Raw genomic sequence first — 72,089 nt, 5'->3', positions numbered from 1 at the left:
CTAGTGGAGCATGTAGTATATGAATAGCGATTATAAAGAGTTTAGGCCAATAACAGAGTTAGAGGGCAGAGTCCTCAGTATTGTGCTCAATTCTGATACCACAGGTAAATTCAAGCGGTTTCCAAAACCATACTCAGGTTTGTTAATTCACTAGATAGACTCACAGAAGTCAATGAAAACTGTTACATCCACTGCTAAAGTTGATTGCAAGGAAAGGATACAGATTAAGATAAGACAGAGTAAGAGATTCACAGATCAAATCTCGGAGGATTCTAACATAGACCTCTCTCCCTGGAGTGAGAACAGATTGCTCTTCCTACACTGATGTGTGACAATTTGCTCAGAATATTGACAACCAGAGTAGTTCACCCAAGCTTCAGTGCCCAAAGTTTTTATTAATGTTCCATTATGTAGACATGGTTGATAGATTGATTGTGCACATGGCTGATTTCGGTCTCCAGGTTGATTCACATCACATGAACCAAAGCTCCATCTGAAATCACATTTTTAAGACCATCCAGTATGACTCCAAGTTCTTGAGTAAGCCAAAACATGCCTATCACACACAACATTCGGGGGCAACAGATTAACTCAGAGAAGATGAGGACAAAAGCTAGAACTCTCCTTGGACAATTCAAACTCTTCATTATACAAATTATGTATAATTTTAAATACTTGAAGTATATTAACTCACTAGATGCTAATATCTTGAACACTAGAGAACGTGTGTCTGTGCTCAGTCACCATCACCCCAGACTCTTTGCGACTCCATGGACTGTATGGCACCATGCACCAGGCTTCTCTGTCCCTGGAATTCTCCAGGCAAGAATACTGGAGTGGGTCTCCATTTCCTTCTCCAGGGGATCTTTCAGACCAGGGATTGAATCTGCGGCTCCTACATTGGCAGACAGATTCTTTATCACTGAGACACCTAGGAAGACCTTTCTTGACACTACTTATGATTATATCCATGTAAAAGAAAAGACTGCGGTTTTCAATCTTACCCTTGGCAGTATATTCTAATATTTCATGTGATGTATATCATTTATAATTAAAAACAAAATGAATATATAAAATAATTTTATCAAAATATTTACTCTTTCTACTAGGATAAAATACTCCAGGAGTGATTTGAATCTTTTACCTATTTATTATAATTACTCATTTGATAAATATTTTTGTATTCATCATCACAGGCATGATCTATATTGATAAAAGTATCAGTTCCATTCAGTTGCTCAGTCATGTCCAACTCTTTGCAACACCATGGACTGCAATACACCAGGCTTCCCTGTCTATCACCAACTCCCAGAGCTTGCTCAAAGTCATGTCCTTTGAGTTGATGATGCCATCCGAACGTCTCATCCTCTATCGTCCCCTTCTCCTCCTGCCTTCAATCTTTCCCAGCATCAGGGTCTTTTCCAATGAGTCAGCTGTTTGCATCAGGTGGCCAAAGCATTGGAGTTTCAACTTCAGCATCAGCCCTTCCAATGAACATTCAGGACTTATTTCCTTGAGAATTGACTGGTTTGATCTCCTTGAAGTCCAAGGATCTCTCAAGACTTTTCTCCAACACTAAATTTCAAACACATCAATTCTTTGGTCCTCAGCTTTCTTTATACTCCAACTCTCACATCCATACATGACTACTGGGAAAACCATAGCTTTGACTAGATGGACCTTTGCTGGCAAAGTAATGTCCCTGCTTTTTACCATGCTGTCTAGATTGGTCATAGCTTTTCTTCCAAGGAGCAAGCGTCTTTTAATGTCATGGCTGCAGTCACCATCTGCAGGGATATTGGAGCCCCCCAAAATAAAGTCTGTCACTCTTTCCATTGTTTCTCCATCTATTTGCCATGAAGTGATGGGACTGGATGCCATGATCTTAGTTTTCTGAATGTTGAGTTCCAAGCCAACTTTTTCACTTTCCTCTTAACTTTCATCAAGAGGCTGTTTAGTTCTTCTTCACTTTCTGCTATAAGGGTGGTGTCATCTGCATATCTGAGGTTATTGATATTTCTCCTGGCAATCTTGATTCCAGCTTGTGCTTCATCCAGCCTGGCATTTCACATGATGTACTCTGCATAGAAGTTAAATAAGCAGAGTGACAACATACAGCCTTGATGTACCCCTTTCCCAATTTGGAACCAGCCCATTGTTCCATGTCTGGTTCTAATTGTTGCTTCTTTATCTGCATACAGATTTCTCAGGAGGCAGGTAAGGTGGTCTTTTATTCTCATCGCTTGAAGAATTTCCCACAGTTTGTTGTGATCTACACAAAGTCTTTGGCATAATCAATAAAGCCGAAGTATATGTTTTTCTGGTATTCTCTTGCTTTTTTGATGATTCAACAGATGTTGGCAATTATATAAAAATACAGCTATATTTTATTAAAAAGGTCTTTATTATTAATCCTATTGTATTTGAAACTGAATTTTATTTTATTATTTATTGCCAATAATTGATTCTAACATAATGATAGCTTTTAGTTGCTTTTTTGGTTTTGCTTTGTTTTCATTATTGATTAAAAATTGTTTTCATGGTGAAGAAAAGACATCTTCTGTTTGCATGATTCAGAATTCTGGAATACTCTTTTGTTAATCTACTAGATCATATTTCTAAAGTTTCTTATATTTTATTCTTTATGAAATAAATTCTTCTTGGATTTGCTAGTCTTCTTGCTTGTTGAAGCACCCCTGACATGATACAGATTTTAGAGGTGGAGGTTGAAATATTTAGCCATTAAACCTTGTTTTTCCACTTTGCAGTTCTGATAAGAAAATAGTGAATAGCTTTCTGTGACATTTGCCATCAATTAAAAAGGTTAAGTTAAAAATACACTGTTTGGCCATCTGTTCATTTTCTCCAAATTAATCTTGCCTAAGTTCAGTTTATTTTGTCATCAACTAAGAGATTCTTCCTTATAAAATTTTTCTTATAACACAAATAGCAAAATTGCTCCTAAGAAGTATCTGAAAGAGTGGTATCATTGTATCTCCCATTAAAGGTTTCTAACTTTATTAACGTGTAAACTACATAAGTAAGTCAGATACAAATTCCCACCCTTATCTTGGAATCAGAAAAGTTCTATGGCCCCATAACGTGACATTATATAAGGTTGGGAGATGGGATGTTTTTCTCTTTGTGCTTCATTAGGTAAAATTTTGGTCATTATTGAAATATCTTTGCATAGTTCTTAATTTTCTCAGTATGTAAGTGCTATATTCTTCTAGTTTTTATTAATAGAACCTTATTACACAACTATGACCTCATGGATTGTAATGAGAGCAGGGGTGTTATCACTGTCTTTATTAATGTTTAGTAGTGGATTTGGACTCAACTGCAATATATACTTCCTAAATTAATGATTCTAATCCGGTAAGAATTGACCAAGTTCTGAGGCCAGTCAATAAAGGAGTCAGCAATTCATTAAAATGATACTTATTATGAGGACAAGGGAGTGTGTAGGAGACAAAGGAGAAGAGAATAAATGTAAGTTGTTGCTGCCAAATGTCAGAACTCAGTTCAGTTGTTTGTATTTTTAATGTTAAAAAACAATTTAAAGATGAAAATAGGATATTTATTGGATTTATTTTGAAACTCCTGACAAAACTTAAGGAGTTAATCCATACTGAGTTGATGATTTTTTTTCTTAAGGAAAAAAGTAATTTATTCATGTCAAGCTGATGATCATTTTAGTATAACTTGCAGATATTGTTCTCTACCAAGTCCCTATTTTACTCCTCAGCAAAAAAATGTCATTTGATCAGTTTGATTGCAATTTCATACTGCCTACACTGAAGTACATTCACCTGGTGGCAAAACCCATTTAATAATTGACTGTCTGTTTGCTAGAGCTTCTGACATGCACAAGTAACCACTAATTGTTTGGTTTCTGACTATTTCCCTTCAGGCATTGATGATACAAGGTCTCCCCCTATTAGCCTCCTACTTATCCTGACAATTCCACCTCTGGCAAGCAGAGTGCCTAAAAATGTAAACATGACTGTCAACATTTTAAAAATATCTATAAAACTCCATTAAGTCCTCCTGTAAAAGCAGAGGCAGACATCCACATCCTAAAGAATAAAATCAATTATGGAAAATCAAGCGTTCTTCCCCTGCTGCTGTGTGACATCAACAACTTCCAGAGCAGATGCTCTGGCACCTGGCTACCAGCAGAACACAAAGCCACCAGGAAGAGTGTAAACTTTCCTACTTGACTCATTTTAAAGGCTGTCTTAGAGTTCTTTCTTATTTACAGAGATCTCTTTAAGTGAAGATATAGCCTGCACTGTATGACATAAAACAGTTAACTCACTTTAAACTTTTATGATGACCACTAAATCAAGAAGCACAGGAAAAGTCCAGGGATAAGAACAGAATTGAAACTATTTTATCTTTTACATCAGCTCATATTGAATTACTTTGCTGTTCCAACCTGAAACTGAAAGCTTTTTCAAATAATGTGCCTTTTGGTTGGGGGGTGGGGATATTGCTTTCAAACACTGGCTGGGTAGGTAGGGGAAATAGCTACTGTAATTGTAGCAAATACATCCTGGAGGTTAAATATTTAATGAAATCAGTATCTAATAATTATCAGATATCTATGGGAACAAAAGGATTTGGGCATAAATAAATTCTGACAGTGCATAACTACAAGTCTTTAGTGCATTTTTTTGCTGTGAAATGCCAGATTCCATGACATTTCTGGCAGTAGATTTACATAACAGTTATTACTGATTTAGGTAGAGTTTAAAATAGAGTCTTGTTCTGAGCCTGTAATCACTAACAGCCAGAGAGCGATTTGTCCAAGTATATGCTGAGAAGCATATAGCACAATCAATTGTAATGAAGCAATTTTCTGTCATTCAACAAAAGGAATAATTTCCTTGCCAATACATGAGATGGTAACATTAAATTATTTAAATGTAGAACAAAAATGTATATTTTACTTAAATCATTTAAAAATTCCCTTTTGTTCATATAAGATTTTAAAACAATAATACTAAAACTATTTGGAAATGACTTTAAAACATCTTCAATTAATGTATATTGTATTTAAATTTCCTGTTTGCACATGACTGATGAGAGTAAGAATTGGATGGCAATTTGATGGTATGTATCAAGCTACTTTAAATTTTGTATAAATTTCACTCAAAAATTCTATATGGATGATGCTACTAATAATCACACTTAATAGTACTGAATATTCACTATATACCAGAAAGTATTCTAAGAAATATACAAGCTGATTTTCTAAATTCTCATAGCTTTACATTAATTTCCTCATTTCATCTTCAGGATTATTATTACCTTTATTTTACAGATGAGGAAACTTAAAATTACAGATGATAAATAACTTTCCTAATGTCACATTCATAAAGGAAAGTAAAAGTAGATGATGAATACAGTCTACATTCATAACCATTAAAAATACAGAGGCATTTCTATATTAGCATCAGACAATAGTCACAATGTTTTCCATTCTGAAACATAAAGCAGTTTTCAGAAAAAAATTATGTAGGTAATTTTATATAGATTATATATAATTATATATTTATTTTAAAATTTATCACAGAAATTTATTTCAAATAGCATGTATTTGTTCTGAAACCAATAATTGCTATATTATAATCTATTATATATAAATTTCTATATACACACACCATCTACATATATACATTTATAGACAGAAATAGATGATATAATATAATAGATGTTTTGAGTGATGGTAAAAATTTAGACTACATGTATCTGTAGTCTTGATTTGCAGAAGGTAAAACAATGCACATTGCCAAGCTGAAACATAACCCCATCTTTCTTTCATATTCTTTGCAACTATTTAGATAATAAACACAGTAGAAAGAGATGCACTGAGATATGGAAAAGTCATAATAAGAATTTAAAGGTGACTACATAGAATCTGCTTGAGTTGAAACTTACCTTAATTAAGTTGAAACTTGTCCTCACAGTCCAAAGTATTTTATGACCAGAATCTTGGTTTAATAAGTGCACAGAGAATGGATCAATATTTTAAAGACAGACCCCAATAGAAAAGCTTACAAGTTGATAGAAACCTAAATTTAGAATAAGGAAAATAGGTTCAAGGATAAGTTATATATACGTGTATTTGCTAGTATATGTATGTACATTAACCTATTATGTATATAACACGTATAATCAATTTCCCATATATGAGTATATGTGAGTGTCTGTGTAAATATATACACATGAACAGCCATATTTATTTTCTTTTGTTATAGTATGGCTACAAGTGACATCAAGTTATAATTAGCTTGCTTCTAAGTGAATTTTAGAGATAGACGTTCAGTTATTTGTGTAGCAGCGAGTGCTCAATAGACTGTAAAGAAATTACAGTTGGGATGTACTTTTGAATACATGCTTTTAAAAAACATGCTCTTCTCATACTGATAAAACAAGAGAAAAAAAGCAAGTAGGAAGTAATGCTATAATGTTTTCTATAAATAATTTGATAACTAAAAAATAAATTTATCCGTGAAAAAATTAAACAAAAGTGTTCAGTTCAGTTCAGTTCAGTTGCTCGGCTGTGTCAGACTCTTTGTGACTCCATGGACTGCAGCACGCTAGGCCTCCCTGTAAAACTCCCGGAGTTTACTCAAACTCATGTTCATCGAGTTGATAATGCCATCCAACCATCTCATCCTCTGTCATTCCCTTTTCCTCCTGCCTTCAATCTTTCCCAGCATTACGGTCTTTTCAAATGAGTCAGTTATTCACAACAGGTGGTCAAAGTATTGAAGTTTCAGCTTCAGCATCAGCCCTTCCAATGAATATTCAGGACTGATTTCCTTGAGGATTGACGAATTTGATCTCCTTGCAGTCCAAGGGACTCTCAAGAGTCTTCTTCAACACCACAGTCCAAAACCATCAATTCTTCGGTGCTCAGCTTTCTTCTAGTCCAATACTCACATCCATATATACTACTAGAAAAGCCATAGCTTTGAGTAGATGGACCATTGTTTATAAAGTAATGTCACTGCTTTTAAATATGCTGTCTAGGTTGGTCATAACTTTCCTTCCAAAGAGTAAGCAATTTTTTATTTCATGGCTGCAGTCACCATCTGCAATGATGTTGGAGTCTCTCAGTGTTTCCACATCTCTTTCCCATGAAGTGATGGGACCAGATGCCATGATCTTAGTTTTCTGAATGTTGAGTTTTAAGCCAAGGTTTTCACTCTCCTCTTTCACTTTCATCAAGAGGCTCTTTAGTTATTGTTCATTTTCTTCCATAAGGGTGGTGTCATTTGCATATCTGAGGTTATTGTTCTTTCTCAGACTGGCAATCTTGATTCAAGCTTGTGGTTCCTCCAGCCCAGCGTTTCTCATGATGTACTCTGCATATAAGTTAAATAAGCAGAGTGACAATATACAGCCTTGACATACTCCTTTCCTGATCTGGAACCAGTCTGCTGTTCCATATACAGTTCTAATTGTTGCTTCTTGACCTGCATACATATTTCTGAGGAGGCAGGTCAGGTGGTCTGATATTCCCATCTCTTGAAGAATTTTCCACAGTTTGTTGTGATCCACACAGTCAAAGGCTTTGGCATAGTCAATAAAGCAGAAGTAGATGTTTTTCTGGAACTCTATTGCTTTGTCGATGATCCAATGAATGTTGGCAATTTTAGCTCTGGGTCCTCTGCCTTTTCTAAACCCAGCTTGAACATCTGAAAGATCATGGTTCACATAGTGTTGAAGCCTCGCTTGGAGAATTTTGAGCATTACTTTACTAGCATGTGAGATGACAGCAATTGTGTGATAGTTTGAGCATTCCTTGGCATTGCCTTTCTTTGGGATTGGAATGAAAACTGACATTTTCAAGTCCTGTGACCACTGCTGAGTTTTCCAAATTTGCTGGCATATTGAGTGCAGCACTTTCACAGGATCATCTTTTAGGATTTGAAATAGCTCAGATGGAATTCCATCACCTCCACTATCTTTGTTTGTAGTGATGCTTCCTTAGGCCCATTTGACTTTGCATTCTAGGATGTCTGACTCGAGATCAGTGATCACATCATCGTGATTATCTGGGTTGTGAAGATCTTTTTTTATATAGTTCTTCCAAATATTCTTGCCACCTCTTCTTAATATCTTCTGCTTCTGTTAGGTCCATACCATTTCTGTCCTTTATTGTTACCATCTTTGCATGAAATTTTCCCTTTTATTTCTAATTTTCTTGAAGAGATCTCTAGACTTTCCCATTCTATTGTTTTTCTCTATTTCTTTGCAATTATCACTGAGAAAGACTCTCTTATGTCTCCTTGCTCTTCTTTGGAACTCTGCATTCAAATGGGTATATCTTTCCTTTTTCTCCTTTGCCTTTTGCTTTTTTTCTACTCACAGCTATTTGTAAGCCCTCATCAGACAACTGTTTTGCCTTTTTGCATTTCTTTTCCTTGGTGATGATTTTGATCCCTGTCTCCTGTGCAATGTCATGAACCTCTGTCCATAGTTCTTCTGCCACTCTCACTATCAGATCTAATCCCTTGAATCTATTTGTCACTTCCACTGTATAATCGTAAGGGATTTGATTTAGTTCATACCCAAATGGCCTAGTGGTTTTCCCTACTTTCTTCAATTTAAGTCTGAATTTGGCAATAAGGAGTTCATGGTCTGTGCCACAGTCAGCTCCCAGTCTTGTTTTTGCTGACTATATAGACCTTCTCCATCTTCGGCTGTAGAGAATATAATCAATCTGATTTCAGTATTGACCATCTGGTGATGTCCATGTGTAATGTCTTCTCTCATGTTGTTGGAACTGCGTGTTGCTCAAGCGACTGTGAGGCGATAAATCCCATGTCCAAGAACAAAGGAGAAGCCCCAGCAGGAAGGTAGGAGGAACGAATTCACATTTAGAATCAAACTCCATACCCACCAGAAATGCTCAGAGAGCTCAAACAAACTTTTTATGTACCAGGACATAGAGACCCCACAGAGACCGAGACAGAACTGTGTTTGAGTGTCTCCTGTGGAGGTACCAGTCAACAGTGAACTGCATGCAGCATAGGCAGGGGCTCTGGGTGCAGCAGAGCTGTGTATGGCATAAGTCCTTTTGGAGGAGATCTCTATTAACCCGACCATAGAGCCACCATAACTTACACAGGACTGGGAAAGAAACTCTTGGCGGGCACAAACAGAACCTTGTATGAACCAGGATCCAGAAGAAAGTAACAGTGATCCCACAAGAGATTGACCCAGACTTGCCCGTAAGTGCCCAGGCATCTCTCGTAGAGGCATGGGTCGGCAGTGGCACTGAGTGTAGCAGTGCATCCATGAGACCTTTTGAAGGAGGTCCCCATTATCTTCATTACCTCCATCATAGTTTGGCTACAGGTAAATAATAGGGAGGAAACACAGCCCCACCCATCAACAGAAAATTGGATTAAAGATTTACTGAACATGGCCCTGCCCACCAGAACAAGATCTAATTTCCTCCCATCAGGAAGCTTCCATAAGCCTCTTACCCTTCTTCATCAAAGGGCAGACAGACTAAAAACCACAGTCACAGGAAACTAGCCAATCTGATCACATGGACCACAGCTTTGTCTAAGTCAGTGAAACTATGAGCCATGCTGTGTAGGGCCACCCAAGATGGACGGGTCATGGTGGAGCATTCTGACAAAAAATGGTCCACTGGAGAAGGGAATGGCAAACCACTTCAATATTCTTGCCTTGAGAACCCCATGAACAGTATGAAAAGGCAAAAAAAATAGGACAATGAAAGAAGAACTCCTCAGGTCGGTGGGTGCCCAGTATGCTACTGGAGATAAGTGGAGAAATAACCCCAGAAAGAATGAAGAGACTAACCAAAGCAAAAACAACACCCAGCAATGGATGTGACTAGTGATGGAAGTAAAGTCTGATGCTGTAAAGAGCAATATTGCATAGGAACCTGGAATATTAGGTCCGTGAATCAAGGCAAATTGGAGGTGGTCAAACAGGAGATGACAAGAGTGAACATCGACATTTTAGGAATCAGTGAACTAAAATGGACTGGAATGGGTGAATTTAACTCAGATGACCATTATATCTACTACTGTGGGCAAGAATCCCTTAGAAGAAATGAAGTAGCCTCATAGTCAACAAAAGAGTCTGAAATGCAGTACTTGGATGCAATCTCAATAATGACAGAATCTGTTTGTTTCCTTCCAAGGCAAAGAATTCAATATCACAGTAATCCAAATCTATGCCCCGACCAGTAATGCTGAAGAAGCTGAAGTTGAACGGTTCTATAAAGACCTACAAGACCTTCTAGAACTAGCACCCCCTAAAAATGTCCTTTCCATTATAGGGGACTAGAATGCAAAAATAAAGAGTCAAGAAATACCTGGAGTGACAGGCAAATTTGGCCTTGGAATACAGAATGAAGCAGGGCAAAGGTTAATAGAGTTTTGCCAAGAGAACACACTGGTCATAGCAAACACCCTCCTCCAACAACAGAAGAGAAAACAAAAGTGTAATCAAGGGCAAAGGTCAGAATCATAGTGCCCAGAGGTCTTCCTTGTTACATCTTTCTTCAGAAGATACTGAGGTAAGTATCAGTTATAAAGAATGACAAAACAAAAAGGTCAATGCATATATATTAAAACTTGGAATAAATGAAGCTCTAATTTATTTGGAACCATCTGTGGGTCCCGTTGATGTGGCCTCTGTGGCATTCAAATAAAGTTTGCGTTTCATTTGCCAAAATTAGAACATCATGGATCTCGTTTTATGGACACCAAGCTGTGAGCACTTCAGTTTGTCTATATTGGTCAGCTGTTTTGTGTTGCCTGAAGCAGTAGTAAAATCTACAGCAATCACTGTCTCATAAGCTACTGTTCTGGTCATCTATTGCTAAATGGCAAACTATCCAAAACATATTGCTGAAAAACAGTAACTTTTATTATGTTCATGGATTCTGTGGGTCAGGAATTTGGGCAGATCCCAGCAGGTATGACTTGTGTCCCAGATTGCATTTCCAAAAATAATTAGATTATACCTCCCATTCCACCTTCTATTCTGCAAGGTAACTTTGCTACATCCGCATCAGGATTTGGAGCCTCATTCTCATCACATGCATCTGGGTTGGTCTTATCAACTTAAAGTGGAAGTGATGCTGCATACTTTTCCCAGCTAGGTCAACAAAGTCCATATCATTCCCATCTGCTTTTCATGAAGCATTTGTTTTGTGACCATTCTTTCTTGTAAGGTTTCCTCTCAAGATTTATTTGTTGTGCTGTGGGAAGCCCAAAACATGTGAAGTAGCTTCATGCTAGAGCTCTGGTTGATAGTCACAGTTCAATTCCTACCTTTTCTTCTGTCTTATACTCTGGTTAAATAGAATTTAGTTATCTTTTTTGCATAACACCATTTGTTCCCATGGAGGAGGTTTTGTAGTGTAATTCAGACAAGGAAAGGGAAATATGCTCTTTTTATGAAATGAAGTCAGGTTTACTCTATTGTCATCAGTGGAATCAGCATTATGTTAATCGGAGAAGTTTCTCACCTAGATCAGTAAGAAAGGTGCTGGAAGAGAGAAATCAATCCTTGGAGACTGAGGTTTGTTTTAAAATTGTAGTTACTATGAAATAAATTCAACCACATCCCCTGAGGAAGGGACCTTGGCCTTCCCATCATGACAGGCCTTGTCCCTCACTTCTCTGGTGGACAAAGCTGATCTTCCTCCATCCAAGAAAGCCAGTATGCTGAATGGAGATACCACCTTTATGGCATCAAACTGAAGGTAGTAGCAGATTCAAGAGGTTGAAACATTTGTAAGAGGTAGGAAGGGCCTGAAGGAAACTGAGATGTGATTATTTAAATAGGAGGATTAAAAAGGAATTCATGGGACAAAGAGGGAAAGCTATAGTAGGAAAAGTTATGGACATGAGTAGAGAAAAAGAGAAGTGGGAAAGAAGATAATGCACATGATGAAACACTTTTCAGGCCTAAGTAGCAAGGTGTTGTTCCTAGGAAAGTAGGTAAATCAGGGCAACAGGTCAGTTTCTCCACCAATCCTCAATTCCAAATTTTTACAGCATTTGGAATATAAGCTTCAGGAATAATTAAACAATAAATTCAACAGCATTATTTACCTTCTTCAAGTTATGTGAGCCAGTATTTGAAGTAATTTCAAACACCTTCCTAATAGACATGGAGACTCCACTAGAACCCTATTATTGACTAGTGTAGAAATTTCACCACCAATGACAGTCTATCTGCAGAAGCAGATGATGGGATACAGTTGTGATTGCCCTAGTCCAGAGAATATGGTGTGTGTGTGTGTGTACGTGCACACACACACACACACACACACACGTGCCAAATCACTTCAAACATGTCTGACTTTTTGCGACCCCATGGACTGTGGCTTGCCAGAGTCCTTGGTCCTTGGGATTCTCTAGGCAAGAATATTGGGGTGGGTAGCCATTTCCTTCTTCAGGGTATCTTCCCAAACCAGGGACTGAACCAGCATCTCCTGCGTCTACTGAATTGCAGCAGATTCTTTACTGCTGAACCACCGAGGAAGCCCCAGTCCCAGAACATACCTATCATTAAATGTTTCCTATGTTAGAATTTTTCAAGGTATCATGACAAAATTGAAGGCTAAGACAGTCATTATAACTACTTACTTTTGTAGACAGAAAGATACAATCATTGAAAACTAGGTGGACGAGCACTGACAAAATGTTTCTAACCAAACTTTTTTTTTCTTATATCCTATTACCAACTAAACGAATGGGAGCTATCCTGTCTCTTTTAGTCAACTCTGTATCTCTGATTTCATCTATAAATTGATTATATAGGCTACTCTGATATGCCTTTTATGTTCAAATTTTATATTGTTTTGTCAAGGCAGGGGTAGCAGAATTTCAAAACCAGCATTGGTCATATGCCTCTAGGTGCTGAGCTGACCTCCATGTTACCTGAAAATACCCCCTAAAGCAGAAAATGAACACAGCTATCAAGTGTGAGAAGTATCTAATTTTTAAGCTCTTTCATTGTTTTTTTTTCCCCCTATCTACTCTGTTAAAAGACAAGGTTCACAATGGATATTTAAAATAAATTGTGATGAATAAGATTTGGTCTCTAATGTACACTCAAACTGTAAAGAGATACACAGCAGTCATCTGTGTGACTAGGTCAATGGCAAATGCATTGTGAATCTCAGCCCTAAATTTCTCCAAGGTCTAGGGACAGTGAGACAGCACTAATTTGCAAATGTTCTGTAAAGTATGAAAAAGTATACCATAATGTTTTAGGAAAAAATACTTGGGGCTTTATTTAGTCACAAATACTAGTATGAGGTTTCACTTAGAAATTTTGAAAATGATTTTTTAATTTGTTTTATATGTCCCCTTGATTTCTAAAGGCTATTTATCTTAACAATGCCTTTTAATATTTTATTTTTATAAGGTCTATGAGTGAAAGTTGAGCTGAGATTTAAAGTTACAAGTAGTTGTATGTCTTTTATGATCCCAGTAACTTATTTGCCATTCTTAATCTTATTAAGCATTCTTTTCTTTATAATATAGAGTTCTCTTCAGTGGAACCATACATTATAAATTAAACTCATTTCATAAATCCTATGTTGAGTTGTATATTTTTGTTATCCATACTATTTTTTATAAATAATTCATACATTTATTCTTTTTTATTTTGAACATACTTCAATTTGTCTGAATTTTTAATTAAAATGTTAAAAGTCCAATACTGGATTCTTATAATCTATCTTAATGATGAGTAAATTTTATTTTCTGCAGTGATTGAAGCATGAATTCTTATGCCTAGGTGAAACTGTGTGTGTGTGTGCATACTAAGTAGTTCAGTCATGTCCAACTCTTTGCTACCCCATGGACCGCAACCTGCTGGGCTCCTCTGTCCATGGGATTCTTCAGGCAAGAATACTGGAGTGGGTTGCTGTGCCCTCCTCCAGGGGATCTTCCCAACCCAGGATTGAACCTGCATCTCTTATGTCTATCTGCATTGGCAGGTGGGTTCTTTACCATTAGTACCACCTAGCAAGCCTGGATTAAACAGTATGTTGTATAAACTACTGGCTATGAGACATCAGGCAAGTTATTCACTTTGAGTCATAATTTCTTGATACGTAAACTGAAAAAAGTAATAATATAAATTCATAGGCTTATTTGCAAATAAAATTTAATAATTCATCTTTGCATAGTGCATGGCAAATTGTAGGTACTCATTAAATGTCTATTTGATTATTAATAATTGTTTGTTTTTAAAAAGAGAAGAAGGTTATGGTGGGAGAGAAGTGAATTTTCAAAGTTTGGATTTGTTAAAGAGAAGGGGGAGTAGGAAGTGGAATGCTTGGGTAAAAGAATAGTAACATTAACACAGATAAGAGAGGACTAAGGGAAATATATGCCATCCTAAATACCTAATCAACAGGGCAACATGAAGACTTTGAGGACTTACACAAGAATATGACAATATCAGACTGAAATTTGAGATGGTTAAATGTAACAACATAACAGAAGCCGTATGAACCTCAGACTATAGAAAATGATATAGATAGGGTAACAGAATTAAGGTCTAAGTAGAAAATGATTAAAACTGTAATAAGGCAATGGTGAAGGGAATAGGCAAGTCAATGGTTAAGACGAAATGGAAAAATAACTTGAGATTTGAAAGATAAGGGGACTGAGAAAAAAAGAGCAGTTAGTCATTTTAAGTGAAGGCAGTTTGGGTAGTTGGTTAGTTAATGATGATGCTGGGAAGAATTGTAACATAAATTATAATTAATATCTTCAGAGTCAGAAAAAATGAGTGTAACATTTTATTGTACAATGTATATTGTGTGTTTCCTTGGGCAAGTCCCCTAACTTCTTAGTAATTCTATAGATCTATCATAGAGTGGATGACATTAAAGAGAAAATCTATAGTAGAAACAACACATTGACACAAGCATGATAGTCAATGAACATCTTAATATAACTTTCCATTAAATGAGGAAAGAGAAAGAGATGTATGCTAATATTTAAGAAATAAGAAAAAAGAAACACTATTCTTTAGGAAAAAAGCAGTTTGATTTTCATTATTTTACATTTGAATAATTTGTCAAAAAGCCATAGAGAAATGATAGTTGAATTGGAAAATATATGACGAGAAACTCAGAAAAAAAATTTTTCTGAAGTTATATTCATTTGGGATTCTTAAAAGCCTGGGAGTGAGATAGAATCATGAGTTTGTATTTACTAAAAAATAGCTTGAAAACAAATGAGATCCCAAGAATCTTAAAATGAAAGAAGTCAAATCATTACCTTAGAACTAAATAATTAAATCAATATATAAATAATCTTAATCTGGAAAATGCAAAAAATTACCTTGAGAATTTTTATGTCTCCCAGGCCTTCCTAAAGAGAAAAAGAGGTGATAGACTGGTGAACAAATGAAACTGCAGAGAAAGGGGATTGGGACACTAAGAAGCTCCTAATTATTAACCATGGAAGATACATGTTGGTTCAAATATTTCACTTGTATCAGGAGGCCAGTCTCTATTGTGGGAATAAATGTAAGAGATTATCTTAGCTGGTGGCGTTAGATATTAAAATGAAAATTAATCCTTCTATTTTTGAGGTAGGCTTGTAAGCAACCTGTCAATTAACTTTTCATCTGCTATCTATGTTATATATGGGGAGGGAATTCACTAGCTAGAGAACTTTAGAATCCACCCTTTCTTTGGAAGTTATAATTTTCAATGTAAATTAATATGTTGATAGTCTAATATTTGCATTTTAGTCTCTCTGCAGACAAGTTAGTAAATCTGCCCTTCAGCAAAGAAAGATTTCTCTCTGGAGTGATGACAAATCAGGTTTTTTAGCCTTCAAACTGCATGCCCTGAGGTTGAACTATGGTAAATCCACATAGGAACTGCTACCCTGTGGGTTTTTCTTTAGAAGCTAGCCAGCAGTCTTATCAAAGAATCAGCAGAACTTGATCCATATCTTTTACAATTAATCTTTTACATGGTTCTTATGAGATTTTCAGGATTTTAAAAACTTGACGAAATATGTTAATTTCCTATGCATATTACTGTATAGGTTAGCTCAAACATCTGGTGGTTGCATCAGTAATTCTATTAGTGGTAAATACTGTTTAGTTCATACTGGGAGAAAACTGTTATTTATTATTATTGATGTCACAGAATGATTGACAAATATTTGACACCTTAGGAATAAACACAAACCAGCAGATCAAATATTCCTAAGTAAAGATGTGTGATATATGAACAATTGTAGATGTAAATTCAGAACGACACACTGAAAATATCATGTAGCATTTAAGCATATTACAAGTATGGTCATTCCACTAATTTATGTATTGTCATTATAGTTTTATTATTGCTTACACTTTTATAGGGCTTCCCTGGCAGCTCAGCTGGTAAAGAATTTTCCTGCAATGCGGGAGACCTGGGTTTGATCCTTGGGTTGGGAAGATCCCCTGGAGGAGGGCATGGCAATCCACCCCAGTATTCTTGCCTGGAGAATCCCCATGGACAGAGGAGCCTGGCGGGCTGCAGTCCATGCGGTCACAAAGAGTTGGACATGACTGAATGGCTGAGCACAGCACAGCACACTTTCATATCCTTGGATGGAATTTGGAAATTCAATAATAAAAATGGAGGGGCAAAATATATTGATAATTTAATGAATAAATTTGCAAATTTAATATATTCACAAATAATGTTTCCTCTCAGAAACAGATGGAGAACCTCAAAAAGATATTCGAGTAGGGAGAACTCTAAGTCTCTTGTAGAAGGAGCAGAACTTGAAAATGGTGCTACTTAATAAAAGAGGGAAAATTAAGAGGGAATAGAAGTGAATAGAGTTTTAAGAACAAGGATGTTTTCAAAAGAGGCCAAATAAAATGAGAATTTAAGTACAAAAGTGCAGCAACTGGGAACCTTTATGTCACTGTTGATGTTAGTTATGGTAATGTTGCTGTAAATATATTTCAGAAAGTGAGCATAACTAACAAACATTGGGGGGAAAAAGCATGGCTCTTGCTCTCAAGGAGTTCTATTCATTGGGACAAATTCTCTTCTCTTTATAGCAATTATCAGAGCTGGCATGTTATTAGTCATATCTAACAAAATAATCAGTGTCTTTTGAAAGAAGAGAAACATGTCCAGTTCATTTATAGACTGTAAAAAAAAAAAAAAAAGGATGAAAACGGTTTGGAGAAAAATAGTACAATATATTTGGAAACCCTTACCTTATGTAGACAAAATTACATTCATTGCTGTGAAGGAGGATTAAAATAAAACATTTGGCCAAAGTTTCTTATCTTTTGCTAAGAATAAATATGGACTGGCAAAAGTCCACTATTCTCCCCATAGATTCAGAACTAACAAAATATTTTAGTGTTCATTAAAAAATGCTTTTTGATTATATGAATATAATATGAGCCAGATGAAGATTGTTTTAAGATTAAAAAAAAACCTGTTAGCAGTTGTATCAAGAGTGAAAATATTTTTTAAGCAAAAAGTGAACTTAAATCAGTTCATAACTCTTTCCACAAGAAATGTTTATATACGGGAAATACAGTTTGATGGTGTTTGTACCCTAAACTTAATAATTATTTTAAGCTTGTTACATTTTGTCTCTCCTATTATATTTAGATAATTTTATTATTATTTGTTTATTTGTTCTGAATGCATTAATTAGAACAATATGATAATGAATGAAGTGAGTCAGAGAGTTTTATATCTCTGTGTGACTCTATGTATATGGATTTTCTTAGACATTTCTATATACAGCATTTCGGTCCTAGCAAACACCCTTTTCCAACAACCCAAGGGACAAATCTACACATGGACAACACCAGACGGTCAATTACCAGAATCAGATTGATTATGTTCTTTGCAGCCAGAGATGAAAAAGCTCTATACAGTCAGTGAAAACAAGACCTAGAGTTGACTGAGACTCATATCATCAGCTTCTTATTGCAAAATTCAGGCTTAAACTGAAGAAATTAGGGAATGCCATTAGATTATTCAGGTATGACCTAAATCAAATCCCTTATGAGTATACATGACAAATAGATGGACATGACAAATAGACGCAAGTGATTAAATCTGGTAGAGAGAGTGCTTGAAAAATTATGGACAAGGTTGTTACACTGTACAGAAGAGAGTGGCCAAAATCCTCCCAAAGAAAAAGAAATGCAAGAAGGCAAAAGAGTCGTCTGAGGAGGCTTTACAAATAGCTGAGGAAAGAAGATAAACAAAAGGCAAGGGAGAAAGGGAAATGTATAGTCAACTGAATGCAGAGTTCCAGAGAATAGCAAGGAAAGACGAGAAGGCCTTCTTAAATGAACAATGCAAAGAATAGAGGAAAACAATAGAATGGGAAAGACTAGAGATCTCTTCAAGAAAAGTAGAAATGTCAAGGGAATATTTCATGAAAGAATGGGCATGATAAAGAACAGAAATGGTAAGGACTTAACAGAAGCAGAAGAGATTAAGAGGTGGCAAGAATACACAGAATAACTATACAAGAAAGGTCTTAATAGCCCAGATAACCACAATGTTGTGGTCACTCACGTAAAGCCAGACATCCTGGAATGAGAAATGGGCCTTAGGAAGCATTTTTACAAACAAAACTAGTGAAGACAGAATTCCAGTAGAGCTATTTAAAATCTTAAATGATGATGCTGTTAAAATGCTGTATTCAAAATGTCAGCAAATATGGAAAACTCAACAGCGGCCACAGGACTGGAAAATATCAGTTTTCATTCTAATCCCAAAGAAGAGCAATAAAAAAGAATGTTCAAACTACAATACAATTGCACTCATTCCGCCTGCTAGCAAGATTATGCTCAAAATCCTTCGAGCTAGGCTTCAGTAGTACATGAATTGAGAACTTCCAGATGTACAACTTGGGTTTCAAAGAGGCAAAGGAAACAGAGATCAAATTTCCAACATTTGTTGGATCATGGACAATGCCAGGGAGTTTCAGAAAAACATTTACTGCCGATTCATTGGCTATGCTAAAGTCTTTGATTGTGTGGATCTCAACAAACTGTAGAAAATTCTATGAAAGAGACGGGAGTTCCAGACCACCTTACCCATCTCCTAAGAAACCTGCATGCGGGTTAAGAAGCAACAGTTAGAACTAGAAATAGAACAACTAAGTGATTCCAAATTGGGAAAGGAGTATGACAAGATTGTACATTGTCACCCTGCTTATTTTACTTCTATGCAGGTTATATCATGCAAAATTCCAGGCTGGATGAATCACAAGCTGAAGTCAAGAATGCTGGAAGAAATACTACAGCTTCAAATATGCAGATGATACCACTCTAATGGCAGAAAGTGAAGAGGAACTAAAGAGTCTCTTGATGAGGGTGAAAGAGAAGAGTGAAAAAGCTGGCTTGAAACTCAGCATTAAAAAAATGAAGATCATAGCATCAGGTCCCATCACTTCATGGCAAATAAAAGGGGAAAAATGGAAATACTGCCAGACTTTATTTTCTTGGGCTCCAAAATCACTGTGGACAGTGACTACAGCCATGAAATAAAAATGCTTACTCTTTGGAATGAAAGTTATGACAAACCTAGAGAGCATATTAAAAAGAGAGATGACACTTTAATGACAAAGGTCTGTATAGTCAAAGCTATGGTTTTTCCAATAGTCACGTACAGTTGTGGGAGTTAGACCATAAAGAAGATTGAGCACTGAATAACTGATGCTTTTGAAAAGTGGTGCTAGAGAAGACTCTTGAGAGTCCCTTGGACTGCAAGGAGATCAAACCAGTCAATCCTAAAGGAGATCAATACTGAATATTCATTGGAAGGACTGATGCTGAAGCTGGAGCTCCAATACTTTGGCCCATCTGATGCGAAGAGCTGACTCACTGGAAAAGATTCTAATGATAGGAAAGATTAAAGACAAAAGGAGAAGGGGGGTGGCAGCAGACTATGAAATGGTTAGATAGCATCACTGACTCAATGGACAAGCTCTGGGAGATAGTGAAGGATAGAGGAGCCTGGCATGCTACAGTCCATGGCGTTGCAAAGGGTCAGACACTACTTAGCAACTGAACAACAACAATTCATCATTTCTCCATCATTATTATGCAAATATTTTTGTGTTTTTTTTTTTTAGAATGGATCAATTGTAAGTTGCCTGGATATTTAAAACGTTCATAACCTATCTGCCTAAATTGGTTACTACCTACCCTAAAACAATGCATAGTTCTATGTATTTAGGACTGATGTCGATTTAGAATAAGACCACCAACATCCCCTTTAATCATCCAAGAGATATTTAGGTAATAACGATTTAGATAGTGTATTGATTACAATCTCCAGAACAAGAACCAATAGAACGTATAAATGTACAGAAACAGGTTTATTGTAAAGAATCCACTCATGTGATTATGGAAGCTGGTAAGTCTTAAGATATACAGGGAGAGCTGGCAAGTTGGAGATCCAGGGAAGCCAATTGTGTAGTTCTAGTCTAGATGTTTGCAGGTTTAAAGCCCAGAAAGAGGTGATACTTCCAAAAGAAAGAAAGAAAGAAAAAACAAACAAACATGATGTACAAGATCCAAGCAGTCAAGCTGAGAGATATCCCTCTTACTCATAACTGAGTCATCTTTTTTTGTTCTACTCAGACTTTCAACTGCTTGGATGAACCTTACCAGCATTAGGGAGAGCAATCTGCTTTACTCAGTCTACTAATGCAAATGTCAATTCATAGCTTAAATGTACACTAGGGAACCAAGTGGCACTGGTGGTAAAGAACATGCCTGATTTGATCCCTGACTAGAAAATACACCCTCGAGGAGGGCATGGCAACCCACTCCAGTATCAGAATCCCATGGACAGAGGAGCCTGGCAGGCTACAGTTCATAGGGTCACAGAGTCAGACTGGACTGAAGTGACTTAGCAGGAACCTATACATGGGGAACCGCGTAGCAATCACCATTTATGGAATAGATTCCAGGGCCAGGTGTGATGTTGTTCTAGAGCTCAAGATGAGTTTTTAGTCCTCTAACAATTGAAAGGTCGAAGTTTTGACAGACAGATTTCTAGTATCTGGTTTAAACTTGTAAAAACAAGTCCTGGCCTGTGGATGAGAGAGCAAATCAAATATTAAGTAAATTACTTTTAAGACTGCAAAACTAAAATGTGGTGTGCTATTACAACCACAACAATGGCAATGCCCAATTTCCTGAGTGTCCTTGTGTGGCTTTGTCTCTCTAAAGCATTTTACACACTTCGACTCAGTAAACTTTGTTACATTTCTTTGAAGAGTATATTATTAGCCCCATTTTAAAATCAGTAAACCTAGTTTCTTAGAAATTATTTTAATTATCCAGTTACAAATTCAGTTGGGTAAAACTTCTTATTGCTGAGTCAGTATTTATCTTGTACAAACTTGGACAAATCTCTTATCAGTTCTAGGAGAAAATTACTTGATAATCAGTGAACTTTAAAATCAGTGAGTTTTAAAGGATATCATTTTGTACAGATCCTTATAGATTATCTATCAACAACCTTTAGAGTTTCATTAATCTCTCTGACAGTTTTTGTTGGAACAATATTGTTTTATGTGTGTATATGTGCTTCTTTGAAGAGAGATTACATTTATTTTAGCAGGCTTATTCTTAAGGCTTATTATCTATAAAAAATCTCTGAATTCAGTTAGAATATGTTTATTTAACAAAGATCACAGTGTAGATATAAAGTGACTAAGTGACAATATTTAAAAAGAAAACCTGACCTAGGAGCAATGGCTGATACCAGGATTGTGGTAAGGAAAAACAAAAGATGAGCCATAGTATTTTGTATTACCGGAGAGTAAGAAGTGGTAAGTAGCATTAAAGGTAAAAAAATAAAATATGGGTCAGAGAAACCAATTTGAAAGAACTCTCAATGGCCAAAACTAGAACAATCTGAGCAACGAAATAAACATGTTGTTGATTTATAGTTTAAAGTATGAAATAAATATTTGTGGGATTTACACTGACAAATAAGTAATTCAACCAACTAATCAATGGGGAAGAAAAATCTGTCTTAAAGAAGAACTCTGAATAATATGTAGAGAAACTCTCTCCTCATGAGGTTTAATATAATTTTTTTCCCCTTGAGTATATGCTAGACTGAATTACTCACTTTGAAAGAACAGAGTGTAGAAAGGGAAATATAGCGAATTTAGAATAGAGAAACTTGGCAAACACCATCTTTAACTAAGTGATCAAGGTTAACATCACCAGTAATAAATTATAGAGATACAATGTTCTTCCAATGTATTGTGATGAAAAGGACTCATCACCTCTGTGGTAAATTTTCTCCCAAATCCATAACCCCAGTGTAATCAGAAAGTAGATGCATATTGAAGAACATTCTACAAAATACCTATTCAGTACTCTTTAAACTCGCAAGGTCATGAAAAAACAGAAAAAGACTGAGAAACTGTAGCAGAAACAAAGAGACTGGGATACTAAATGCAATGTGGCATGCTATATGGACATTGGAACAGGAAAAAAAAGGCATTGGAGGAGAAACTAGTGGAAAACCTGTAGAAATCTGCATAAAGGAAGTAGCTAATGATGTACAAATGTTAATGTCTTAATTTTGATGAGTATGTTGTAGGTATGTAAGATGTTAATATAAGAAGATATTGAATAAAGGGTGTATAAGGATTCTCTTCATTATCTTTGCCACTTTTTTCTCAATCTGAAATTTTTCCCAAGGAGAAAACAAAAAATATAGAACCAGAAGTTGAATGCATATCCATTGGCTTCTTCTCCTATATTCTTACCTTTTAAACTAAGTTGAATTTATTAAAATATATAACATGAATAAATGTGTTAAAAATGCATGCCTATTTCAGCTTGACTCTGAGTTTATAAAGCAACTTCAGAAGTGCTGTTATTATTGGCAGAAATGGTCATGGATATAAAAAAACACACTCTTTGGTTACAACCTAACTCCTGACATTTTCAAACTAAATTTAAAGCTTTTCACAAACACTGCTGAATCATAATAAAAGATATCTGCAGAAAATTTCTTCGATAACTTTGGCTTGTGTGCCCCATTTCCCTTTTATATCACACATTTTTAATGAGAGCTTATGTATTTATATGTCATGAAAAAACACATTGTTTATATTATCTAAATAATAATGCTGCAACCTTATACATAAATGAAGTTGAGTTCTTATCCAGAGGATATGATCTAGTAATAATTGAGAGCCTGAGCGGAACATCTGGTTTTCAGCTGTAGCCTATAGACAGGATCTGGCTATGCTGATTAGGTCACTAGTAACATATTTCTGAAGCACAGAGACTTAGTAAAATGATATAATGCCTTATTAAACTGTGAAAGATACACAAATTTAACAATACACATTACAATGAGGCAGCAGAGTCAGTATAAAAAGTCCTAAATCATAGTTAATATTGTGTATTAATTAATTCAAACTCTTATAAATATTATTTGATAACATGGAATTTGAGTTATAGGTTATACTGCTTTTAATTATTTAAAAATTCATAAACAGCTGAAACTATTTCAGATACAGAAATTTTAGGGCTAATTATCATACCTGCAGAAGTAAAGCAGTGTTTCTACCCAATGTTTTATTATGAAAGGAAAGAACATGAAAAGCCTGTGATCTTTATGTGTTAAAATATTTTCTTTTGTTTGTTTTTAATTTAGGATGAGCATCAAGAAATGAGGTTATATAAACCTATTAAGGGGATAATGCTTTTTTTGGTACATATAATTAATTGTCTTTTACTATAAAATTCACAGCTGTTCTTTCAATCTGCATTCAGCAATAACCTGAGACATTTTCTCAAATGGAGAAAGAAGCCATTTGATACAGATAACATCTAGATAAGTGATCTAGAAATGTAAAGATGTGATGTAATTTTTCATATAAAACAAAAGTAAGTATAGTAGCTGTCTTTGCATATTACTAAAAATTAAAAAAATGAACGTTTTTAATAAAAAAAAGAAAATATAAATATTTTTTAATGTTAGAATGTTGTTAGTATTTGTCTGGGACATCTGGCATCTAGGCATTTCTATCAGTTTCCCCTATTCATTCTTTCATTCTGTCTTTGTGATCCTATTAAATTAGTCCAGCTTTACCTTTTCCCTAACTCTCTTAACTCCACAAACTCTGTCTTATCATAAATATTTTAAAATTTATTATGGTTTGAATAACCAATTTAGATATTCAATAATTAATGGGCATCCTAGAATATGAAAAGATATCTTTTGGCCTATCTTCAAGTCTCTAAGCAAAGGAGTACTGAAATAGTTTAGGACAGATGGCTGTTTTATTTCTCAGATAATCTTCGTTTTCACATGTTTGATTATTTAACACATATTATGAACTGCCAAGAATAGTCATATTTCATGACCAAAACAAATTCTAGCATAACATAATTAAAAATTTAAGAATCATTCTAGACTGTCTTGATAGCACTTGAGATGCATTATTTTCCATTATTTCCATTGTCATTAATTATAATTTTGAATAAAAACTCTTTAACTATGAGTTTTTAGTCATGAGAAAACAATTTACATAGTTCAAGTTATTCAAGTAACTATACAAAAAGTATCCATAGTTCAAGTTATTAAGATAACTAATTGAATTAAGACATGGGAATTAGTTTTATAATCACCAAAATGTAAAACTAGGTACCTTGGTTTCTACTATGTAATTTGATCTTATAAAAATCCACAAGGAACTAAGAATTCAAACTTTTATGAGCCAGAGGTATTCAATTTCCTGTTGATATTTTTAAACTAATATTCAGAATGTAGAATCTCTACGTCCCCCTTGATAACTAATTGAGCAGTTCTCATTTCAAAGTGTTTTAGATATCAATAATGATTCTGACAGATAAGTGATGTCCTCAATTAGGGAGCCTTATTACGACCAATTACATTTGGTCTTTATATAAAATGGATAAAACACTTTAGTCAGTGTTAATGGGTAGATATTTCTGAGTGCCTCCTAAATACAAAACATTTGTGTGCTCCACTGGCGAATACAGTGGTTAAAGTCCAAACATATACTTGAAGACTTTACCATATAATAAAGAGGATTAGTGAAATATGAATAACTAAAAGTGAGGGAATGGTGTAAAATAAACAATATTTTTGAAAAATGCTATAGAGGCCCAAAGAATGAATGTGGTTGTGAGTGGGAACAGAAAGAGAAAGATATTAAAAGAAGGCAGTCTTTAGAATTAGATTCTGTAAGGTTGATACAAATTTTACAAATAATGATCAGAAGAGACTTTTAGGCAAACAGAAAGGAAAAGGTGAAGACTTGAGACTGTAGCATATAAGTTTTGTTAGGTGGAGCACTCAGGTGGTTAAGACAGTAAAGAATATGCCTGCAATGCAGGAGACCTTGGTTTGATTTCTGGGTCAGGAAGATCCCCTGGAGAAGAGAACAGCTACTCACTCCAGTATCCATGGAGTCGCAAAGAGGTGGACATGACTGAGTGACTTTCACTTTGGAAAGAATTAGACATTTTCACTTGAATATTTCACTTACTTCAAACTGAATATGATCAAAGCTTAATTCCACCACCCTCTCTCTATACCTCAATTCTACTTCTCTTTTTAATTTTTGGGTTAATAACTTTAATATCTATCCAGTTTTTGAAGCCAAAACCCTGGATATAATCCTTCGTTTATCCACATTTCCATCCCTGACATTCAATCATTGTCAAGTTTGTAGAAAAATGTAGATATTGAATCACTCTCAGTTGTGTACTCACCGCTCCAATCCTCCTATTACTGACTTAGGTCAGGTCTCAGCATTCCTCCCATGAACTATAGCATTAGCTTTCTGACTATTCTCTCTACCTCCAGCCTCTCATTTCTCCAATCAATTCTCCCTCTACTCTGGAAGATTTGGAAATGCAAATTGTAGCAAGAAACTGATAGCTCCTCATTGCCTTTAAGGTAAGTAAAAATTTTAAGCAAGTCATTGAAGATTCTTCCTGATATGATCTTTTCTCTCTCCACTTGTCTATATACAGTTTGTACTTTGCCCATCCAAAGGAAATCATGGTTCGGAAAATGCCAAAGATTTTTGTAATACTGAAGTGGCAGACAGCAGATCAGTGGTTTCCAGAAACCAAGGGTGGAGAAAAGATTGCTAACAAAAGTGCATGACGAAACTTTTAGAAGTGACAGCTGTTTATTCATGCTTTTGACAGTGGTTATATTACTGTACATTTGTAAAAGGCATTAAATTGTATACTCAATGTTGCTGAATTTTATTTTATTTATTTACACTCCACAAACCTGATAATAAAGTGTCAATACAATGTATAACTAGCTGAAACTCAAAAATGAGCATAAGGAAAGTAATTTATATTAAAATAATATGCATTGCTACATGTAAATTCTCAGGCATATTTCTATCAGAAAACATGAAGTTCTCTAAAAATATTCAAAATTGCCCTTGGGGGACATTAACTCCCACTCTGAGATCTACTGTTATAAATCATTTAGTACTTTGCAGTACAATGCATGTGAGAAAAATAAGGCTGTTTTGGTGCTCCAATGCAGGTAATTACATATTTTTACTAAAAAGTCACATTTTTCAGATGGAAAAAGGTTAGTTTGTCTCCATTGTCAGTTTCATATATATTATCCTCATACATATGCAGCAGTAAAGAGTTTCTGATCTCAAGGAAATTATATTCTACAAAATCCATGTTAATAGAGTACATTTACCAAAATATGAAATGCTCGGGGAAATTTAAATGACAATAAGAGTTAAAATGAGATATTTACATTTTAAATTATTTTATGTTGCTCTTGTGAACTTTGTATGAAAGTGAAGTAAATGGTGTTTATATAAACTATATTACAAAATCATCATTGATTTCAATAAACATCTAACCTCTGAATTCACTGTAGTTGTACAATGAACAAATTAAAGAATCTACTGGATTCATATCTGAGTTGGCCTCACAGGTTGATTACAAATATGGCTACAAGCATTCCTCCCCTCCTGCAAGTGCTTCTGCAAGATGTGCATTGTGCCTCTACTTTTTTTTTGCATTTGGGAGTAGAGTCTGCTTCCCTAACCCCGAATCTGTGCTGGCCATGCAACTTGCTGTAGAAAGTAGAAAATGCTGGGGAAGTTGGACTGTGGGGCTTAGAGATTAGAATTAAAGAGGCTTTGCAGGTTTCATTTTTCCCTCTTGCAATTGTGAGTTCCTCATACTATAAAGAAGCTCTGTCTAAATTCTTGGAGAATAAAGGACCACATGGGTAAAAATCAAGGCACCTCAGTAGACTGTAAGAACAAAATCAAAATCCAGCCTAGACAGCCCTCCAACTGAATGTAACCACATGAAGGAGTCCAGGAGAAAAAGAAGGAAAACCACCATGGCATCCACAGAATTATGAAACATAAATAGTTGTTGTTCCAAGTAGATTTTATTACTAATTATTAGTTATCCTTTAACTAAGTAAATAGCTTGTTCAGTTCAGTCGCTCAGCCGTGTCCAACTCTTTGCAACTCCATGAATTGCAGCACGCCAGGCCTCTCTGTCCATCACCAACTCCCGGAGTCTACCCAAACCCATGTCTATCGAATCAGTGATGCCATCCAACCATCTCATCCTCTGTTGTCCCCTTCTCCTCCTGCCACCAATCCTACCCAGCATTAGAGTCTTTTCCAATGAGTCAACTCTTCGCATGAGGTGGCGAAAGGATTGGAGTTTCAGCTTCAACAGCAGTCCTTCCAATGTACACCCAGGATTGATCTCCTTTAGGATGGATTGATTAGATCTCCTTGCAGTCCAAGGGACTCTCAAGAGTCTTCTCCAACAACACAGTTCAAAAGCATCAATTCTGCGGTGCTCAGCTTTCTTCACCGTCCAACTCTCACATCCATACATGACCACTGGAAAAACCATAGCTTTGACTAGACGGACTTTTGTTGGCAAAGTAATGTCTCTGCTTTTCAATATGCTATCTAGGTTGGCCATAACCTTCCTTCCAAGGAGTAAGTGTCTTTTAATTTCATGGCTGCAATCACCATCAGCAGTGATTTTGGAGCCCAAAAAAATAAAGTCTGACACTGTTTCCACTGTTTCTCCATCTATTTCCCATGAAGTGATGGGACCAGATGCCATGATCTTAGTTTTCTGAACGTTGAGCTTTAAGCCAACTTTTTCACTCTCCTCTTTCACTTTCATCAAGAGGCTCTTTAGTTCTTCTTCACTTTCTGCCATAAGGGTGGTGTCATCTGCATATCTGAGGTTATTGATATTTCTCCCGGCAATCTTGATTCCAGCTTGTGTTTCTTCCAGCCCAGCATTTCTCATGATGTACTCTGCATAGCTTGTTACATCAATATAAAATAACTATTGCATTTAGTCATGAAAAGAATACTCCAAATCAAGATTAAAGTACTATCATTTACAAAACCTAAAACATTTGGCATTGCCTTTGGGACTGGTTAGGAGCAAAGATGGGGACATGACAGTGAGATTGTTAGTAGAAGCTGAAAGGCAGTAAGAAAGCTGCTAAAGAGACCAAAAAGATCAAAGAAAAGGAGATCTATGCCATATAGAGGCAGAAAAATGGTTAAAAAAGAAAAGAAAAAAATGTCACCAGGGGTAAATAAAAATATAAAATAGATGTTTGTAACTTGTGTATTTGATTAAAGGGAATTTCAGGTAGACTGAAATAGAATAGAATTTATATTTAGAAATAGAATAGAATTTCTACCTGAATGGAATTTTAGGTAGACACTGTTCGTGTCAACTGTTTTTGTTTTTTTTTCTTTTTCTTTTTAAATGTGCATATTACAAGCTCTGGGCAAAGAATGATTAATGAAGGAACTGTTCAGTTTGCAGTTAGAATATTTTAAGAAATATAGAAATTCTGTGTCTTAAGGCAGAATAGTGAGAAATGAGAAATTGTTATTTTAAGTCAGTGTGTTTTGAGGTGTTACACAGAAAAAAAGTAATTGTCACAGTATCTAATCATGACTATAACAAAAGAAGAAAAAATACATTTGATCTTCACTAAAATCATTTAACTTAAGATTTTTAAAAACTTGAGTAAAATGTGTTATTCACAATGGCTTGAACCATATGAACTTCATATAGTCAATCACCCTATCCCACAAAGATGGAAATTTTGTATGGTTCGGCCTCAAAGATATTTCTTGCTCTAACAATCAACTTCATGTTATATGCCTCTCTCTTATTTCCTTCCATTCATTCCATTAAATAACAACTATTTAGTTAGTATCTATACCAAAAAATACTCTGATAATATAGAAATGTGTTAGGTTAAAAGTTTCCTATAAGGTATTTACAATACAGTAAAATAAAATAAATTAATGATAGGTTCTCTTAAAGCATTTCTTAATTTATTTTCAGTGCATTTTCACATTATCACTATGAGGTAGATGAAGACAACAAAGTTCCACAGTACTTATAGTCTAAGTTATATTAGAAAAATCTCATAATTTACTGAGCTCTGTTTCCTCACCTGAAATTTATATCTCATATAAAAATGGAAATAATATTTCCTTTTCAAGCTTAATAAGGATTAATGAAAATAATGCATGCAAAAAACATAATTTAGAGCCACTTAGTCCATAATAAGTTCTCAATATGTTAGAAAGGCCAAAATTTCTGCCAGTTGTTACCAGTATTATTATTTAGCATTATTATTTCATTTATATTACCATTTCACTGACAAGAAAAGCAAGATCCAGTGAGATTAACTGAAAGTCATTAAGTAGTAAATGCAGGTTTGAAAACCAAATCTTCTGACTACCAGCCCAGTCTTTTCCTCCATCATGCCAGCCACCCTGGCCTTTTGACACCTTTGGTTAAATATTGTTCTTAGAGATACTATATCTAGAAGAAACTCTTTAAATTTGCAGGTGTGTGTCAGAAAATCTACTATTTGCCTCTCTCAGTTTGAAATACATTTAGCTTAAAAAAAATCTGATGATGGTTTGTCTTTGCACTTTTAAGTTATGATTGTATTTTTGATAGGAAAAATAATTGATTAGTTCAGGTTTTATAGGTATTTTTAGATGCTCTGAGAAAAGATGAATAATGAGTTTAGACTAGACAGTTCTAAATATTCCCTTACATTATAACTTTGTCTCATCATAGATTACAGCCTAGATTTTAGAGATTATTCTAGTAAAACATTTAAAAATAAATGCTTAGTATAGATTTTCCAAGATATATCTGGTATTTTATTATGGCAGGACTAAAGGTGCCAGAGCTTTTATATCTTTTTTCCTGATTTTATTAAGAAGTCTTGAGACCCAGGTAGAAATATATGTTAATAATCATTAAAATTCTAGATTTTGCATTGATTTAGCATAATTCTGTTAACACAACATAAAAACAGGGTGGGGAGAGGTTGTCTCTTTTACAATATCTTCACAGCTACTTTTTCTTTTTGCAGTTTCATGTTTATCCAATTTGTCAAAATATTTTAATCTTCCTGTATGTTTGATTAGTTACCTTATAATTTTCCTGTACTCTAAAATTTGGTTGATTCTCTGATAATGCTGCTTTTAACACCCCCTTACTCCAAACATTTAAGGGCTTCCAAACATTTTAGTAGCTTCCTAAATCTTAACTGGTTTAAATATAATCTCTTCTCACTGACTTTCAAAGCCACACATGTGTATTTCACTCTAATACAATTTTATTTTTAATCCCTCAAAAATGTGTCATATGTTTGAATATTGCCACTGTCATTACTGTTGCATAAATAGCTTACCATTTTTGATTTAGTTTTGGATGTAGATTCCTTCATTCATATTGCCTTCCCCTATAGTGCTCTAAGTCCTCCATCCACTTCTGACAGTTGTGTCATTATTATTTAATGCTCCCTAAGACTGATTCCCCAATCTTTACCTTATGCCTTTATTTTTATTTATTTTTAGTAGGAGGAGTGATGACACAGAATGCAGTGTCTGACTATGAGCCAGGGTCATTGCAACTAGAGTGTTGGTTTAGTTGTAGCTGAGAATTAATCCAGTTAATCCCATGTAGTCTGTAATCTTTGTAGGCATTTGTCTATCCAGTTCTTCTAAAAGAAAAATGTGCCTGTTACTTCTCTTCACTTTCTTTTGTTTTATTTTTTTCAAATCCCTGCTTCTTTTATCTAATTACTTATGTATCTTCTTCTCATGAAATATTAAACCCATTTAAATATTTTAGTTTACTGTTACCTATTCCAACATTATCCCAATTATATCATAAATATTTCACTTCTGTCATTTATTATTGACAAGTGTTGCCTTTTACTGTTAAAAAATTAATTGGGAAATATTTACTTTTTTTTCTAAACTTTACTGAAAGATACTTTAGGTCAAAATTTCAGCTCATCCTCCATAGCTTAATAATTGCTTAAATATTCAGACTTGATTTTACTTCTACCCTAATTTATAATTAGTAATCCAGTTAAGAAATTTGGCAAATATATACAGCCTTGTGACTTGCTCTTCAGGCTTTCCTGGTGGCTCAGTGGTAAAGAACTCGCCTGCCAATGCAAGAAACACGGGTTCAATCCCCGGTCAGGAAGATCCCCTGGAGAAGCAAATGACAACCCACTCTGGTATTCCTGCCTGGAAAATTCCGTGGACAGAGAAGTGTGGCTGGCTACAGTCCATGGAGTTGCAAAGAGTCGGACAAGATTGAATGCCCACACATGCATGCACTTGTTCTTGCATTAGGTACTACCTTAGACTCTTAGAATTTTGAAGATAAAGACAATATCTTAAAGTCTGCTTGGTGGTGGTTTAGTCGCTAAGAATCCATGGGATTCTCCAGGCAAGAATAGTGGAGTGGGTTGTCATTTCCTTCCCAACCCAGAAATTGAACCTGAGTCTTCTTTGCAGGCAGATTCATTACCAACTGAGCTATAAGGGGAGCCCCTAAAGATTAGTGGCATATACGTATTTGATACTTTAAAATATGCTTGATAGTTGATGGATTGAATTTGGTAGAAATTGTCTGACTAGCAATGAGATACTAAGAAGAACATTTAATTAAGCCTCATATCAGGAGATTGACACTTGATTTATAACTTATTAGTTTGAGAAGGACATTTGTGGGTGACTAATGCTTCCCTTTCTAAAATAATATAAATGCCTATTGGTTTGAGCCTGAGAACATTAAATATGTTATTGGAAACTTTTATCTGTCCACCCACATATGGCCATCCCCATAATCAGCACAGACTTGTGTGGAAACCACAGAGAAACAATCTCATTCTTACTGTCTTGCTTTGTTATTTTCCACTGTGCTATTACATGTCTTTACCCCTTTATAACATTACCTATAGCATTTATTCCTTACTCTTTTTATTCTTCTTGAATATCCCACCTTGTGTCTGTCTCTTTCACATGACTTTGCTTCTCATTTCACAAAAACAACAGAACGTGTTTGTTATGAATACTGTTATGTTAGACATGTTTGCCTTTAACTTTGTTTTTATGTTCAACCACCCTAGCAGCATGTATCCAAGTCAGGAAAGTAATGTTCAGATTTATATCAAAGAATTTTAATTTTGTCTTTGGTTTTTAACTTCCCTTCCCAAATACTCAACATCCTTATTTCATCAAATAGCCTCAGTCTTCCTCTACATTTGTTTCTTCCTTTATGCACATTGGTGGTTTAGTCACTAAACCGTGTTTGACTCTTGTGATCCCACAGACTGTAGCCTGTCAAGCTCCTCTGTCACGGGATTTCCCAGGCAAGAATACTGGAGTGGGTTGCCATATCCCTCTCCAGTAATCCTTTTCTTCCCAACCTAGGAATCAAAGCCAGGTCTCCTGCATTGTAGGCAGATTCTTTACAACTGAGCCACCAAGGAAGCCCCTCCATGCATATAAGTGTGTTTCATATGTTTTTTCCACAAAAGATGTCATTTTTCCTTTAAGTTCCTTCTACATTCTATTGCATATTTCCACCAAACTTTTGAGAATGAAAAGCTATGCTGCAATTAAGTCCCCAAATTAGCACCTCCAATTTTGATCTGAATTTTTACCTCATCAACACAATTTTCCTAAATTTCTAGTATAGGAATCCAATGAGCATTCTTCAGACTCATTTTCTTGATTTCCTGGCCTTTTGTCACTGATGACCATTTTCTCCTTTTTCAAACATTTTTCACCCTTGGTTTCTGAGATAATTTTCCCTTTCCATGTACATTATATGCCTTTGACCGCCTACTCTCAATCTGATTTGTGAATTATTCTTTTGTTATGTATCTCATAAGATTTAACATTCTGAAGGGGTCAATATTTTAAATTCTTTGTATCATACTTTATTCTTCCTGGGAATTGATCTATATCTAGGCAGTAACTACAATCTATTTTTATAATAACCAAATAAATTTCATCTCACTTGCAAACATTAATTGATTGATATCTTTTCTTTATTTCATTTACCTTAAAATCAATACATGAGCAAAACTTTAAGCATCTGTTTAATCTATTAAGTCCTAAATATCTAACATCTACCCCAACAGTCTAGACATTCACTATATCTTGAAAGAAATTTTCAACAGTCATTTCATCATACTTTATACTTCTCTAGTCTCATCTCCTTCAATCCAGTCTTACTCTACTGTGAATATAGTGCTTCTTACATCCAACTATGATCTTGTTCTCTCCTCAGTTCTTCAGTTGCTTCCTTTCGCTTTCAATAGAAATCTAAATTATTAGGTATGGCTTTGACAGTCCTTTAAAATCTGATCTGTCTTACCACCTCAATATCCTTTGACTTCACATTCTGTATCAGTGGTCCCCAACATTTTTTGGCAAGAGGGACCAGTTTCATGGAAGACAATTTTCCCATGGACCGGGGTGCGGGTGGGGGTGGGGATGGTTTACAGATGATTCAAGTGCATTACATTTATTATGCAGCTGACAGGAGGAGGAGCTCTGGTGGTAATGCAAGTAATAGGAAGTGGCTGTAAATATCTCTTGCTGTGTGGCCAGCTCCTAATGGGCCATGGACTGGTACTAGTCCTGTCCTGGGTTTGGAGACCCCTGTTCTATACTAGGTACTTCCTAATTCCACTTTGCTCTCTTACACTTCTGTGCTTTTGCTGAAATGCTTTCCATTCTATTAGATGAAGCTGTCCCTGAAGCTTCCGAACCATCCCTTCTTCTATAACCCCTTACTTTGTGATGTTATAAGATTTTAATATTATAACATATTTTATGTTCACCTGTCTTTATATCATAAAATATATTATTTGAGTCTACATCTTATCTCTTTTAATCCATAAGAATAAACTAATTTCATAAACAGTATTGGATACTGTGACAGTTTTAACCAACAAATACTAAAAGCACAACTATTATGAAAAGTGACCGTCATACTATTTTAGTTTTAAAAATGAATCCACTTAAATGCTCAAAATGTTTGAGACTCAAGCACAGTATAAGAGAAACTGACTTGAGAAACAAGGGATTTGGATTAGTTGTATCTGTAGTACTAATTTACTATGTGATTTCCAGAAAAATCACTCATCATTTCTCACCTTAGTTCCCTCCTCTGAAAAATAATGAATACATATTAAATGCGATAAGAATTATTTCACTTTTTTCATTTAAAATGAGAGTATTTCTGTATATAATTGTCATCTTTAACTAAAATGTTCATTTAAATCATTAAATGAAGCTTAAAATAAATTTTCAATTTCCATATTTTGCAATAATATTTTTCATTTCATGAGGATTGTAGATTTTTTAAATGAAAAAGGATAACCTCTCTTTGGTTTTATATCTAATTCTATCCAGAAGGTTTTTTTATAGAAATATAAAGGCGTGAGATGACAGACTCCTTGGATGACATATATTCCATTTTAGAACAAAGAAAATGTTCAGGACTGCCTCTATTTTATATGGCTGTGCAAAGGTCAAAATATTCAGAATTATCTTTAATATTTTTTCTAGCTGATATCATCTTGTTTTCATATGTCATGCCACTGTCTGTCCATGAAGTTTTATAATCCAGCCAAGTTAGTCTGATAAAGACTCACATTCTGTTTATTATCTAGATTCCATTTGATTGCTTTCTTATATTTTGTGTATCCCTCATATTTCAACAAAAATGAATCATGAGTCTAATTATAGAATAGAGAAGATGACAGAATAACAAAAGAAATATAAACTGAGTGTATTGGATTTAAATTATAGTTACTTTGTCACTCATATTTCTGTTACAATATTTTTCTAGTAATCACTGCAATAAGTATTGTCATATACATGCCATGCCATGATCAGTTATGTCTGACTTTGTGACCCTGTAGACTATAGCCTGCCAGACTCATCTGTCCATGGGATATTCCAGTGTAGAATACTGGAGTGGGTTGCCATTTCCTCCTCCAGCAGATCTTCCTGACCCATGGATTGACACCACATCTCATGCATCTCCAGTATTGCATTCAGGCTCTTTACCTGCAGAGTCTTCTGGGAAGCCTCTGACATTACATATACTCAGTTGAAATCAGTTAGAACAACAAAGTATTTTTTAAAAAAACTTTAATACCTGATAAAATCTTTTAAATAGTTATGCCTAAAATACTTAAAAATAGATCCATCAGACATAATAGTATTTTAGCTGGCTTTTCCCTCAGTTACCCAACATTGCTAGTTTGCCTGCTTTAAGGAATAATCAAGATACATATTTATCTCAAATAAAAATAGAAAACACTACATGTTAGCACTGATACAGAAATATAATTTGCAGAAAATAAATGAGATAGAGGTATAACTGTCAATAACAGATTGAAGGATTCTTCTGCAGGTCATCTAGACCAGGCTCTGAATACACACATGGCCACTATTCACAAAATTCAAAGCTACAGTCCAAGATGATGGTCATTAGACATGTAGGAAAAGAAAATAAATATATTCTGACTTGTATCAATGTCAAATATAATAACTATGTTATGTCTTTCAGGAATGAGGAGAGCTATGTCAGTGAGGTGAGTAAAAGGAAAATAACAATGATATCCTCATACCCAATAAGGAGAACATATCAACTCTTTCCATACAACTTTAGGAGGCAGTCACGGTAGAAATGATACATGAATTCAGTCACTCAGTCGTGTGCAACTCTGTATGACCCCATGGACTGCATCAGGCCAGGCTTCCCTCTCCATCACCAATTCCCGGAGCTTGCTCAAACTTATGTACATCGAGTCGGTGATGCCATCCAACCATCTCATCCGCTGGTGTCCCCTTCTCTTGCTGCCTTCAATCATTCCCAGAATCATGATCTTTTGCAGTAAGTCAGTTCTTCGCATCAGGTGGCCAAAGTATTGGAGTTTCAGCTTCAGCATCAGTCCTTCCAATGATATTCAGGACTGATTTCCTTTAGGATTGACAGATTGGATCTCCTTGCAGTCCAAGGGACTCTCAAGAGTCTTCTCCAACAACACAGTTCAAAAGCATTGATTCTTCAGTCCTCTGCTTTCTTTGTGGTCCAACTCTCACATCCATACATGACCACTGGAAAAAGCATAGCTTTGACTAGATGGACCTTTGTCGGCAAAGTAATGTCGCTGTTTTTTAATATGCTGTCTAGGTTGGTCATAGCTTTTCTTCCAAGGAGCAAGTATCTTTTAATTTCATGACTGCACTTACCATCTTCAGTGATTTTAGAGCCCAAGAAAATAAAGTCTCTCACAATTTCCATTGTTTCCACATCTATTTGCATGAAGTGATTGGACCAAATGCCATAATCTTAGTTTTTTGAATGTTGAGTTTTAAACCAGATTTTTCATTCTCCTCTTTCACTTTCATCAAGAGGCTCTTTAGTTCCTCTTCATTTTCTTCGATAAGGGTGGTGTCACCTGCATAACTAGGGTTATTGATATTTCTCCTGGCAATCTTGGTTCCAGCTTGTGCTTCATCCAGCCCGACATTTCACATGTTGTACTGTGCATATAAGTTAAATAAGCAGGGTGAAAATATACAGCCCTGATGTACTCCTTTCCCAATTTGGAATCAGTCCTTTATTCCATGTCTGGTTCTAATTCTTGCTTCTTGACCTGCATACAAATTTCTCAGAAGGCAGGTAAGGTGGTCTGGTATTCCCATTTCTTTAAGAATTTTCCAGTTTGTTGTGATCCACACAATCAAAGGCTTTGGCATAATAAAGCAGAAGGAGATGTTTTTCTGGAACTCTCTTGCTTTTTCTATGATCTAACGGATGTTGGCAATTTGATCTCTGGTTCTTCTGCCTTTTCTAAAACCAGCTTGAATATCTGGAAGCTCTAAGTTCATGTACTGTTGGAGCCTCGCTTGGTGAATTCTGAGTATTACATTGCTAGTATGTTGAGATGAGTACAATTGGGCAGTAAGGTGAACAGTCTTTGGCATTGCCTTTCTTTGGGATTGGAATGAAAACTGACCTTTTCCAGCCCTGTGACCACTGTTGAGTTTTCCAAATTTGCTGGCATATTGAGTGCAACACTTTCACAGCATCATCTTTTAGGACTTAAATTAGCTCAGTTGGAATTCCATCTACTCCACTAGCTTTGTTCATCGTGATGCTTCCTAAGACCCACCTGACTTCAGACTCCAGGATGTTTGGCTCTAGGTGAGTGATCACACCATCATGGTTATCTGGGTCATGAAGATCTTTTTGTAAAGTTCTTCTGTGTATTTTTGCGCCTCTTCTTAATATCTTCTGCTTCTGTTAGGTCCATACTATTTCTGTCCTTTATTGTCACCATCTCCTCATGAAATGTTCCCTTGGTACCTCTAATTTTCATGAAGAGATCTTTAGTCTCTCCCATTCTATTGTTTTCCTCTACTTCTTTGCATTGATCATTGAGGAAGGCTTTCTTATCTCTCCTTGCTATTCTTCAGAACTCTGCATTCAGCTGGGTATATCTTTCATTTTCTCCTTTTCCTTTCACTTCTCTTCTTTTCTCAGCTATTTGTAAGGCCTCCTCAGACAACCATTTTGCCTTTTTGTGTTTCTTTTTTGTAGGGATGGTCTTGATTACACCTCCTGTACAATGTCATGAACCTCTATCCACAGTTTTCAGGTACTCTCTCTATCAGATCTAATCCCTTGAATCTATTTGTCATTTCCACTGTATATAATCGTAAGGGATTTGATTTAGGCCATACCTGAATGGTCTAGTTGTTTTCCCTACTGATAGATAGGGAAATTTTAACCATAGAGAATGTGATAGCAATGTTCCAGATATCTGGAGGGCACTATGGACTGTTTAATAATGAATATAATTTATAGAATGACTGAAATGCAACACAGAGATTTCATGATTATGACCCTGTCTCATAAAGCAATTTAATCAGTTCTCTTTAAAAATCATATTCTTAAAATGCAGTATAATTATAAGGGAATTGAACTGTTCCTGGAAAGATTCCTGAATTGCAACAGAGTCATGGCAAAAGTAGAAACTGATGTGAGATCCAGAGAAGTTGAAAAAAGTTTGTTCCTGTGTTCATATTCAAGTTTCCTTGGGGAAAAATTGCCTTCTCACCGTCAGCTATTAATTTAAAAGTTGTTGCCATAAAGTAAAATATTGAATAAATATCTCCAATATTATATAGATTCTGAGTAATTGTGTATGGCTCTTGAAAACTGGGATTGTACAAGTGGAATTTATATGTATGTTATTTTATGGTCAGTATCAGTTACGGCAAACTAAATGTGTCTGGGTGGTATTGAAAGGAACATTTGTGAGATATTAACCATCACTGCCTCCAAGAAGCAACAATTTTCAATGTTGTTAATTGTTTTAATTTATGGTACTTATCCATATATTTCGCAGCAAGTTGCTTATATTTAAATCACTTGTCCATTAATGGCAAATATTAGGTAATAACTGTTTCACCATGGAAGCATCATCTTTTAGGAAGTTTCACCATGGAAAGTCATAATTCTGCTCTTTCATAATCTTTGTTTTTATTACAATGTTTTATATCTATTTTCAATGATTATCATTTACTGAAATATTATACACATGTTCTTTAGTGGTATATATATATATATATATATACACACATACACACATACACACTACTTCCTGGGGTTAATTGCTCATTTTTTGGTTTGATTTTTTTTTTCTCTTTCAAAATATAGATTTTCTCCCAATACATTCAAATGTATGAAAAAATCTATAAATTACCTTGTTCCCACCCCCGCATTGGCAGCATGTCTCCTAGAACTTATTTCTTAAATAATTTTTCTCTAGGCTTGCTACACAGTTGCTGTTCTGTAATCTGTCTTCACCATTATCAAGTAAAATCCATTAAATCTTTTTCTATGTTGCATTGTCAGTTTCTTGATCCCCTTGACTTCCACTTTCTTGATTTATTCTCTTGTTTTGGTAGAGTACATCCTTTTAGTAGTGTCTAAGGAATGAGTGTAGGCAGGATAACATTTTTGAAACTCTTCATGTATGAGAATATCTTTGACAACCCTCAGTTTTGATTGGCCATGTATGGAATTCTGCATTGAAAGCATTTTCAATAAATTTTCAGATATCGCATTATGGTCTCAAGCTTCCATCTTGTCTGTTTGGAAAGTTGATATTATAAAGCCTGACCTTCTTTTTACAATGTTATTTTTATCTGCCATCTCGGAAGTATTTAGGATCTTCCCTTAGGCACAAATGTTCTGTAGTTTCATGGTGATAAGCATAGCTCTTTTTCATATATTTTACTTGATGGAGCCATTCAGTATGGAAAAACTCACATGCTTCAATTGTGTAGTGTATGCCCAAATAGTTTCATCAAAAACTTCTTTATCTTCATTTCCTCTGTTCGTCAAGGCTGTATATTGTCACCTTGCTTATTAAAATTATATGCAGAGTACATCATGAGAAATGCTGGACTGGATGAAGCACAAGCTGGAATCTAGATTCCCAGGAGAAATATCAATAACCTCAGTTATGCAGATGACAATACCTTTATGACAGAAAATGAAGAGGAACTAAAGAGCCTCTTGATGAAAGTGAAAGAGGAGACTGAAAAAGTTGGCTTAAAACTCAAAATTCAGAAAACTAAGATCATGGCATCTGGTCCCATCACTTCATGGCAAATATATGGGGAACAGTGTAAGCAGTGACAGACTTTATTTTGGGGGGGCTCCAAAATCCCTGCAGATGGTGACTGCAGCCATGAAATTAAAAGATGCTCGCTCCGTGGAAGAAAAGTTATGACCAACCTAGACAGAGTATTAAAAACCAGAGACATTACTTTGCCAGCAAAAGTAAAGTCAAAGCTATGGTTTCTAGTCAAAGTCTAGTCAAAGCTATGGTTTCTCCAGTAGTCATGTATGGATGTGAGAGTTGAACTATAAGGAAAACTGAGCACCAAAGAACTGATGCTTTTGAACTGTGGTGTTGGAGAAGACGCTTGAGAGTCCCTTGGACTGCAAGGAGATCTAACCAATCCATCCTAAAGGAAACCAATCCTGAATATCCATTGGAAGGACTGATGTTGAAGCTGAAACTCGAATACTTTGGCCACCTGATGCGAAGAACTGATTGACTTGAAAAGACCCTGATGCTGGGAAAGATTGAATGTGGGTGGATAAGGGGACAACAGAGGATGAGATGGTTGGATGGCATCACCAACTCAATGGACATGAGTTTGAGCATGCTCTGGGGGTTGGTGATGGACAGGGAAGCCTGGCGTGCTGCGGTTCATTGGATCACAAAGAGTCGGGCACAACTGAGAGACTGAACTGAACTCTGTTCTCTATTCTTGGTAATTTTATTATTTTGCTATTGAGTTTCTAAATGGCACTTTAGGTTTGTTTTTTTTTTTTTTTTTTTTTTGCTGTTCTATCCCACTCTGTTTGACCTTACATTCTCTTCCTGATAGATTTACTCCCATTTCTACTTTTTATTAAAATTTTTATTCCTAAAATTGCCTTTTTAAAGCATTTTTTTGGCCTGCAATTGTATTTTCATTTTAAAGACATAAATCTGTTCTCTGAGAGTGAAGAATATTTTTATTTCATTGTTGCAGTATCTCACTGAAGCTATTTGATGACACTGACTTCGGTTTTTAAAGTTTCTTCTATTCCTAATGTGTTTTCTTAAATTCTTTGTACTGCCTTCACAATTATTGGGGAGAGTCCACTTGTCAGTTTTAATAGGTTTTTCTTCTTGATTACTCTGTTTTTCTAGAGAAGATATAGCAATCTCCTGTCTGGAAACAAGGGGAATAGGTAAGTATTGCTGTCAACTTTCCTAACAACAAAAGGTAAAATTAGACTGCATTCTTGCCAGTTATTAGGTATATGTATACCTAAAAACTAATAAATGATTCAAATTAAAATAAATAATTTGTGTTTTTATGCATGTTTTTTTCTCTTTACTTCATATTTTGTTAAAAGGACCAACAAATCAATGGTTGACAATCACAAGGATAAGAGAAATGGTGTGGAATTTATCTAGGAAAAATATAAGTAGACTGACTGTCTACTTATTGATCTCAGTGACCTCAGTAAACTTTACAGAACAAATAGCTTCTCTATAAGGGCAAAGTTTTAAATAAATTAATTATACTATAATTTGGATGATGTTAGCAATGATCTTCAAATATATTTGACCATGCTCCCTTCTCCATTACTGCTTATGTTTTATCAGATACACATGATAAGAGATACATATATATGAGATTGGTTAATTATAAAACAAAAAGGAAATGATGGAGGTATTAGAGTCTTTACAAAAAAGAGACAATTTGGGAACTCTGAAAACAATGAACACTTATTTACAGAGCTAAGAGTATGGTTAAGGGAATCAGTAAAGATTCTTGATGAAATCAGGGACTAGTAGCACCAGAAAATCGTAGCACACCATTCTCTAAAGGGATGAGGGAATGAACTAGGGCTCCTAGAGCCAAGGAGAGAGCAGAAATCTTACAAAACAAGCTCTCCAATAACATCTGTATCTATAGAGAAAAGCAGCTACTTCCATGATCTTAGCATCCAAACAGAAAGCAAATAGGAGCAGGAAGAGAAACACCTTAATTTTGCCCTCATCTTCTGATCTCTCCCTAAACCTAACTAGAATTCAAAGGACAATTAATCTAGATGACTATGCCCTCTAGCATGGTCTACCTGTAGCACTCAGCAAGACCTGAAAGGGTGGAGAATCAATCTTGGGGAAAAAAGAGAGAAATTATCAACTAAATAGGATCCAAGATTATATATAAATGCAAATTCCACTATTTCCTTCCCATACCAAGAAATACTTCTTACTCTAAACATCCTACTTTGGTGAACACTATTTTAGAATTCAGAAAACAAAGTTCAAAATGGAAGTGAGCTGAGGTTATTTGAGTAGTGTTTTTTACGCTTTAATCATCAAGGATTTACTAAATTTAATGAATCACCAGGGATTTTACAAAATTATTCATTCTTATTCAATAAATCTCAAATAGTGACTGATTCTGTATCTCTATCCAACCTCCAGTTGATGGAAAATCTTGGGATCAGCGGATTACATTTTGAATAGCAACTTTTAATAGGAATAATAGGACTAAGTGTACAAGTCATCAATTACATACCTTATCTATTATTTTCAAAATTCTTTAGCCCTAGGCAAAAATCTTAAACCTGGCAAGTTTGAAGATTTCCCGGTGAAATAAGAAGCTTAACCAGATAATCTACAATAGTCTTTAAGACTAAAAAGTGTGATTCTATGAAGTTTACACAGTTTTTTTTTTTTTACTTCAGGATTTAAATCACAAATTTGTAATGAGTTCTCCATGTTGTGTATTATTTTAAAATATTTAAGGCACAAGTTAACAAAGAATAGAACAATTTTAGTGAAACAATTTGAAAGATAGACCTCATAGCCAAGAATAAGTACTAAATGAAAGATGATAGGAAATGTTATTTTCTGGTCATATATTTGCCATATTAGTATTGTACATAATTAATAATTCCATTATTTTTTGAATATCAATACTCATTTTAGAGAAATGAAGTTATTAATACAGTATATACATAAAATATAATTTTTGCCTAAAGAATTATTGGCATAGAGATAATATGTCCATAATTATCGATTATGGGTAAACTCTAGTAGGCTTGCCCTTAAATTATGATGTACAGTTATTATATTATTCTAACTAGATCTGTACTTAAATAAACCTGTGATCTCCTTGTTTCCTGATATCTACCTCCCTCTTCTAACACTGTGAATCCTGAAATAGCATAAAACACATTACATCCATGTCTAAATTGAGGTATCTTTGATTATTTTATTGATGTCTTACATGATCTCAGCAGGGATCGAGGAAAAAGGAAGAATGGGTCAGAAGCTATTCTTCCACTGTACTGTTTCATTATATTTTCCTCATTGTCTATTTCATCCCATAAACTTGAGAATTTGCATCCTATACCATACGACAAGGCCTTTTTAAGAAAAGATGAAAAGAGTATATCATAGGAAATTTGTCCCCAAATTTGTCTCATAGATTAGTATTATCTTCTTGGATTTTGTGACTTTTTAAAACCCATAATATTTGCTTCTGACCCCATAAGGTTTAGATAACCAGAATATAGCATTTAGAATCATCCTTCGGTATATTGCTACCAGGAAACCCTGCAGATACCCTAATCTGTGGATGGTCGCGTCCTTAACATAAAATGGGGTACCTGTGGATTCTGAGGGCTGACTATATATAGATTCTACTCATGATTTGGAGAAAGGCAAAAATTTAAATTAAACAAAATGGTAGCACAGGTTATCCTGAGTGAATATGTGTTAAGGAAATCCAGGGTGATTAACAATAAAATTATAACAAATTTTCTGGAAAAACAGATACTAGATACATTTACCTTTATCAATCCAGAAGAACACTTCTAATTCCAATCAAAGCCCCTGAGCTTTGATGACTTTGATCTTGATTTTTGAAGTTTATTTCCATGCTCCTACCCATTTCACCTCTAATATTATATTTTTCACTTTAGTTCTTTTTAGTAATATCAGAGGATTAAATGAGAAACTAAGACTCATTCCCTTTGAAATATATATAATATTTTTATCAATCTCTAAATTTGTGCTTCTCTTATTTGTCAGTTAAAAACAAAACAATAAAACACCATACTCAACAAAATTGAAGACATTTAAAAATGACCACACCTGATCTCTTTAATCACTCCTTTCCCTCACTGACTTGCAATTGTAGCTTGTTTTCTTCCTCTCTCTCAGGGTGATTTTATGTATATGTATGTATGTGTGTGTGTATACATATATATATATATATTTTTTTTTTTTTTTCTCCTGCAGTAAGCATTTAGAAAATGCAGGTGTAAGTTAATCCACTATTTAAGCACTTTTTAAAATTCTTCATTATGGTATTACAAATCACTGTTGATTTCTGTGGGGAATAGTCTGCATTTCAGATTATTGCTTTGCTGTTAGCAATAAAGGAAAGGCACATACTATATTTTTTGAACCTGAAGAAAATTTCCTTGAGCCAAATTGAGTCTTAAAATTATGTGTTGTTTTCCCTATCTGCCTTCTAGAGATGAATCACAATTAGCAGAATTGACTTCCTCAAAGTAACAGATTTTGTTAGTAATCATTTCTAGACCAGGACTCAGGTATCCTGACTCACTACCTGATGTGCTTGTGATTATCCAGTGTACCTACTCAATTTTAGTTCGCCAGCTGTATCCACACAATAAGCATGCATATACATGGAATTTATGGCAAAAATAAAGCCAGTGAAATCTGAACATCTGCTCTCAAGCTAGTGTGGGAAAAATTACCACTTAGCACTGTAGTGATCATACTTAATGCATGTTCCTGTTTGCCACTTAGTGAAAATGTTCTCTTAACCATTTATTTCTGATTACTTGACTTAAATTAATGCCTTAGCTGTGAACTGGCATCTGCGATTTGACTGGTATGACAGAATATAGAATTTGGTTACAGAGCGTATCAAATGCTCCATGTGACCTGCCTAGATTCCCATTATTTGATTGGTATGCCCATTCCCCAGCTGTTGCAACTCTATCTTCCTGGAGGCTTGGACATAGCAGATGGAAACTGTCCCTATGGGAGATGCCTGAGAAGCTGTGCCTTGTCCCCAGTGGGTGATCTTATGCCAATCATTGACACTGGTTGCCTTGTCTCTAGGTAAGACAAATTTTGTCTTGCAACTCATACTCCAGATCCCCCCATAGGATTATACTTGAGCTAGATTTGTCTTCAACTGTATATTATTTACCTTTTATCCAGCAGCCTGTTTTGCTCACTCCCTTCTCCTGACAGCACCCCTCAAGAAATCATCTGTTCAAGAATCTCTATCTCAGGCTCTAGTTTTAAGTAAATTGTGTCTCATGTGGTAACATGTGACATCAATCAATACATACATTAGAAGTGACTCTAGGAACAACAAAACCTAAACTGACTAGACTGAATCAACTCATCCACTTGAATGGCCTGGCAGAAGATATATGTCCATTTCTAGCTATAAACTTTACCTACTCTATTTTCTACTTGTTTTACACATGATAATAGACATTCAAGAGAAAATTCTGAAAGAAGGCCAAAACAAGAAATAATAATAATAATAAAGAATCAGAATCAGAGATAACAGAAATAGTAGAACTATCAGACAGGAACTGTAAAATAACTATTGCCAATATATTAATGGTTTATTAAAGAAAAAACAGACAATGTATATGAACAGATGAAGTATTTGTACAGAAAGAAATTAGTAATGAAGGTTGTTAATTAGGAAATTAGTAATGAAGATCACATAAAAATTCTAGAAAAAAAACACATTCAGAAACGAATAATGATAAATCAAAAAAGATTTAAAAAAACAAAAAAAATGAAAAACAAACAAAAGAAATGAATAATGATAAATCACTAGCACACTCAGCAGAGGAAAGGAAAAGTTAACTTGCAGACGGGTAATTAGAAAATGTCTACACTGAGACACAAAAGAGAAGAAAAGAGTAAAAAGGGAAAGACAGTAAAACAGAACAGGTCATCAAAGAGTTGGGAATGAAATTAACCAGTATAACATTTGTATAGCTACAGAAAGACAATCAATCGAGACCTAAGATGAAAGAACTTTAGGAGAGATAAAAATAAAATAAAAAATAAAGTAAGGTAAATTCTATGCACTTAGCCTTGATGTTGAGATGTTCATTCAGTTCCTGGGATTTTTGTCAATCTTTTTGTTAGGTAGTTAGAATAAGAAAAAGAAGTCCAAAATGGCAGTGGCTAAAGAAGGGAAAAGCCCGTGAAAATAGAACAAAGGAAAGTCCAAGGACCAGAGTAAGGACCTCAGGTAAAACAAACAGCCCTCCTGGCTAGCCCAATTTACATAGGGCAGGCTCAGGGGGGAGGAAGCAAGTGTATAAATGAAGGAAACCTAGAAGGATTGAGGCCTCTCTTCTCTTGTCTTTTGGGTCATCCCGCCTTCACTCCTCAAGGTGTACTATCCTTTGTTTTTCCTAATAAAACTGAGCTATAACACTGCTCTGTCCGTTACTTAAAGTTTTTGCTTCAGTGAGACAGAATCGAGGAAATTACACGTCTATGGAGCCGTGACTCAGATTTAACCTGGCTGAAACAACCTTGGATTGGCCCCTGCAAAGTGGAAGCCAAGCAAAGCAAAAGCCCAACTCAGGGAAAGCTCTCACGGTGGAAGCTGAAGGCAAAGAAAACCCAACACAGTGGAAGTGACAAGAAGCTCAACGTGCTGGAAACCAGGACAGCAAAAGCAAACTCAGCAGAAAGCTCACGCGTCTCAGTCTCAGATTCCAGACGGTTAAGGTAGGAGGTCCTCACTCCTATGGCTGGAAGGACATATGGCTAACAAAATCTTAATTCCTTTACAATCTCTTGTTTCTTGCCTCCTTGAAGCCCCCAGGAACAGGCAAACGACAGTGGGTGCAATTGAGGGACTCTGGCAGGGGCTGCTCCTCAGTGTGTCCCAAAGGCTCCACTATCTGCTGGGCCCCAGTAGATGTTTCCCAAGTGGATGGGGATTCTTCTGTCCTTAATCTTCTTTGTACCAAGGATCATGTCAATGAAAACTGTGAGCACAGATGTTTAGCAAATTTTCTGGCAGGTTATGAAGGCGATTCCTCGGCATGTTTTTCCCATTGCTTTTTCCTCCCGTCCTTCAGCTCCTCTCTCCCTCTCTCCTGGGACTTGAGCCCAGCCAAAACCCATGGTGCATGGTTTTAGGACCTAATGAAGCTCAGGCTCTTGATGTCTCATTGCAAAAAAATTCAGTGAGAGACACAGCTATAGGTAAGAGGTGGATTTGTTCAGACTTAGAGAGAAGCACACTCTGCAGTGTGTGGACCATGGAAAGGGCAAGTGTTGTGGCCATGGAATGTGGTGTGGTTGGTTTTTTCTGAGCTGGGTGATTTAATATGCTAATGAGTGGGAGGATCATTCCAATAATTGGGGAAGCAACAATTGACAGTGCCTTGGAACTGCCTGTCACCTCTGGGTATGTCATTTAGCTTGCAGATTGAAGATCAAGGTTTATTTGAATTTGACTTGTCATCTTGGACTCATTTGATTTTAATCGGTTTATGTTATGCGCTTGGGCTATGTCATTCTTTCAAAAGTTGTGCCCTGCCCCTTCCCTCCTGTTTCATGCCTGAGCCTTGTCCAGGTCCACAATGTTGCCTTTGCAATCTTCTTGAGGGACAACCAGAAAACAGTTGGCCCTTGGGAGTGAAATACTGTATAATATCCAATCCCTCTAGATATTCAGGCCTTCATCTTCCCTGTTTCTTACAACATGTGCAACAACAGCATCTCTCAGTGAACCCACTATGGTGGGTGACAGGAACACAATGCCTGCTAGAAGTCCATCTGTTGTTGGCATCACTTCAAGGGCAATTGGGCTTCCAGGGATAATGTTTGCTGCTTTAAGAGTTAGCCCTGCAAGCCATTTGTGCCTAAACCCTTACCACCCTTCACCTAAAGGTACAAACATACCCCGGATCAAATCTCCACTCCACTTTAATGGAACACCTGGTCTATTGCCTCTTATCAATTTGTTCCTAAGCCACTTCCACTTACTAACTCCTACAACCAGGACTCTGCCCCCCTTTGGCAACATGATACACCCAGCCTATTATTAAAATACCCTTAATGCTTCTAACAGGACCAGATAACCCACTCCTTCCTCACTACTTCTATTATTAGCTAAAGTGGATCTATGGCAATGAAATATTTACCATTGGAAACACCCTAAACTGCTCTTATGGAGGACTAGGGGAGGAAATCAGTGACTTACATTCCCTCAGAGCAATAAGGGGATAATTCTTATGGCTATTTCACCAGGTTCCCAGTCTCAGGGCACAGACGTGGATTACTTTACATCATGATATCTATTCCCATCTGCAGTGGACAAACCAGCAATGAGTTAAGATTACAACCCCTTAATCCCAGCACTGGACACCTGGAGACCTTGCAGACGTCCACCTCCAGTCCAGCGGTTCCAGGAGGTGGACCTGCCTCGACCTGCTTAGGGATCTTGTCCTCCAAAGTTTGTCATGCCTCAATCTACTCAAAGATCCACCAGTCCAGGGGTCCCAGGGGCTCTACATGTCTCGATCTGCCCAGGGACCCAATTATCGGGAGGCCAACATGCCTAGACTTGCTGGGGGATTCGATCTCCAGGAGGCTATCATGCCTCAATCTGCCTGGGGATCTGCACCTGACCTGGAGATGCCCAGCTCTCAGGTTTCAACAGTATTGGGTAGGATAAACTTCAGAAAAACTCACCCCTAAGGAAGTCCACCCATGGAAATAGAAGGAAGCCTATTAGTTGTGGTGCTGTGCCTGGTCTCAGCAATAACTCAGGAGTCCAACGAGAACACAATTGCCATTCTGGAAAGTATAAAAGAGGCCCTCCAAAAGTTTACCAATCTGGATTTAGACTGTTATGAGGCACAGGTGATTTTAAAGGACAAATTCCTGTTCCAATATTCATTAGACATCAGGATAAAGTAACAACAGCTCCAGCAGCAGGACTCTGCTGCCTCTTTAGATGAGATGGTCCAGACGGTCACCAATATCTTTTATAACAGAGAGCAAGAAAAGGAGGCCCATGCCCAGGAAAGGGAGAAAAGGAAAGGGACAAGGCATGTCCAGCTGCTGGCCACCTTCCAGGGAAGCCCTATGGCAAACCCTGAGTCCTTAAGGACAAGGCTCGAGGCAAATGCCTAATCTGTAGATGGACGGGACATTGGGCCAAAGACAACAGGACTGAAGCAGCCCGCTCGAGCCAGCCCACCTGTCACAGATGACCATCATGGGGCTGGAGCCAAGAGTTCAACTGGATGTGGCAGGTAGATCTGAGAATTTCTTGGTTGACATAGGGGCTACCTACTCTGTCCTGATCTCCTACTCCAGAGCCTTCTCCTCCCAACCTGTACCATTTTGGGTGCTACAAGAAAAACAATTACAAAAATATTCACCTGAACACTTCATTGTTGCTTAGGTGGACAAATATTTTCCCAACAGTTTCTGGTGGCCCCTAACTGCCCTACTCCCTTATTGGGAAGCGATCTTTTTGCGCCTTCAAAAACTTGCAGCTACTGTAGTCCTGATAGAAGATGCTTTAAAACTCTCTTGGGAGCGAATTAACTATTTTTACCAGCTGCCAAGTGATACAACTCCGAAATGGGAGAGACCATTTCTGGATGTCTGATCAAAGAATCCTCACATATCAAATAGTGCTGTTGGAAAATCCAGGCCTGACTATATCCTCTTGTGAGGTTCTTAACCCAGCTACCCTCCTGCCTACCTGCAAGGGCTCTTTCCCCTTACACTCTTACCTAGAAACTTTGGACCACTGGACAAAACCCCGAGAGACTGTCAGAAGATCCTCTGACCAATCCTGAGGAAATCTGGTACACTGATGAAAGCAGCTTTGTCTTGGATGGAAAAAGAAGAGCTGGAAATGCAGTAGTCTCCAATTTTGAGATAGAGACTAAACCTTTGCCACCAGGTACTTCAGCCCAATTGGCTGAGCTCATAGCCCTGACTCGAGCTTTAGAGCTGGGAAAAGGAAAAAGAGTAGCCATTTACACTGACTCCAAGTATGCCTTTCTGGTGCCACATGCACATGCTGTTATTTGGAAAGAAAGAGGCCACTTGACCACCCGAGGGTCCACAATCAAATATGGTGATCAAATCCTTAGGCTCTTGGAGGCAGTCCAACTGCCCACCGAGGTTTCAGTCTCCCATTGTAAAGGACACCAAAAAGGGAGCATGGAAGTGACACAAAGGAACCAAGCAGCTGATTAGGAAGCTAAGAGAACAGCATTGCAAAAAAATGACCTAATAGAAAAACTAAGGGGTTTCCACCTTAATTCCACAGACTAATTTGCCAGAAAGTCCTTCATATACTGAAGGGGAGACTCTTAAAGCTAAGAGTAAAGGCTTTCAAGAAGATCATATGGGGTGGTTCACAGAGGGACTCCTTTTTCTGCCTGAGAACGTCCAATGGAAGTTGGTTAATTCCTTGCATGTCACCACTCATTTAGGGGAGAAGGCCCTCCAAAGATTACTAGAAAGGCCCTTCAGAGGAACAGGGCTCCAAATGACTATAAGGCAAGTGGTCTCCTCTTGTCCCACTTGCCAATTAAACAACCCCCAAGGAGCTCAAATACCCCAGCTGGCTCAGCCCGTCCAAGGACGTGGGACCTACCCAAGAGAGGACTGGGAGATGGACTTCACCCAGATGCCAGTTTCTCAAAGGTATAAATAGCTATTAGTCATGATAATCAACAGGATTGATTAAAGGCTTTCCTACCTGGACTGAGAAGGCTGAGGAGGTGGTTTAAAAAAAACTGCTCCATGAAATCATTCGAAGATTTGGTCTGCCCACATCATTACAAAGACACAATGGGACATCATTTACTTCTAAGTCATCCAAGGGGTCTCTAAAGCATTGGGCATTGCTTATGATTCCCATTGTGCCTGCAGGCCTCAATTTCCAGGAAAAATAAAAAGAGCCAACCAATTCTTAAAATCAGCGATAAAAAAGATAACCCAGGAGACCTTCCTGGGATGGAAGGAGGCATTACCAATAGCTCTCCCCTGTACCTGTATTGTCCCTCAGGAACAGGTCAGTCTTAGTACTTATGAGATGCTATATGGGAGACCTTTTGTTTATGTCAATGACCTCTTTCTAGATCCAGAGTCTTATACCATGGCCATTGGGCAATTCCAACAGGATATACACTTTGGGGTGTCAAGCAGGACCCAGAAGATTCTAAAGAGTCACCACTATATGCTCCAGGGACTCAAGTCTTAATTAAAATCTGGAAAGATGAGTCCCAAAGGCTCAACTCCAGCCCATGTGGAAGGGCCCCTACCTTGTAATATTTTCTACCCCCATAGCCTTCAAGGTACCAGGAGACAAATCCTGGATTCACTAATCATGAGTCAAGCCACGAAAGAAAACAGAAGAGGACACTCAATATACCTGTCAACAAGCTACAACATGCAGTACCAGTTCAACAAGGATATATAAAACTATAGTTTACCATGGAAAACATCAGTCACCCGTAGATGGACACTGCTATAAGGACTCTGAGGCTTGAGACTAGCGAGAGGGAGAGGCCCAATGCCCCTCGCCATCCCAGTTCAGCAGAAAGTAGCTAGAGAGACCTCAATGCCCCTATTCCCAAAGAATTGGGCCTCCCAGCTCTTTAGGGGGAATGTTAGGTAGTTAGAATAGGAAAAAGGAGTCAAAATGGCGGTGGCTAAAAGACAAAGAAGGGAAAAGCCTGCGAAAATAGAACAAAGGAAGGTCCGAGAACCAGAGTGAGGACCTCAGGTAAAACGAACAGCCCTCCTGGCTAGCCCAGTTTACACAGGGCAGGCTTGGGGGGAGGAGACAAAAGTATAAAAGGAGGAAGCCTAGAAGGATTGAGGCCTCTCTTCTCTTGTCTCTTGGGTAAGTCCACTCTCATTCCTTGAGGGTGTACTATCCTTTGTTTTTCCTAATAAAACTGAGCTATAACACCGCTCCATCTGCCACTTCAAATTTTTGCAGTGGCGAGACAGAACCAAGGAAATTACACACTCCCCCGACATTTTTATAAATTAACTCTACATTGTGTTTGTGGTGGTCTTGAGTGGGAGAAACTTTCCCACTTTTCCCCAAATGGTAGCAGACTTCTTAAGTCTAAGATGTTTATCTACTCATTGCCTGGAGGCCAGCGAGTTCACTTCTGCCTCCCCCAATGGCCCACCCCAGAAGCAGTAGCACTTTTTGGAACCCTGAGTACCATAATGTTTTCTCTCTTCCCCTAGTAGTTGAAAGTTTTCTTTGATAAAAAGAACAGTCCCCGGATATGGGTAGCATTTTTTTCTGGTCTCTAGGAACAATCAATAAACTCCCAGATGCTCCTGCCATCAAGGGACTCTCTCTAGTCTTTGGTTTCCCCGCCAATCTCTTCATGAGCACCCAGTCAAAAGCCTGTAAAAACAGAGTTAGTGAGTGACTGTGAACTCCCCTTACGTTCAAAGGTCACAATTTCTTTTCTAAACTGTCCAGTTAGTCCAATCTCAGCCTTTAATGGTTTACTGACATTTTATCTGAATTCTCTCTTACCTGCTTATGTGACAGCCACGTCTTGCATACTGCCAGATGTGGAAAAGTTTTCTGGTCCTCATCACCTGTTAGAAAAGCTTGTCATTGTTCCCAAGTCCGTTAACCCAGTTGATTTGAAACTTTGACTCTCTAGTGGACTCAAGAAAATTTACAATTTTTGTAAATTTTCCGTTTTACTTGTAGTGTAAACGTTTCACCTGTGAATTTCTACATCTTAAATGAAAGCAGAATTCACAGCATGCACTTTAAATAATACAATAGGCTCATTTACTACTAGGATACAGCCTACTTCAGTACCTGATCTTCTTCCATGCCACTTTGGGAAAAGAGTTTTTCTCATGTATTTCTACTCAGGTCCCCTCTTCTCTGTTTGGTATATTGTGAATTTGTTGAGGACAATGTATATTAGGACTATCTAACATTTACTGCTACTATCTTCCACTGGAATATAAGAAATTGAAATTGTATGAGTGTGTGTGTAGGTGTTTGAATTAGAAAGGAACAAATAAAATGTTGAAGAATGATGGAGTGTACTTTTGGGGTAAGATTATTAAATTGAACTGTTGTCATTTTAAAGAGAGAGAAGATAAGTAACACTGTGTAGTGGAGTTTAAAATTGGGAGAACTATAATGATATTCTGGAGATCTGAATCTTCAAATTCCTACCCTGGAATCTCAATTTCTATATCACAAAAACCTACATTTGAATAATTTTCAGGGTTTGTGTAACAAGCACATAAGCTAATATTCCAGTCTTACTTATTTTCTTCTCCCCTGTGCTCAGAATTCTGCTAATGAAATAGTAAGTGCTCTAAAACTATCAGTCCTGGTTGAAAAGCATTAAGAAATCCATCTTATATGGGAGTGAAAAATGTTTTTAAAACTGTTTTTTTATGTTTAACTGTAAACAATTTTTTTAAATTACTGAAGATTTCAAAATAATTTATTCAAACAAAATTCACCATGTCTATAGGAAAACTCATTTGTTGACCTCAATTGCAATTAGGATCAAATGAAAAATGTAAAATAAAATTAAAATAGTTACTTATGCTATGTATTTAAAAGTTTATAGTCTGCAAAATAAGTCAATCTTCTGTTCAGCTTGTCTTCCATTCTGTATAATAGAATTTTAATTGATAATTTCTACCAAGTATCCAAATGTCTGGAAAAATAAAAGTATCAGTTAACCTATCATTAAATCATTATCAAAAATATCAAAGAAAAAAGTGTGATATAAATAAGATACTGTTTAACATGCTTCAATTCTACTTAATTAATTAACCACATATTAAATTCTTCCAAGAGATGAAGTGTCCTTTGTAGTAGTAGGAAAGGTGAATATTCACTCCTCTTGGAAATAAAACTCATATCTGAAAGATATGGGAAACACTGGAATGTTAGATTTCAACAACTTTCACAGTGACTATCACTAAGTACCTCACAGTGACTATTGCTAAACCTTACTTCAGGAAAGGGGGAAGGCAAAATCCATCTGGCTCAGGGGAAGGCTGGGAATCTCCTCTGCTTTCAGCCCACAGGCTTCTTCCCCTCCTATCCCACCCCCCAATGATTTGATGGGATGATAAGTTAAAGCTCTATGTTTCCCACCTCCCTCCCCCCACCAAAAAAAAAAAAAAAAACAAACACAAAAAACCAAAAACAGAAAACAGCTCCTTATTGGAGTCAGGATTTGTTTCAAAAAAGACTAGAGGTCTGTTATTATTATTATTACAAGTAATCCTTTCCCACTCAAAACCCATCATAATGTTAGGTTAATAAAAAAGAAGAACAGCAGGAATTCAGAGACTGTCTTAAATCCAAGGTCTAGGCTCACAGTTCAGTTCAGTTCAGTCACTCAGTTGTGTCCTACTCTTTGTGACCCCATGAACCGCAGCACTCCAGGCCTCCCTGTCCATCACCAACTCCTGGAGTTTACCCAAACCCATGTCCATTGAGTCAGTGATGCCATCCAGCCATCTCATCTTCTGTCATCCCCTTCTCCTCCTGCCCTCAATCTTTCCCAGCATCTGGGTCTTTTCAAATGAGTTAGCTCTTTGCATCAGGTGTTCAAAGTATTGGAGTTTCAGCTTCAACATCAGTCCTTCCAATGAATAACCAAGACTGATATCCTTTAGGATGGACTGGTTGGATAACCTTGCAGTCCAAGGGACTCTCAAGAGTTTTCTCCAATGCCACAGTTCAAAAGCATCGATTCCTCTGTGCTCAGGTTTCTTTATAGTCCAACTCTCACCTCCATACATGACCACTGGAAAAACCATAGCCTTGACAAGATGGACCTTTGTTGATAAAGCGATGTCTCTGCTTTTGAATATGCTGCCTATGTTGGTCATAAATTTCCTTCCAAGGAGTAAGTACCTTTTAATTTCATGGCTGCAATCACCATCTGCAGTGATTTTGGAGCCCAAGAAAATAAAGTTAGCCACTGTTTCCACCGTTTGCCCATCTGTCTGCCATGAAGTGATGAGACCGGATGCCATGATCATAGTTTTCTGAATGTTGAGCTTTAAGCCAACTTTTTCACTCTCCTCTTTCACTTTCCGGAGAAGGCAATGGCACCCCACTCCAGTCCTCTTGCCTGGAAAATCCCATGGACAGAGGAGTCTGGAGGGTTGCACTCCACGAGGTCGCTAAGAGTCAGACACGACTGAGCAACTTCACTTTCACTTTTCACTTTCATGCATTGGAGAAGGAAATGACAACCCACTCCAGTGTTCTTGCCTGGAGAATCCTAGGGACGGCGGAGCCAGGTGGGCTGCCATCTATGGGGTCGCACAGAGTCGGACACGACTGAAGTGACTTAGCAGCTTAGCAGCTTTCACTTTCATCAAGAAGTTCTTTAGTTCTTCTTTGCTTTCTGCCATAAGGGTGGTATTATCTGCATATATGAGGTTATTGATATTTCTCCCGACAATCTTGATTCCAGCTTGTGTTTTCTCCAGCCCAGCGTTTCTCATGATGTACTCTGCATATAAGTTAAATAAGCAGGGTGACAATATACAGCCTTGACGTACTCCTTTTCCTATTTGGAGCCAGTCTGCTGTTCCATGTCCAGTTCTAACTGTTGCTTCCTGACCTGCATACAGGTTTATCAAGAGGCAGGTCAGGTGGTCTGGTATACCCATCTCTTTCAGAATTTTCCAGTTTATTGTGATTCACACAGTCAAAGACTTTGGCATAGTCAATAAAGCAGGCATAGATGGTTTTCTGAAACTCTCTTGCTTTTTTGATGATCCAGCGAATGTTGGCAATTTGATCTCTGGTTCCTCTGCCTTTTCTAAAACCAGCTTGAACATCTGGAAGTTCACAGTTCACGTATTGCTAGGCTCACAATGTCTCTGTAAGACAGAGGATTTACTAGGAAAACTGAGGGTCCACCTGATCAAGTACCAAGCAGTAGCCTACAGCTCTAAGGGGTGCCAAGAGTGTGAGTAGAAACCCTTCTATAACTAGCACAAGATTGCAGAGATTTCTAAGAGCAGTGTAGAAACACAGAAGAAAACCTTTCACATACCCAAGAACCACACTAAGTAAAAGGTAAGAGCAATCTACACATATCAATGGAAAGCATAACCATCCAAGAAATAGATTCACAAAAATATGAAAACTAATTCATGATGAAGATACATAGGGGAAATTTTCTTTTTAATTGATTAGAAAAAGGATAGTTTTTTCAACAAGCAGTACAGAAACAATTAGATAACCCTTTGCAGAATGAGAACTTTGACACATACTTCACATACATAAATTTTAGCATAAAATGGATCACAGGCCTAAATAATATAAAATTATCAAATGTCTTTGGGGATATATATTGGGAGATCTGACTATGATACTGACTCAGACAAAGGTTTTTTAGAGAAAATATCAAAAGCCTAATGTATAAAGAAAGAAATGATAAATTGGACTTCATCAAAATTAAGCATGTTTTGTCTGCAAAAGATACTGTTCAATGACACTGTAGGCCACAAAAATGGAGAAAATATTTGCAAATAAAATTCAGCTATAAGAAAACAAATAATTCAATAAAAAATAGGCAAAGTTCCTGTACAGACACCATACCAAAGGAGACAGGTGGATGGCATATAAGATGTTCAACATCATTAGTCATTAAACAAAAATTAATCATGGTACAACCGCTAGAATGTCCTAAATTTTTAAAAGATGGAAAATACCAAATTCTGACAAAATGAGCAACAGAAGAAAATCTCAGTGGGCATGGCAAATTATATAGTCAATTCGAAAAAGGGTGTGGTCATTTCTTATATATTTAAAAATATACTTATTATACATCACAGCAATTTTACTCATATATTTAGTAAAATGAACAGGAAACAGGTTTGCATAAAAATATTTATATGAATGCTTATGAGACATTTGTACTTGAGAAGAATGCATTTCTGTTCTTGGGTAGAAAGTCCTATATATATGTGTGTGTGTGTGTGTATGTATGTATATATATATATATATATTAGCTTCCTTTGTTCTCAATATATAAAGCAAATATTGACAGATCTGAAGAGAGAAATCAACAACTATACAGAGTAGGAGACTCCAATACACTGTTTTTGATAATGGGTAGAACATCTAGCCAACAATCTGTCTTTCCTTATAAGAGCACTAATTGCTTTCATGAGGACTGAATTACCTCCCAAAGGCCTTACCTTCTAATATCTTCCCCAACCTTCTAATATCATTGCATGGGGGTGGGGGTGGGTGGGTGAGTAGGATTTCAACATTCAAATTTTGAGGGTACACAAACATTTAAGCATAACACTGTTCTAATCTTGAAAATATGGCTCAATTGAATATGCAAAATCTAAAAAAATATTATTAAATGTCTTATGGTTCTTTAAAAGATGGATTCTCTCTTGTAGGTGCTTTTAAAGATTTCCTTATTTACTAACATTTTAAATCTGGGAAATTTTAGAGAGCACTAGTACTGAAATAGATGTATTCATTGTAAGACTGTTTGATAATGAGCAGTTTGAGAGTTCTGTTTCTCACTGGCCAAGTCACAAAGCTCATTTTACCTGAATGAGAATGAAATTGTCAGGGGAGTGTGTAATTTCTTTGGTTCTGTCTCACCGCAGCAAACATTTGAAGTGACAGACGGACCAGTGTTATCGCTCAGTTTTATTGGCAAGCAAAGAAAAAGACATCCTCAAGGCGTGAGGGCAGGCCGACCCAAAAGACTGGAAGAGAAGAGAAGGCCCCAGCTCAGTTTTGGCTCCTCTTTTCATATGTTTTTTTTCTCCTCCCCCTGGGCCAGACCTATGTAAATTGGGCTATCCAGGAGGGCTGTTTGTTTTACCTGAGGTCCTCACTCAGGTTCTCAGACCTTCCTTTGTTCTATTTTCGCAGGCTTTTCCCTTCTTTGTCTTTTAGCCACTGCCATTTTGGAGTCATTTTTCCTATTCTAAAGGAAAGTCGCTCAGTCGTGTCCGACTCTTTGCGACCCCGTGGACTGTAGCCTGCCAGGCTCCTCCGTCCATGGGATTCTCCAGGCAAGAATACTGGAGTGGTTTGCCATTTCCTTCTCCAGGGGATCTTCCCGACCCAGGGATCGAACCCAGGTCTCCCGCATTGGAGGCAGACGCTTTAACCTCTGAGCCACCAGGGAAGTCCAATTCTAACTGCCTAACAAAATCAACTAGGGATTTTATTCTTCACATATAAAGTAAGTTGTAGCAATCGAGAAATAATTTAAAACACTTAATTATCCTTTAATGAAAAGAACTTAGAGATTATTTTTATCAAACTTTTATCCCAATTTATGTCTCATGCAAAATACAATATGTTAATTTTTAGTAGTGTGTAACCATAAATCATAATAATTGTAACATTATGTAAAGCCAACTTGATGGGATAGAATTGTAATGAAATTTAGGAACACAGGAATTTAGAAAGAAAAATATTTTGTCATTTTGAATCCTGCTCTGTGTGTGTGTATGCGTGTGTGTGTGTGTGTGTGTGTAGGAGATGTAAGAGATATGCCCAATGGGCAAGTTGCTTTGCCTTTGTTACTTCTTTAAAATGAACTGGTTGGACATGGTACTAAGATCTTTCCCAGTTATAAAACTGACAGATACAGTGCTTCTCTTGTGACACCTCAGTAATTTCACTAAGTGAACATTGAAAGCTCTAATTAAAGCAGAGATAATTAGGATCAAATTAGAATCCTTCCCTTCTAAATTCCCCAAAGTCTTATTCCCCATGACAATAGTAAAAATATTTCAAGGATATTGACTTCTTTGGTAATGACATTATTCTAATACAAGGTATTTTATAAGTAAAATCAGGTCATTTTCTCCTTCACTTCTCTGAAATTTTTGTAGCTTCTAACATGGTATTTTGGGACCCAAATGAGCTACAGGCGGCTCTGAATACATGCATTACCTAATTCAGAGAGGTGTCTAACCTGATTTCAGTTTATCTTTGATGTTATTCTGGTCTATATTTTGGTAATACCACAAATGAATTTATGCTTAGTTTAATTTTCAGTTCAGTTCAGTTCAGTCACTCAGTTGTGTTTGACACTTTGTGACCCAATGGAGTGCATCACCCCAGGCTTCCCTGTCCAGCACCAACTCCTGGAGTTTACTCAAACTCATGTCCATTGAGTCAGTGATGCCATCCAGCCATCTCATCCTCTGTTGTCCCCTTCTCCTCCTACCTTCAATCTTTCCCAGCATCAGGGTCTTTTCAAATGAGTGAGCTCTTCGCATCAGGTGGCCAAAGTATTCTAGTTTCAGCTTCAACATCAGTCCTTCCAATGAATATTCAGGACTGATTTCCATTAGGATGGACTGGTTGGATCTCCTTGCAGTGCTAGGGACTCTCAAGAATCTTCTCTAACACCATAGTTCAAATGCATCAATTCTTCAGCATTTAGCTTTCTTTATAGTCCAACTCTCACATCCATACATGATTACTGGAAAAACCATAGCCTTGACTGCTGCTGTTACTGCTGCTAAGTCGCTTCAGTCATGTAAGACTCTGTGCGACCCCATAGACGGCAGCCCACTAGGCTCCGCCATCCCTGGGATTCTCCAGGCAAGAATACTGGAGTGGGTTGCCATTTCCCTCTCCAGTGCATGAAAGGGAAAAGTGAAAGTGAAGTCGCTAAGTCATGTCCGACTCTTAGCGACCCCATGGACTGTAGCCTACCAGGCTCCTCCGTCCATGGGATTTTCCAAACAAGAGTACTGGAGTGGGGTGCCATTGCCTTCTCCGATAGTCTTGACTAGATGGACCTTTGTTGGCAAAGTAACGTCTCTACTTTTTAATATGCTGTCTGCTGCTGCTGCTGCTAAGTCATATCAGTCGTGTCTGACTCTGTGAGACCCCATAGACGGCAGCCCACCAGGCTCCCCCGTCCCTGGGATTTTCCAGGCAAGAGTACTGGAGTGGGTTGCCATTGCCTTCTCTGTAATATGCTGCCTAGGTTGGTCATAACTTTCCTTCCAAGGAGTAAGTGTCTTTTAATATCATGGCTGCAGTCACCATCTGCAGTCATTTTGAAGCCCAGAAAAATAAAATCAGCCACTGTTTACACTGTTCCTCCATCTATTTGCCATGAAGGGATGGGACTGGATGCCATGATCTTAGTTTTCTGAATGTTGAGCTTTACGCCAATTTTTTCATCTCCTCTTTCACTTTCATCAAGAGGCCCTTTAGTTCTTCTTCACTTTCTGCCGTAAGTGTGGTGTCATCTGCATATCTGAGGTTATTGATATTTCTCCTGACAATCTTGATTCCAGCTTGTGCTTCATCCAGCCAAGCGTTTCTCATGATGTACTCTGCATGGAAGTTAAATAAGCAGGGTGACAATATACAGCCTCGACGGACTCCTTTTCCTATTTGGAACCAGTCTGTCGTTCCATGTCCAGGTCTAACTGTTGCTTCTTGACCTGCATACAGATTTCTCAAGAGGCAGGTCAGGTTGTCTGGTATTCCCATCTCTTGAAGAATTTTCCACGGTTTGTTGTGATCCACACAGTCAAAGGCTTTGGCATAGTCAATGAAGCAGAAATAGATGATTTTCTGGAACTCTCTTGCTTTTTCAATGATCCAGTGGATGTTGGTAACTTGATCTCTAGTTCCTCTGCCTTTTCTAAAACCAGCTTGAACATCTGGAAGTTCATGGTTCATGTATTGTTGAAGCCTGGCTTGGAGAATTTTGAGCATTATTTACTAGTGTGTGAAATGAGTGCAATTGTGTGGTAGTTTGAACATTCTTTGGCATTGCCTTTCTTAAGGATTGGAATGAAAACTGACCTTTTCCAGTCCTGTAGCCCCTGCTGAGTTTTCCAAATATGCTGGCATATTGAGTGAAATACTTTCACAGCATCATCTTTCAGGATTTGAAATAGCTCAATTGGAATTCCATCACCTCCACTAGCTTTGTTTATAGTCATGCTTCCTAAGGCCCACTTGACCTCTCATTCCAGGATGTCTGGCTCTAGGTGAGTGATCACACCGTCATGATTATCTGGGTCACAAAGATCGTTTTTGTACAGTTCTTCTGGGTATTCTTGCCACCTCTTCTTAATATCTTCTGCTTCTGTTAGGCCCATACCATTTCTGTCCTTCATTGTGCCCATCTTTGCATGAAATATTCTCTTGGTATCTCTAATTTTCTTGAAGGGGTCTCTAGTCTTATCCATTTTGTTGTTTTCCTCTCTTTCTTTAGATTGACAACTGAGGAATGGTTTCTTATCTCTCCATGCTATTCTTTGGAACTCTGCATTCTTTGGAACTGTGTTTAATTTTAGAAAAGAATAAATTTACAAAATATAGTATTCCCTCCCACACTTATATACTCTGACTGTGATGTTTGCATGCATGCTCAGTCTCTTCAGTAGTGTCTGGCTCTTTGGGACCCCATAGACTGTAGCCCACCAGGCTACTCTGTCCTTGAGATTTTCCAGACAAGAATACTGGAGTGCCATGCCCTCCTCCAGGGGATCTTCCCGACCCTGGTTTGAATCCATATCTCCTGCATCACAGGGGGATTCTTTACCACTGAGCCTCCTAGGAAGCTCCTCTCTGACTTCAATAGCTGGTCTTAACTTTCCCCTCTGCCTTTTTAATTTTAGGTAGAGTTCTTCCTGACTGAAAATGAAATTGCTCAGTTGTGTCTGACTCTTTGCGACCCCAGGGACTGTAGCCTACCAGGCTCCTCCGTCCACGGGATTTTCCAGGCTAGAGTACTGGAGTGGGTTGCCATTTCCTTCTCCAGGGGATCTTCACAACCCAGGGATTGAACCCAGGTCTCCTGCATTATAGGCAGATGCTTTACCCTCTGAGCCACCAGGGAAGTCCTTGGCCCCTAATCTCCCTTTTCTTAGAGCATTTACTTTCAAAACTTTACAGCTATAAATTCTTTCTCTCCTCCTTTGAGATGCAAATCTTCTCACAGCCTCTTCTCAGTTTTACAACCCAGAAACATCCTTGTAAGTGACCTAGGAGCCATCCTACAAAAACACAATCATCAAGAAAGATGGGGTCCACATCTCCCAGTGTCTGGGGGAGGGTAGGGGTCTAACTTCTAAAAGTTCTAATTAGCAAACACAGTTGGCTTAATCATATTGACTAACCTCCCCATTACTATCCTCTAATAAATTTCCATTAACTCATCTCAACACTTAAAAACTCTTCTGCATTTCATTTCTGGGAAATTGAGTTTAATCTCTATGCCCTTTGACAATTTTCTTAATTCCTGTTACAAAAGTTTTGAATAATTTCTTCCTTGCCTGTTTAACATGTGTGGTATAGTTTTTTTTTCTCACAATTCCAGAGTGGAGAAGAAAGTGCAATATATGCTAAATCTCAACTTGTCATAGAAAGATAAAGCCCAATTAATAAAAAGTAATATGTTTCAGTTCTGACAAAAGTGATGATATAAAGTATGATTCCAAACTTGAAACATTCCTAACTATGTGTATTAGTACAATTTCTCTAAGTAAGTAATGCTATATGATATATGTTTATACACATCAAGTTGTTATTTATGGGCTTCCTGAATAGCTTAGCTGTTAAAGAATCTGCCTACAATGCAGGAGACCCCATTCCATTCCTGGATTGGGAAGATCCCCTGGAGAAGAAATAGGCTACTCACTTCAGTATTCATGGGTGTCACTGGTGGCTCAGACAGTAAAGAATCCACCTGCATTGTGGGAGACCTGGGTTTGATCCCTGAATTGGGAAGATCCATTCCAGTATTCTTGCCTGGAGAATCCCCATGGACAGAGGTGCCTGTTGAGCTACAGCCCATGGGGTCACAAAGAGTCAGACACTACTAAGCACAGCACAATTGTTATTTATATTAGAAAATACATGATAAAATATAAATATACATAATTATTTATATATTCTATCATATATATTGTATGTTATATATATATGAATAAAAGCAATTTTTATTTTAAATTTCCCAACTTGTTTTTCTCTCTTACTTCATAGAGCAATAATATAACGACTCAAGCAAACTGACTCTTTTTACCAACAGCTTGCTAAGGATATATTTGTGTATATGCAGTAGCACTGGTGGTAAATAACACACCTGCCAATGCAGGTGACATAAGAGAAGCAAGTTTGATCCCTGGGCCAGGAAGGTCCCCTGGGTGAGAAAATGGCAACCCACTCCAGTATTCCTGCCTGGAAAATCCCATGGACAGAGTAGCCTGGTGGGCTAAAGTCCATGGGGTCACAAAGAGTCAGAAATGACTTAAGCAAGCACATATACATATATATGTATATATATTTGCTTATTAGTCTTATTACATAGTCTGTTATAGAAGTTATGATCAAATGAATAAGTTATACTTTTGAGCTTTTAAAGCATTCTTTGTAAAGAATAAGGAGAAACTCAGAGAGTTGGGAAGAAAATAAATAAAACAAAAAGAATAAAAAGCAGATTGGAGTATTTGTTTTATGAAGAAATCTTGAAGAAAAAAAAGTCTTGAAGGAGTGAAGTCAAAGCAAGTGGCTTTTATTTTGCTTTGATTAAGAAGGTGTGGTTCTGACATTTATGTAGGGGGTTAATCTAGGCTCCTTAGAGCTGTTATTTTATTGGTACTTTGGCATAATATCATGTGGATGAGGCCAAACCCACTTTGAATTATTTTATTATTCATTTAATCTCTTATTATTTTATAATTCATTTAATAATACCTGTCTTATATCCCATCAACGTGTGGAGATGGTGACAGCTAGCAATATTTAAGAGTATGCATCTGAGATATTGAAAGAGAAACTATCCACCCATGGTTGAGCTGGAAGAGAAACTACTTACAAGAAAGAAAATGTTCATTAAATTTTTCCCTGTATATTGAGTCTTAACTGTGGATAATATTCAATAACTGAGTCTTTTGAAAAGTAGTTATGTAGCTAAGGTTTCATGAACACCATTTTCTCATCTGAAAAACTGCTTGAGTTTGTGTGTGTGTGTGTGTATGTGTGTGTTTGTGTTTGCTTTGTTTTTCACTCAATTCTATTGGAGAATTCAGGTAAAAAACATGGATAACATCATGTATTTCCACTTGATAAAAATCAAAATCTTTTTTAAATGTCCCATAGCAGATAGGACAAAGCTCCTTGAAGGGATGAATCATGTAGAGATCATATTTGTTTCAATAAATGACTTGTCATCTAATGCCTGTTTTCTTCTCAGGGGAAGAATAGACTAATACTTGACTGCAGGAACACTGGATATACTGGTATTACTCACTGACAAATATATGAACTCTGTTTGCAGTTTTTCTTAGAAGAATCACACTTAGGAACTCCTAATTATACAATATGTCAGCTAAGAGATATGGAATGACAATTTAAAGGTTTTCTTTCAAACTATGACTTCCATTTATTTTGTAAGTGATATTATTTATTGTATGAGAGTAGATATTCGTAGCATTTTGTACTTCTTAAAACTAAAGGAAATTTTCAAACACCTAAAAATCTGAGAACCTATAAGTACTGTGTTGGTCAAGCAAATGAGAATTCTGGTAGATGGGAAATGAGTGTAAGAAATATAAAATTAGTGACTATACAGGAAGAGATGGGCTACAAAGACAGTTTGAAGTATGTGAAAATATATTTAATGTATGCTAAGAGATTAGGATGGACATATTTTGCTCAATAAAAGAAGTGGTTTGGTATATGGCAAATGATGCAGACCGAGGATGGATTGCAAAGAACTCATGGAAATGGATAGAGAGTATTTGAAAGGTAAATTTTGAGGGTCATGAATTTCTGATTACAGTGTTCAACATTTGGTCTGCTTTTTTCTTTTATTTATTATCATGATATTTTACAGCATTCCTTATTTGGAAATTATTAATAGTATTTCTACACTTTTTTCCCTTTATATCCCAAATGTTACAAAAGTGTTAAATAGCAAAAGTGTATTTTAATGTATTTTATTACACCTTTGTAATAAAGCACAACTATTGGTGTCATATCTCCTTTTCTCTAAGTGAAGGTAGAGTGAAAAAGCACCATGGCTTTTAGAATCAGATCGACCTGGCTTATATGACTGTAAAGATTCTTGCCTCACCAATCTGGTGGGGTTAATTACTCTCTGGATTTTATTTTTCTAATTTCTAAATATTAATTATAATATCAATATATTATTATTATTTTAGTTTTTATTGGAGCAAAGTTGCTTTACAATGCTGTATTAGTTTCTGTGGTGGTGGTTTAGTTGTCATGTCCAACTCTTTGCAACCCCAGGGACTGTATAGCCTACCAGGGTCCTCTCTCCTTGGGATTTGTCAGGTAAGAATACTGGGGTGGGTTGCCATTTCCTTCTCCAGAGGATCCTCCCGACCCAGGGATCAAACCTAGGTCTCCTACATTACAAGCAGTTTCCTGCACTGCTGGCAGATTCTTGACCAACTGAGCCACCATTAAGGAAGCCAAATCAGCTATATGTATACATTTATCTCATCTTTTTTGGATTTCCTTCAAATTTATATCACCACAGGGCACTGAGTGGAGCTCCCTGTGCTGAACAGTAGGTTCTTATTAGTGATCTGTTTCGCATATAGCATCAATAGTGTATATATGTCAGTTCCAATCTCCCAATTCATCCCACACCCTTCCTTTTCCCCTCCACATCCATGTTTGATCTCTACGTCTGTATTTCTGTTTTTGCTTTGCAAATAAGATCATCTATACCATTTTCCTAGATTTCACATGTACACATTAAAATACAGCATTTATTTTTTCCTTTCTGACTTACTTCACTCTGTATGGCAGTCTCCAGGTCCATCAGGGTCTCTACAAAGAACCCAATTTCATTCGTTTTTATGGCTGAGAATTATCCCATTGTATATACATACCACATCTTTTTTATCCATTCCTTTGTGGGCGGACATTTAGGTTGCTTCCATGTCCTAGCTATTGTAAATAGTGTTGCTATGAGGTGCATGTGAATTTTTCAATTATGGCTTTCTCTGAGTATATCATTATTAGTGAAGATGGTATGTATTTCTACAGCAGAAGAGGTGATCAATAAATTGAAGCTGTAGCCACTGTTTCTTTGTCAGGGAATAACAGGACTAGTGATTATAGTACCGTACACTTAAGGATGGTAGTGGTCCTCAGTAAAATCTTTATAGTTTTATACTAATTACTCTTCAACAGAAGGTTAAGGAAATGTTACATATATCCATGTATTGGAATTTCTATGCAAACAATTTAAGGTATTTTAATTCTACTCAAAACAGCACATAGTCAATTGTCTTATTTCCTTAAAGGAAGAGATAATTTAATGCATATTTTCACTGAACTTCCTTAAAAAAATCTAGCAGGTGAATGTTGCTTCTTTATCCTTTATGCTTTGTCCCAACGTGCTGATGCTCTATTTATCCATGTTAATTTTTTCAGCATTGATTTTTAAAGAGAAATATTGCCCTAATGGTACTATTCCTTTTTTTTTTTTTTCTGTTATCTGTCAAATTAAGTTTACCCATTCTAATTTATCTAAAAACAACAAATATCTAGTATATCACAGTTTCTGTGGGTCAGATATCTGGGTCTCTCATGTGGTTACATTTAAGCTCTTGGTTGAGCTGGAATCATCTTAAGGCTCGACAGGGAGGATCTGCTTTTCAGCTTATTTGTGGAGCCTGGTGGCAGCCTTCAGCAAGTTTGCTATCCTTTTCATCATGACCACTGTATCACTGAATAGAAACGATTGAGCTTTATTTTCTATTCTTCCAGAAAATAAATCCACTTGCTTGAATTTATAACAGACACTACTGTTCACCTGTTTCAATATCTCTTCCTAAATTTATTTCTTCTAGCTACATTTTGGCTACTTGTGCATCCTATTGGCCAAAGGATGATAAGTGGAAATCTGATTCTGTGTTCCTAGAAAACCTTTGCTTTCTTGACATAGATGTCATTCTACCTTCATGTCCCTTCTTATTATTAGACATGTTGTATTGATGGGAGCAATAAATCATCAGTTCTGACAACTCAGAACTCTTGAATCAATCCAACTGAAAACATGCCTGTATAATATATATGTATATATTGTATTGATTCTATTTCTCTGGAGAATCCTAATACAGTAAGGATCATCTAAAGATCAAATAATACAACATACATATGAGTTCTAGTCCCAAACATCTTCATTTTTATTTTCTGTCATGTTTGCCCTGATCAGGTTATGGAAACTAACTGGAAGTTGATAAAATGAAGTTACTCTAAAAATAAATTTCAGTTTTGATCTTGCCAATGTCATTCATCCTTTCCTCTCACATCAGTCTCTTCACTATAGTGCATGTATCTGAATGTAATACGTACTACAGATGCTCTCTCCTGAGGCAAGAGTCAAACCTAAAGCACTCTTCTGCTAGACTTTTTTGAACTATAGTTCATAATAGCTTGAACCTTATCACACTTTCACACTCTGACTCACTCGATATATCTCCTTAGACCTAAGGTAGACATCTAGATTTTTCTGTAGTTAAGAAGTAGAATGATTGAAGACTTCTGCCATAAAGGAACTCCTTACACTGGTTACATATCAGCCCCTTTTTATGGGGGTTTGAATGTGGGAAATACAGAGAAACTCAGTAGACAGTGGTAGGATATAGAATGATGACATGAAATGAGATGGTAGCAAGCAGAACCCATGATGAAATAGAAGTGGTATAATTGTAAAGGGGCAAAAAAGAGCTATAAGTGGAACAGGAGGTGACCAAGTGACCAAAATCGTGATTCATTAGATTTAGGTTTTATCACAGAATGGAATTTTAATTTGCTATGTGATGTGACTATACAATCATTGATAGAGTTTCTTTTTTTATTTATTTCCTCATGAATACTTGCAATGTTTCCCTGAATGTATTAGCTTGTTTATGTTTCTACCGTCTGAAAAATTTTAAGTGATGCAGTACATGAGAACAAATACTTTTATTCTGATCCGGGTCTAACATTTTTCCAAATGATGAGTTTTACAGAGGTCAAATCCTAGGTCAGAATTGAGCTTTGACAAGACAGAAAATAGAGTTGACTGTTTTTGTTGTTTGCTCTCTCTGCTTCTGTGTTGAGGAGTAGTATTTGTTTGTTATCTTTTAACAAATGCTCTATTTGAAACTCTAAGCAAAACCACAGTATTTTTTTTTTTACTGTATTTGAAACAGAAAATATAGTCAAGCTTTGGTTAGTAGCATTGGTTTCTCTTCCTTAGTTGATGTAACTATCATTACATGAGAATTCAGATACACAGTTTAACCAAAGCAAATAGTAAAACATTCCTCAGGTCTGTCATCTTATATCATCCTCTAAATGCAAGTCCCTCCTGTCACCAGTCTCTATCCCGCTCTCGTCCCTTTGCTGCTCTGTATTTCTTCCTTTCTGATTTAATTTCTCACTATAGGCTTTCTTACCAACACATTCCACTATGCCATCTGGAACACCAGTGCACTGTTGAAAACAAAGCAAAACAACACACAAGTACATGGCATCAGCATATTCACAGAATGTTTTCTATTCCTTGCCTTAAATAAAATATTTCTCTGCTGTAAGTGTACCATGGCCCTACAAACATTTTGAGTGAGTGAAGATTCTTCCATTATGTATATACAGAGGGATCAGAGATGATGGGGGTGGGGGGGGAATGGAAATTTCAACTTTTTTTCTGATTATTTCTACTCCTTCTAAAGCATTCTCTTTCACAGGGTGACCAAACATCACTGTTTGTCTGGAATTGTTCTGATTTTAATAATGAAAGTCTTGCACCCTGAGAAGTCCCTCAGTCACAAGCAAACCTAAAAGTTCAGCATCCTAGATTTTCTAGTAATGTCACCTTACATCCTTCCTGTAAATATAATTCCTTCTTCCATGGAACAACACAGTCAAATATGGCTTATATTTCTACTGCTTGAGTGAAACTACAGAAATTTTGAAAGTCTTCCCATTTGATGAAGTACTCTCCTTTCCAGGTTTATAAGACAAAGTTCACTTCTGGTTTTTTCCTGTCTTTCTTGAAAATTGGGAAGCACTTTAAGATTTCTCTGACTCCATGTATACTTAAATGTTGGTGTTTCCCATAAGCTTTGTACTTTACCCCTTAGTCCCCTCATTCTATATATTCTCCATGGATGGAGTCACTTTTCCATTTGGATTTAATAATCAATTATATTCTAATGATTGCCAAATCTATTTCACATGTGATTTTTCCCACTTACCTATTATCTGCCGGACATCTCCACTAGAAGTTATATACTCACATTGTTATGCCTCAAATTAATTCAAATAATTTGCCTGTTCTTTTATTTCTTATTTTTAGTGGGAAATATAAGCATATACTCAAAGTGAAAGTGAAAGCTGCTCAGTTGTGTCCGACTCTTTGCGACCCCGTGGACTATACGGTCCATGGAATTATCCAGAACAGAATACTGGAGTGGGTAGCCTTTCCCTTTTCCAGGGGATCTCCCAACCCAGGGATCGAACCTGGTTCTCCCTCATTGCAGGTGGATTCTTTACCAGCTGAGCCACAAGGGAAGCCCAAGCATATAATCAAAGGCTTATGTAAAATCCATTCATCTCCCTTACAGTTACCATCCCCACTCTCAACAGTATCTTGTCAGAAATATTCCACCTTATTGATATATATATATATTTTTATATTCCATGCCTTTTCGTATACTTTATTAACCAAACTAAAAGATACCTGAAAGCAAAAGAAGAAGCTAATCAGACAAAACACTGGAATAAGAAATGCATCAGCTGAGACCTTCTATGGTCTTGGTGTTAGCCGATCTTTAATGGTCTTTGTGTTAATTGAGGTTTACAAAAAAAAGCAGAACCATCAGGAAACTAGTTGTGTGTTCGTGTGTCTGTGTCTGTGTGTGTGTGGCGAGGAATAGAGAGACAGTTACAGATGTAGCATTTTAAAATTGTGTAGCTAAAAAAAAAAACTTGTAAATATCTATTTCATCAACTCATTTTTAATCTGAAAGTGTGAAAGTTGCTCAGTCGTGTCCAACTCTTTGCGACCCCATGACTTTTACAGTCCATTGAATTCTCTAGACCAGAATACTGGAGTGTGTAGCCTTTTCCTTTTCCAGGGGATCTTCCCAACTGAGGGATCAAACCCAGATCTCCCCCATTGCACATGGATTCTCTACCAGCTGAGCCAAATTTTAATTTGAATTCCGTGGTTAAGTATTGCCTTGTAGAAAATCACAGAATATACTATTACTCAAAGTGCTTTATCATTTACTGAGTGGAGATATTTAATTCTCTGTTGTTTTTTTCCCCCTTGGTTCCATTTCCTTATTTGTAAAAAGGAAAATGGGCTGACATCTCCAATGGGAAAAATAACAAATGATACACAGATTATTGGTTATTTTTAGAATAATGTTTACAGAAGTTTTACAGATGGCAATCTGTGGTAAAAATTGAAGATGATTACAGCCTGAAATACAATAGACACTTTTAAATTCCAAAGAGAGAATATTCTATTTCATTAAAAGCATTGAAAACTGATGGTGCAAGTACAGTAAAAACTCAATTAACTGATACCTGACTTGCTTAGAATTTTAATTAGCCATGTTCCCCTCATATTTTACTTTTAGAAGATAATGATAAGTAAAAGGGGGAAAATACTACACTGATATAAACTTGAACAAGACCTTTAATCACTTTCCCACTTAAATATCTTCAGTGTCCCTGACTTCCAAAATCCTCTTCCCAATAACCTTGCACTTGTCTAATTTTCACATGCTACTGGAGTTAGCTTGTAAAATGCAGATCTCCTCCATGGCTCACTCTAGTTTAAGGTTGCTCTGTCATCTTAGATTCAAGACAAAAGTCCTTGAACTAATCTACAACCTCTTCATGGCCAGTATCCACTTCCTCTTCATCATTACATTGTACCATGAACTTTGCCTTCTTCTCTAACTGCACTGGATTTGTATTATCTAAAATTAGTTGAATTAACATAGGTTTAGATTTTTTATATAGAGACAGAGTCTCCAGAAACAAACTAAAGGTCTTATTGTGAGGCTTTTTTTTTTTTTGCCAAACCATGTGGTTTGTGGGTATAAAGTTCCCCCACCAGGAGTGGAACCCATGCTCTTGGCAGTGAAAGGGTAGAGTCCCAAACCCTAGGGCACCAGGGAATTCCATGGTGAGGTGTTTTGCATTTCATATAGTTTAATAATACATGTATTACATGTACTTATGGGTCCAACTCTAGACACCTACAGCTCAGAAATCTTCACTTTAACAAGTCAGATAAAATCTGGTAGTAAAGAAAAAAGGAGTAACACATAAGAAGCTTATGCTTGTATAAATTGTGAGTTGTAAAAAGGACCAAGAAATGGATTATTTTATAGGGAAGGTGATAGGACCCAGAAAGACAGAACAAAAAAACAGAGTAGTGGGTGAAGTTGAGGGAAATGGTAGCTGTAGGTAAAGGTGAAAAGAAAGAGGATGAGACCTGAGGGTGTGCTCCCAAAACCAACAGTTAAACACCAGCAACAGATACTATCTTTCACTGCACACACACAGTTAGACTTTGTAAGATGCTAAGACAACTTCCTTAACACTTTTATATAGAACCTCTGAGAACTTCATTGGGGACATTTCTGGTTAGGTGAAATGCTATATAGAACAGAAAATGACCTCTCCATGGCCAGCATTGACAAGTAAGCATGATTAGTGAATACAAAAATGGATCACAAATAGATTTTTTTAATGGCATTGGAATTATTTCTTCAAATATAATAGATTGTTGGACCCTGAGAAATAGGATTCATAAATGTAGTTGAAACAGAAGTGGATGGTTGAGAACCATGAATAAATTCTATATTACCCAGGATACTTCCATAAAATCAAGACTTTCCCATCTATAAAACTGTA

Source organism: Giraffa tippelskirchi, chromosome 2, assembly GCF_054371585.1.
Source record: "Giraffa tippelskirchi isolate mGirTip1 chromosome 2, T2T-mGirTip1v1.2.pri, whole genome shotgun sequence".
Lineage (NCBI taxonomy): Eukaryota > Metazoa > Chordata > Mammalia > Artiodactyla > Giraffidae > Giraffa > Giraffa tippelskirchi.
Note: the sequence above shows the minus strand (reverse complement) of the source record.